Consider the following 72,089-nt stretch of genomic DNA (forward strand, 5'->3'; position numbering starts at 1 on the left):
CAGGCTGGGATACACGTTCGGATAAAGGGCTCCTAACTGAGACAATTTACACATGATTTGCACGTAGTTTCACTTCATTCTGCCTATCTGAGCACTAATAGTGCCGGGAAAGAAAAGAAAGATGAGATCATTAGACCCATCCTCACGCCGGTGACCCTCCCAGAAGCAGGCACATACAGTACAGGCTGGATTTAGCCCTCCTTCCCCGAAGAATCTCCTTTCCTCCCCTCTCCCGCGCCCTGCCCCTCTCCGCGGAAGGAGGAATCCGCTTCCCGCGGAGTTCCGCGGAGGCTCCACCGAGAGCCGCGCAAGGAGCTCAGCCCGGACCCGCTCCGGCCGCCCCGGCTCCGGTAGCGCCCCGCTCCGCTGACGGCTCCGGTGGCGCCCGGCTCGCTGCCTCCCCCGTCCCACGCCTTGTTTCCCCCACCCTCCCGCTCCTTCTCGCCTTCCCTTTCCCTCTCCTTTCTCTTTCCTCTCTGCACTTTGTTTTTCTTTCATTCTGGCTTTCCTCCTCCCACTCGCCTCACCTCCTCTCGCCCCTTCCTTTCTCCGGAGCTCGAGGACCTTGCGAGGCAGGTCCTTACCCCGAACCCGCCCGGGCTTTATACCACATCTCTCATTTTCCCCACAATTTTTGCCATCAACTTGCAGGGCTTCTGTGCGGAGAGGAGGAAAGGGAGGCTGGCAAAAGCGGGTTTGAACTCAGGTTTATTATATATATATATTATTTTATTTTTGTTTTAATTGGGAGCAAGAAAAGTCCCTGCTCTGGTTTGAGTTCATCCCTCAGTAAGACGTAGCTGGGTCGCCAGACGTTGCTACCATGCAACTATATTTATCATTAAGTATGTTGCTTTTAAGAAGATTTAATCAGCATCTTGAGCTGGTAACTCTTTTGTTTAGTTTCTGTAGCTATGGAAGTGTGATTTACAGAGATTTGTACGGGTCATGGACATCTTTCCAGACTTACTGTGTATATTTAGACAGGACTTTGCTTGGTGTTAAAAAGTGTATATTTTGAATAGGTTCACACACAGTAGCAAACAATACCGACATTGTAAAGGCATGTACAACGAGTATTGAAACGCAGCATCCAGACTTCAACTAATCTGCCCTCAATAAAGCTGAAATAATTATCCTAAGCCGCCTTTCTAGAAGAAAAATCATTGAGGAATTCAAAACTTTTTTAAAGATCTTTTCTGCATTCCGATGGAGATCGAGGGGTGAGGCTTGGAGCCCAAACTACTTTCAGACATCAATGGAGGGAAGGAGGGGGGGCAAGAGAGATATTACAATTAAAATGTGAAAACATAGCGTGACTTGCCCTATCCGGAGGATAATAATAATACTGCTATGGGTGGTAGAAGTTCTTTAGCTGGGCTCCAAACTGGTTGTGATCCTTTCACAGCGCACTCCTCATGAAATAATTCCAAGTGGCAGATGAATAGGTCCAGTTGGAAGAGCTGCTGGACTGGAAGAAGCTCGCTGTATTATACATTCATCTGATTTCCACTAAACTGTCATCGGTGTGCTACATGGCTTCATAGTCCTAATAGAAATAACTCACCCTCTTAATTTTTAGTGATCTGCTTAAACACTTCTGTTAACAGACTTGGGGTAAACTTCCCACACACACACCCCCCCCCCCCCCCCCCCCCCGGCTCATATTTCCATCTGTACAGCTAAGGAGGGAAAGAGATTTCTCAGTCCCTCTACAAATCGACTTGGAGGTATTAATTGGACAACAATATGTTTAGCCAAAGATTTTAATACACACACACACAAAATCTTTTTTCTTTGTAATCCTTTCCTTTTATGTAAAGGATTACAGAGGGGAGGGTGGGGGGAATTCCTGCAGGAGTTTCTTAATATTTGATTCCATTTTTCTCCAAGCTGCAAATTAAACTACCTTAAAATGTATTTCCAGAACAAAATCCAAAGCGGTTTTTTTAAATTATTTTTTTTTCTCTCCAGACGATCATACACTGGTCGTTTACCTATAGATTACATCACTGATGAACCTTGCAAAGCTTCAATGTATATCCCTTTTCTAACTCTCTTTCTCTCTCTTTTTATTTTTTCTTTCTTTCTGTCTTTTTTTTTTTCTTTTATTTTCCCAGACATACGAAACATGCAGTAACCGCATTTGTGGTGCAAATCTTTCTTCCAATCTTTCCTTCTGTAGGGCATTTCCATGCACGTCTACTCTGCGTGCGTGTGTCTGTGTGTTTAAAACCAGACAAACCCACAATCCTAATGTGCCTATCAGCTAATATCAAGGTCTTATTGAAGCCTGCTCTCCTCCCTTACTCCTCTAGCCCTTCCTAGCAGGATTCCTTAGCCTACTTAACAGAGCTTCTGCAAGACCTACGCGAGGTCCAGCACAGAGAGCTCGGCCAGCCAGAACTCCTGCAAGGACGACCACATCTTAGTGCCCCTGTTTCCGCGGCTCGCCAGCGCGGGTCATCCGGGCGCGGTGGTTGCTGGCCAGACCTGGGCTAGCGGATCTGGTGTTTGTCCAGCCCGGCCGGGGATTCAGCGCTCCCCTAAGCCTGTTAGGGACACACTCTCCTGTCCTGAAATGTGCAAGCAGATAATTGTTGGCGCTCCAGCTTTGTGTGAGGAGGCCAGGGTGTAAATGGCTTTTAATGACTGCAGCTGCTGGCTGCAAACTGTCAATGGGATCGGCTAATGCCGAGCCCGGACCCGCCGGGCGCCGAGCCGCAGCCTGGCGGGCGCAGCCGCCGGCCCCCGCCGCCGCCGGCAGTGCGCAGTGGAGCGGGGCGGTGCGCAAGGCAGCGCGGAGCCGAGCGCGGAGCCGGGAGCGGATCGGCGCGGAGCCGGGCGCGGCCGGCGGCAGAGGAAGCGGGAGCACAGCGGCGGACCGGGGCTGGGCAGAGGCTGCCCTCTCGGCTGGGAAAAATCCTTTCCGGATCCTGTAAGTTTGTTACGGGCAGGCGGAGGTCCCGCGGGGGAGACCCCGGGAGTGCACTGCCTCGCCCCCCACCGCCCCCCCCGCCTCCAGCCCTTCCCCATCCCCGCGCTGGAGATCGGGGGTCCGGGGCAGTGGCAGACGGGGTGCCCTCCTCGCTGCCGATAGCCGTCTTCTCCGGGCTGTAGAACCTGCCGTCCGTTTCGAGTCAATCTTACTTGATCCCACATGATTCATTGTTTTAGCTGCTAGAATGACATGTGGCTCTGCAGGGCAGAGGAGCAATTTCCCTCCCACCCCCCCAAAAAAAACCCTACCTCCCTCTAAGTCAGCCAGGACAAGCCTGTGTCCTGTTCTGGAGGGAGCCCTGCAAAGTTGTGTGCGTGTGTTTATGTGCGTGTGTGTGTGTCGGGCTGCCAACCTGGAGGACTTTTCCGGGGAGAGGAAGGCAAGCAAAGAGGGAAGCTCTTTTATTTCACTGCTTGTTTTGATGGTCGCTCTCAGGAGGCTGCGATTTTCTGCTGCCTAGTTAGTGCCCCTTGATCCTGAGTCGGGAGTGACTCAGTCGACGTTTGCAAAGACTGATTATTTTTTTATCGGGGGAGGTAGGGGTTCAGACGGGGCTGGGGCGTAGCGGTCGAGGTACCGGCGAGCGGAAAACGCAGCACCTCGGCAGCGGCGAGGGGGAAGGAGAGGGGGGAGAGAGGGAGAGCCCGGGGCAGGTAAAGGAGAGCATATCGCGTTGGTCTTACTAAGCTTTGTATTTCTATTATTACGATTTAATTGAGTTTTTGTCAGTCTTCAGTGGCAAGCACAGACAATTATGCACTGATGCTGTCTTTACAAAAGTATCTATCCTCCTCTTTCATTCCCTCTTTCTCTCTCTTTCTTCCTCCGCCTTTATTTTTAGCTACGATTTCCCGAGGTAAATGAATGCGCATTTGATGGGTGTATGAGATGTGGCCCATTCGGCTCCCGTAACGCAGTCCTGTTGATGCGATGTGTGCTGTACTGGTCGTGCTAAGAAACTAGTGGACAAGGGATTTTTTTTTTTTTAACGGTTTGGATTGGTCTGAGAAGCCGAGGAGGGCATTTTATTACTGATCCGAAACAGTGCTCCAGCTTCCAAGTTAAACTTTTGGAGATACCCCCGCCACACATACTTTGTTTCGAGTAAACACAGAGACTGGGAGAGAAAAACGTGAGGTTTTTTTGGTGTGGTTTTTGTTTTGTGGTTGTTTTTTTGTTTGTTTGTTTTTTAATTGGGAGGAGGGAGAAAGGGAGCGTAGCTCGCCTCCGCGGCGAGGTGCGGGGCTTGGGAAGCAGCAAACTTTCCCGAGGAGGCGGCAGAGCCGCAACCGCCGCCGGGCTGGGCGGCTTCCCCGCATCCCTCTGCATCTGCTGGCAGCTCCCGCCAGCCGAGTGTTACCTGCTCTGCAGCAGCAGCCGTGCAGTCGCTTGCTCCTGAATTAAACACAACTCTTAATGATGTAACATTATCAACAAGGGACACTTGATTGACTGATCTAGGTATGATATATGTGCTGGGCGTCTAAATTAAATATTAAGTGAAATACTTAGCTCTAATTAGAAATCGTAACCTAGCAATGAAAACTTGAAGAAACAAATTGCGGGGGGAGGAGGGGGCAGCCTTTAAACGCGGCAGCGAGGAAAGTAGCAGTGATGTGTACAGAGGCTGACATACTAGCAACAAGCAGCAACTTTGAAATGATTGACGTATCATTAGAACCATCAAGCTGATTTTAATAATTCTTCCTCAAGGGAAAAAAAAAAAAAAAGGTAAAGAAAGAAAGAAAAGAAAAAAAAGAAAAATGGAGCCTCGCAGACAAGTTATTTATTTATCAGCGCATTAAAGCCAGGAGAAACATAATTAGATCTGGGGAAAACGAGAGAAGGAGGGGGAAATCTGTGGACGAATTTAACAAATAAATGTCCAAAAAGCAGCGACTATCCAACCCGGGGCTTCTCTGGGAGATGGAGATGTCAGAGCTGGATGCCTTCTCCCCAGAGTGTGCCTTCCCAAGGTAAACAAGCACACAGTTGCCTCAACTTTCTCCTTTAGTACAAAGTTCCTGGTGCGACGGAAAATTTGAATATTTTATCAGTCTCTTGTAGTGACCCTCATTAGGTGGGCATCCTGCTAAGGCCCTGGCGTTACAAGAAAGCTACCCAATCAGAGCATTTGCACGCCTTGTTAGCGATGGTTAATGAAGCTTCCCCATGCACTCAAAGAAAGGCCCCCTCGATGTAGATTTACCTTATGTCAACTCGTTACTTCTAATGAATCGCATCAAAATTCTTCTCTGAATGGGGCCGAGGCGCCCGGACCGGGATCCCCTCCCCACCCGGCGGAGCCCACCCCTGCCACCGCCGGCCCTGCAGCCGTGCCCGCTGGCGGAGCGTCCGGCACCGAGGTGACTAGGCACAGTTTGGCGGCGGGGAGGGGGAGAAGAGGCCGAAGGAGGGGACGGAGCTTGCGGCCGGCAGCAGCGAGGGCACCGCAGTCCGCCGGGGGGGGCGCAGCCCAGCCCCGGTCCTGGCTCCCGACGAGGGCAGCTACTGCGGAGGCTTCGCCGCTGGCAGGTAGACGTTTGCTCTTCGCCTCTAATTTCCAGGCTCCCCCTACCCCCAATCCCCCACCTCCCTGTCCCTCCGGGCTAGCATTTTAAAATCAATTAGTATTTTCAATTCTTGAGGTGAATTATTCAAACAAATGTTTGGGAGACCCTGAGGGAGAATTTGGCCGTGACAAAAGGTTTGATTAGCTTTATTTCCCCCCAAAAGCAACAAAGGCGCAGGGCTGCGAGAACAATCCGCTACATCAGGGCATGTTCAATTAAATGAAAGTCATTAGCTTCGCCGTGAAAGCACTACCTTTAAAATCAGATGGGGCGGGCGGGAACGCGGGGGTAGTCTGATAATTGTGGCAGGAGGATTTAACACCCCCCATCCATCCCCCTATACACACAAAGCCCTCCAAAAAGAAGGGAGAGGAAAAATAAATAATAAAAAACCCCAGCACTTCACCCTTTTGAAATTTGTGCTCAGTCTAAACAATACGAAGCCCATAATGCAGATTGTAACACTCACTGCCTCGAATCCATTATCTGCCCTCCACACTGTCTATATATTGATTTCTATATACTTTCTATCGCTCTCAATGACTGAGCAAAGCTCCAGTTGAGAGCCTAAGACACACAGGAGCGTTGCTCGAACCACACCATTACAAGACGGAGCCGGTTGTAAACACGAAATGCTCCCACTGTCCCGCTGTAGCTGTGAACAAGCACACTACACCCACCCAACCCCCGCTAAAGAAGCGGGCGGGCGGCCGGGCCTCTGCCCCGGGGCCCCCTCCCGACGCGGGGAGCCCGCGGATCCCCCCGCGGAGGCACGTCCAGGTGCGCACGCCTTTGTCCGCGGGAGAAATCCTGGATCCGGTGCCCGGTACGTCCCCGTCCCGAAAGCGCCGGAGCCACCTGCGGGGAAGAAGGTCTCGGTCCCCTGCGCCCCTGGGGGTGCAGAGTCAGCAAAGCCGGGTGGGGAGAGCCGGGGAGCTGCGCTCCCCGTCCGTGGCCCTCTGCCTGCAGCCCCTCTCCCCAGCCCTGAGCTCTTAATGAGGTATGACGGTCGTTTCTCTAACTCTGAGACCTAGCAGAGCAGAACTTTTTCAAGGCACGATCCTCCGGACGGTAAGTTTGATATTTGGATTAAGCTCACTTCCTCACGGGCGCTTGTAGTGCGTGTGTGTGTGTGTGTGTGTGTCTGTCTGTCTGTCTGTCTGAAACAGAGTGGAGGGGAGGGAGAGAACTCAGCCGAAAATGGCCATAAAAAGAGAGAGAAGAAACAAAAAAGAGCACAATCTGATTTTTTGGGAAGTTCTCTTGAAGCGGTGTGAGGCGCCGGGAGTGGGAGGCCGCCGGAGCTGAGCCCCGGGAACGCAGCTGAAGTGCCCCTGTCTCTTCGCAGCCTTCTACCGCAGGGCACCGCTCCGGGCAGAGGGGAAGAAGGTATCGAGAGGGTTAAAGTGCCCGGAGAGAAGCAGAAATTTGGAAACAAGTGTGTGTGTTGGGGGGAGGGGGAGTAAAGCGTTAATTCTGCTGCTAGAAGGACCCCAAATAATCCACTCGGAACCTGCATTGATCGGGGAGATCCGGAACAGCGTCCTAAATGGTCGTATCTCCTCCTGCCCCCTCCCCCCCCCCCTCCCCCCCGCCTTCCTTTACTTTAATGAAGATTGTTAATTTGTTTCGAGGCAGTGCGCTGGGCTGATAAGTCCTTCCCAGCTAGTATGTTAAAGTTTAAATACCAGCAGGTGCAAATTCGCTCTACTTAAGGCTATAAAAATAATGCCGAAATTCGAGAGCACAAGAAGTTGGCCTTTGTATTGTGATTTATAAAAGGGAAATTGCGCTATACATAGCCAACTATTTACCAAAAAAACCCAACCCCCAAAGCCCTGAAAGTGCTAAATTCTTCTTAATGATGCCGAAGGTGAAGTTGTTTCATATTGGACAAAATGGGCATTATTCTTTGTCATGTAAATCACCCTTCACTTGACCTCAGGTTAGAGGATAACGTTCATTCTCGGTTCACACTAAAACTTATTTAAATCAGAGTGCTGAAGAATCATTTCACAAAATCCGCGTAATAAAGTGAAGAGGACTTAGGGATCTTCATGCAGGAAACATGGTTTAGGAACGTGTACTTTTAAAAAATGGTATTTGCTGCAAAACTCCGGGATTAGGAGGTTTTTATTTAACAAAGTTACGCTTCTTGGATTTCCTGAGAAATGTGTATGTAATTTCGCATAGCAAGATTAAAAGAAAGGAAAAGATATGAATCAAAGGAGCTATAGATACACAAAAGGCTTCCAAGTAACAATTACTCTAATACATATTTTAAAATAGGGAAAGAAATGAAAAGGTATTTAACGATTGGGTAAAACAGAAATGAAGGTTTGATAAAGAAGATGCAGTTTGCGGTGCTATTTCATTCGATAAATATACTTTTGGCGTGGAGTGACAGGATATGTTATTTTGACACAAAATGAAAGCGCTACTGCAGATATAGAGACATAGATATACCCGAAGACAGCCGTATACACTCATTTATAAATTAGTGGGTGCACGTGGAAAGAAATCTGAGCGCCTCTACTTTCCAAAGCGAAGCTGAAAAATACTCCATAGGTGAGGCGCTTGGCTTGAGGTAGGTTTAATATTGAAGTGCTAGAGATTATTGGAAATCAAATAAAAATTCGACACGCACTGACCCATTAGAGGATTTAACGGTGAGGACGGAGAGATTTTCCAGGGCTTTTGTCGCTAATGTTTCAATGCTAGGCGCTAACTTTAAGAAAAGTGTTAGTAGAATAACAAATTGAGGGCATGAAAGGCCACGGAGAGAAAGCAAGCAAGGATGCTCTTGACTTCTTAGCAGTTGCTTAGAAAGGATCTCGAGCTTAATGTGGGGACTCAATCAGCGGAGAGCACAAAGCTGGGGAGAGGGGGAGAGGAAAGTTGGGCTCAGCACGTGCACTTTTGGTCAAGTCGCTTGAATGAGCGCTGGGGGAGGTGGGGGGGGAACTGGGCGGTGCGGAACCTCCCCGGGGCTGCAGCCCCTTGGCCCCCCGTTCCCGGCACCGGCCGCGGACACCGCCCGCCTGGCCAGGGGTTGCGCCAGGGGGGGTGGAAGGAGGGTGGGCACGGGGACCCCTCTTGAGCCTCTGCGGGGCTGCAGGGGCAACCCGCCCAGGTGCGGACTGGCGCGGGGTATCTGCCCGCTGCCCCGGCACACCAGCGTCCAGGCGGCCTCCGAGATGGGTAACTACATAGAGCACAATTTGCCCCTTTACCGCAGCGCCAGCAGCAGATTTTGTTAAAAGACTCCGTTATCAAACTCGGTCTTTTCAGTGAGAAACAGCCGATTTTAAAGCCCGGCTGTAAAGATTTTTAACAGCTTAGCGAATATCACAGATAAGGAAAATCTGGAAGATGCTCCCAGGACATCAGACCTTAATGGGCTTCTGCAGCGGCGGAGGGAGCTCCATTCTGTTCCCTGTGCGTATTATACTGCAGACAGGATTCGATATATACTCTATTTAATCTTGCTCTGTGACAGAGCTGTTTAAGTGTATACCATGCCTACATTCTTTGTATCAAGACCAAAAGGATGCATTGTTGAAAGAAAACTATTCAAAATCTTTCATCTGATAGAAACGATCCAGCAACTGTGAGGCAGCTACGGCACAATGGTTCTGTCTACATAATAGGTATCTCATAAAAATACAGCGTGTCATTGCAACAAAAAGTTAAAAGTCTTAAATGTATCCATCTTATATATTGCATGAAGTCAATAATATTCTAACCTTGCCTGCACCCCGCCATTAAATGGTACACGGCACTTTAATATCGAGAGCATTGTGATTGAAATCCCAGTCTCTAGCAAAGAAAGAGGGGAGCAAGGTAAGTTAAGCGAGGACCATTACGGATGTAATGACCTCAGGGTAAATATTCATTAGGAAGAGGAGATTCCTCTTCTAATACCCAGTCTATTTTCTTTGGAATGCAATATCACGGAGTCTAATGTAGTAGCAAGTCCCAAGATTTAAAAGGAGATTATTGCCAAGTGTGTTGGATCGAGTTTAGGGGCTTTTTTTCCAGACACTTTTCTCAAGTGGGACGCTAATGCAAAGAATAGGTTAGAAAAATCACCTTTCTCGTTTTATTCGGGTGGCTAGAGAAGCTTGTTCCTTGCTTGGCCCCAGGTAGGAGAAAGCAGAGAACATTTAAGCAGGGCTGTTAGCAGCCCTGCATCTCTCTCTTCCATTGGTAGGTGCATTTAGCCGGTGGAAAGGGAGACAGCAGACAACCCCGGGGACAGAGCTTGCCTCCTGAACCACACTTCTCTTTCTGAAGAACAGTAGCTCCGACCTCCAAACCAACAGAGACTGGAATTTTAAAGTAGCTGTGAACAGCGCCCATGTGTCTTAACAGGGTCACATAGGAGATTTGAGCCTTTTAATTTCCAGACATAAGGAATTACTCGCTCGATGGCCAGGTTTGTGTTTTGTTTTGTTTTGTTTTGTTTTTTTAAATAAGAGAAAAAGGGAAGCTGAGTACGATTCCCTTATACACACAGCAAAAGAATAGGAGGGAGAAAAAGCAGAGCCGGGGCACATCTGGCTGTGGGAGACTGCCCCGTGCTTCTAGCCGCTCTGTTGTCCCCGGCGGGATGGCGGCCAGGGCGGGCGCGGCGCTGCCGGGGGCTCCGGGGGCTGCTTCTGGCCCGGCCCGCGCCCTCGCCCTGTGCGGCAGCCAACGGGCACGTCGCCTGGTGTGACCTTCAGGGAGCACATTTCAACTGCTAAACATCGAGAAAAGTGCTTCCCCAGCTCGCAGGCGCCATATTAATGCCGGGAGCCGGGGCTGGGGCGGGGGGAGGGAGGTTTCGCAGTTGGTCTAGATTTACGCAGTTGTTAATTCAGACTGGAGGAGCTCTCGACGGCTCCGTAAAAACAAAAAGTACTTTGAGATTCTTCTCCCGCTTCCACTCCCCGCGAGGCGATGAGCTTTGTAATATTGATACCTGCTCTGGGACCCTGCAGAGCGTCCTTCCCCTCCCCGCCCGGTAGGGAAAGGGGTGGGCGGGGGTCGATCCCAGGGGGGCGCTGGACTCCACGGGGTCCCGGCCAGGGCCTCGACACTTGCCTCGCCGGACACCCCATACATCCCCTGGCATCGTCTGAAGCCGTTCAGCTCTCCCCGACCTTGCTGCTTGCACGGGAGGCTGGAAGCAGCAAAACTGAAAATATCCCCGTATCTCCCCCTCCATGCAAGATGGTTTCCCAAGCTGTGGGTCTGCACCTGGCTGAGCTCTCTGCTCCCCCAGCTAGTACTAAGACCTGCTGCTTAGTCAATAGCTCTGTTTTGCCTTTTTGCTCTCCCCCCCCCCTTTTTTTTTTCTTGTAATGTGAAAACAAACAAACACCCCCCCCTAAAAAAATACAAAAAAAAAAAAAACCAAACCAAAAACCAAACTTTTGCAAATGGGCAGAAGTGGACGAAGCACTACCGCAATCTCGGCGGGGACACAGGGAAGTCGGACAGAACCGCTCCTTCCCGGGGCCGTGGGGCCGGTGCTGTCCTAAAGGTTCAAGTCCCCCTCAGGATTCCGAAACAAAGGCAGCCCAGCTCAGCTCCGCCACGCACAAACCTCCATTGTAACTCTGGGCTTTCCCCCCCCCGCCTTTTTTTTTTTTTCCCTTTGCCCTGTTTTCCAGCCTGCGATTCCTGAAGGTCAGACGGGGAGGTCATGGCTCTGCATCCCCTATAAATAGATTTTGATATTTAGACAGCTATTGCTACTCAATATTAACTTACAGGATAATGGCGAGAGATACCGTATGCGCTGAACCTGTTATTCACGAGTGAGCAGCATCTGTCGAATACAATTCTCGTCTTTTCGCCCTGTTTGGCTATAGCGCAAATCAATAGGGCGAAGGACGTCTTGAGGCTGGGGTGGGGACGGTGAGCAGGACGGCTCTGCGGGGACACAGTTGTAAGGACAGTGTTGAAACTATACAAGGACTCCAGACAGCTGGAGTCAAGAGCCAGGTAGGCAAAGACCAGCTCCGAGTGAGCGGAGGAAAAATTCAAGAGCGGCTGATGGAAAGCTTCCAGCGCCGGGTTTTTTTCTAGGCTTCTGACACTTCACTTTAAACCACAATGAATGCTGCTGAGGTGGAAGGGTCTCCACTCCGCACTTTCACAGTCCGATTTCCTCTGTTTCTGACTTTAGAAATAGTGAGTTCCAGATAGATCCGAAGCAGAGACTCGGAGTTCACCACTACCCCTCTCGCTGTTTATGTCGCATTCAAGGGAAGGCAAGGTATTCGGCTGAGAGTAGTATTTTGAAGGAGCACTAAGAATTCTTGTTTCCATGTCACAGAGCATCACCTTTTGTCTGACTCTCCTTTGCCTTTCGCCACCCGTAAGGCAGTAAGGCTTTTACCCTTCCCAGCCGTCCTGGGTACCGGCACTTTTCTTGACAGCATCGCTAAAATGAAATTCACGGCCGGGACTCCTGTTGAGGCTTCAGAGCAAATTCACTCGCACCCGGTTACTCGCCGGGATGCGCCGAGAGGAGCCGGCCAGCGCTTTGGTAGCTGGTGGACCCCTCCGTCGTGTGCGACCTCCGCGGGCAGCGGCGGTCCTTGCGCTGGTGGGGGGGCGTAGGGGAGACCAAGCCCCTGCGGGACGAGGATGGAGAGGGGGGCAGGCTGAATATACCACTTCTCCCCCGTGCTCCGCTTTTCGGGCTCACGTGTGGGTCCTGCGCCTTCTGCAAAGCAAAAGCCCCGTGTCACTGGCGAGAGCGCAGCTCGAGAAACTAGTTTTAATCTTCTGTAGCAGGATAAGAAAACACAAGCGCTTCCACCTACTTAACTGGGCATGAGGGAAGGGGGTCGTGAAGGGGGCCGATTGTTGCTCTCGCGTGAATTTTGTGGTTAAAAGACGTAGCCTGAGGAAGGAAAGGGAGCAGAGAGACACTGAATGGTTTAATTTAATCAATAAAGTGTCTGAAAGTGTTGTCGAGATTTGCTTCTCTCCCTTTACTCGTTTAACACGGTCTTCGGGGTTCGCGCTTAAATTTTGGTAGTTGTGCGTGTGCATGTATGTTTCGGGGGTAGTGTGCTTCTTATTTTAAGAAAATGGATTATTGCCAAGGAAGAGGCAAAAAAGGGGCAGTTTTAAGATGCTACGGCTCCCTAAATCCTTGCGGTTTTACAACCAGCCCAAGCAGCAGTGAAACAAACTTTGTGTCAGAAGTTTCCTGACGCTCAGAAGGGACCAGCGTGTCTCGCTGCCCGATCGGCAACCCGCGGGCTTTGCTCCGGCGGGGAGGGACGCCACGGGAGCCGCCACCGCCGCCCCGCTGGCACTAGCCGGACCGGTCCCACCAACCCAGGCGGCCAGCTGGGACACTGAGTGGAGGGCTGGAGGACACGGGTGGGAGCGGGGACCCAGCAGCCCCGGCCAGGGCTCAGGCAGCCAGGCAGCTGTCCTCCTCCGGGGCGCGCCGAGGCAACGGTGAACGCCTTTTGCCCGTGGAAGGGAGCGGGAGTGCTTGTGCCATGAGCCCGACCGAAGGGACGAACGTGATTTTTCTGGGTGGTACCTTGGCTCGCCAGGGAGGGAAGATGCCACCTCCCCCACTTAGGCCTACTGCGCCCGGTGCTTCACCCCGGGAGCTCCGGGGGGTGCCGGGAGGTGGCCGGCCCAGCCCCCCAGAGGCTGCAGGGCGGAAATCATGTGCTCCCCCCATCTCGGGGATCTCTTTGACCTGATGTGCTGCTTAGGGCGAGCTCTTACGGAAGTTGTCCTCGTAAGTGAAATCGGAGTTTTTGTGAGCTGCAGTCCCCATACATTTTTAACCACAGTGATTACTAAATTAATAGCAGGCCCTAAGACAGATGTCAAAACGTCTTTAAAATGTTTATCTGTGAATAATTGAGAAGGTGGTAAGACGCATTATCTGATTGTATAATGAAATATGTATGAGGAACAGCTGTTTGCAATAGTCACCTCCCGTTGTTTCATTAGCCTAGAGCCTCCTTTTTAAAGAAGCGCTTCCCTGAAGTTGCCCATTCAGCACCGACCGCTTCCACCAGCGCACGGCGGCCGAGCCGTGCTCGCAGGAGCCGCGTCGGGGAAGGAGGAACCCGGTAATGTACCCGGGCCGGGCCTTGGGCTCTCCCCGTGGCATTTCTCATTGGTGGTTTGCTCCGAAGGCGGGAGGGAGGAGGCACCGATGGGATCCTTAGTTATCTTGCCAGGCAACCTCAAGCTGAAGAGGATGCCCCGGCAGGAAGGATCCTAGATGCTCACCTCGGAAGCGCAGCAAAGAGCCATTTATTAAGATTTCATGCCGAGCAGTGGCAGCCTCGTCGACTGCTTAGTGTTGACATAAACTTTCAGACGCCGAGCATATGCTGTTGCACAGCATTGTTTATGTGTGGTACCAGATGTTGCTTTGCATCCTATTGTCTGGAGACAATGTTTAGTTCAGGTTAAAATATCTTTACTTAAACTGCTCAGTTGGCCATTGTGTGAGAATTAGTGAAGTGTCATGGAGAGGTAATGGGAAGTCCGGGGAGGTTAGGTCTCTGAGTGTGGCCAGGAGGTCCCTGGTTCATCGTGGGGTTACAGCCACCACTGTCATCTTTTGTTTTCCCTCCTCAGAGAACCCTTGTCCTTCCTCTAAAAGGATGTGCCCCGCTCTCTTTCCCTTCGGAGCTTTCTCCACCGGTTTAATGAAACGGCTCGATGTTTGTTTTTCTAGTTCCCCTAAATCGCCCGAAAGAGGAAAGGAAAGCACGTTTCTGCGTCACGACCACCCCGAGCCGGGCCAGTCCAGGCGGATCGGGACGGCCCCATGATCATGCCCGGGGGATGCTGGCGCCGAAGGGAAATCGGCCCCCACCGCAGAGTTCAGTCTCCAGCCAGGGTAACGTCTCCCTCCTTCCAAAATGCCGGCTGCCCCCGCTGGCGGCCCTGCCGAGCCTCCCAAGCCGGGCGGGCGGAAGGGACTGCGGGCAGCATTCCAGTAGGGCGAATCGTTCGGTGGCGGGTCCCACCGGCCGCCCAGGGGAAGCGGCCCTCCTGGAGCCTTTTTTTTCCCTTTAACCCCGCAGCCTGGGCCAGCCGCGGCAGCTGACCTGTGGCAAGACTTTTGCTCAGGGAGAGAGAGGAGGAAAAAAAGCTATAGACTTTAATCGGATTTCTCCCCAAACACTTCTGGTATGTTGTTGTTATGCATCTATATGGAGATCATTATTTATAAATGAGCGAGTACGATCAGTCGCAAAGACTTTAAGAGCCCGGATTTGTGTCATTAAGTTGAGGGCGGGGTAGAATGACTTAGCGGGGGACGGAGGTGCTGGCCGGCGGTGGCCAAACGTCTTGGCGAGCGGAAGATCACCTGCGGCTCCGCGCTCCCTTTTGCCACTCTGTTACCCCAGGCGAGACCCCCCCTTTAGGGGCAGGGGTGGCCTTGGCCTCAGCCCCTGTGTCCGGGTCTGCGCCGCTGCGGGCCCCGCGCCCTCCGACTCTGTTTTCTTTCACTGCAGTCCTGCTTCACACAATGCGGGCGTGTTTTCCTGTAAACCGGGTGCTCCGCTAAGAGTGGAGACGGTGTGAGAACATTTCCAGCAGCAGAAGTTTTATAGGTCGAGACAAACCCTACCCCCTCTGCTCACTGACATCCGTAAAGCCACTTCAGGATACAGTTAACATCTCTCTAAGTGCCCGAATTAAACAAAAAGCCACATTGTGTATTTCAGCGTTGAAAGCAGAGGTTTCGCAACGCGATGCACTGTATAATGTAGCTGTACTTGTGTTATTTCTAGCATTTTTGCTTGTGCATAATCCCTTATGCCTTTTATTATAATCCTACACATTACAGTTAATCTGTAATGATACCGCTTCAGAAGGACCTGTTGCACACAGTGATGGTAATTTGTAACCTTGGTAACAGTTTTAAATAAAGATTATAGCAATGATGTCAACTGTTTTTATTCACCATACTGTAAATGGGGTCTCAACATCATTATGCCTGTAGAGGACCGAGTTTAAGAAACGGTTATGAGGTTCCACTTTACTTATAATGTGAGCTATCACTTTTTAGCTTGTCCTTAGTAAACATGATCATGGTTCTAAATAATATAAAGATTTTCAAAGTGCTGAGGACTCTGTAAACTTTAATTTTCTGAATGAGGGGGATATTATAATGAATTAGGGTTATCAGGATCGAAGTACCCTTACCAAGAACATTTTCGTCTTCCAGAGAAATATCTTGGAATAAGTATTACTTAGAAACCCTAATTAATAATGCTAACACTGACTCTACCATTAGCCTTCTGCACAAGCTCTCCCATCTATTAAATCTTACAGAAAAAGCTTGCAAGCTGAAAGCAAAATTAAATGTAATTGCTTTTATTTATCTATTGCTTTTATATCATTAAAATATTTTAGTTACATTTATTAAACAGCATCCACTTCAATTATTACCTGCCATATCTATTAATCCATTTTTGTGTATTAACTACACCACCATTAGCTATTCAATTATGTATATACACAGACATATATAAATATTACATATATTGTCTCTGCCAAGATATGTTTCAGTTCTCATTAACAAAAAATTCTTGTGGAAGATTCTATGAAGCATGTTTTTCATGCACACATTAATAATCACAGTTGTCAAGAATTAGATATGCACAGATTGCAAATGGAAAGGAAATATTAGATGTAAAATGAAATATACAGTAGAATTGAAGCATAACTATTTTTCCTCCTTAAAATAAAAAACTTACAGAGTGAAAAACGGAGCTACTAAGCTTACTTAAATGATGGCTTTGTTGGTTTAATTATACTGTAGTTATTTTATAAATATGTTTCAAAGGAAGCTTGCCATATTGAATGTCAATGAAGCCTGTAAAGAAAAGACTTACAATAGCTAATGCATACCAAATACCAAATTTTAGTCATTAGCATTCCTATTTATTACAAACTAAAGGAACCTATTAACAGACAAGAATTTCTATTTAGCTAGCATTACAATGTTTAGCCATTAAAATAAAAAAGGACAAAAAAACGATCCCCCCCCACTTAGAACTACATGTTCTTTTTACTGTGAAAGACACGTGTATCAAAATCCCCTGATAACAGAAACTACGGTTCTTCGTTATTACTGGCTGCACCAAACTAAACCCTGTATTGCTTCATTCAGGCAAAATTTCTACTCTCTCCAAAGAACCGCCTGACGAAGAGCTCCGGATATTTTGCACATACCTTATCAGCTGCCTTAGAGGGACTTTTGGTTAAGGGGAAGAGCAGGTTTGCTTTGGGCTGATGTAGGCCCACAGGGTCAAGCCTGGAGGCTGCCGGGCCTGATCCAACCTCAGTAGGCACTTTCCCATCGCATTTAGTAGTTTAGATGAAGCCTGGGGTGTGGATAGCACCTTTCAAGCTTAGGCTGGAGGAAGGAAGGGCTAAACCATTCATTAGTTTAGGCAGGCTGCTAACTGGGAGTTTCTTTTCAATGCTTCTCGCAAAGTTAATTAATGCACTGCCTATTTATTCGATAATTCCTTTATAACATCTTGGCCAAGCATTTCTAAATTTCAAATGTCCTCTAAGAAACTATTTTTTTTTCTCATTTGAAGATGAATGTGTACGTATGTAATAAATGAGAGTTTCTTAACAAAGTTAAGGATAGTATTATGTAACATACATTATATTTCACATATAAAAGTTAAATAAGCTTTCTTGTGTTTTTCACTTAACTGCATACTTTTACGTAAAAGGAGAAGCTTTTGGGTATGCTCATATTTGTGATGATGTAACAAACTGATAGATCTTTTTGTTGCATCTGACACGGTCCTTGCCTTCTCATCTTGTGAGCATCATGCCTGGAGACTCTGTTGTGTCTATTCAAATTGACAGAGAAATTCAAAACAAGACCAAATAAGCAGCACAACTACTACAGAGCTTCTGGATGGTGGCTGCTGTCAAATGCTTGTTTTGCCTCAAAGATTACTTCAGTTTTCAAAGAATCGGGGGGAGGGGGCAGGGAGTGGTTTGGGAAAGTTGATGCAGTGCTGAGCATAACCTATCAGTTTAATCCTTGTTTTCTGATTCTCATTGTTCATTTCTAAATCAGGTTTTACATTTAATTTAATAAAGACTTTGGTTTGACTAGTAATTATCACTTTTGATTTTGCAAGAATAGAGTGAAGACTTGTACAAAGAAAAATCACTGTATAAACATCCCGCCCAAGAAAGGAAAGTTTGCCCTCACTCCATCTACAGCATCTGTAAGTACAAGAAATTTGTTCTTTTCAAAAATTTATTTTTTTTTCTCTTTTTTTTTTGTAGCTTTTTCATGAACATGTGGTGAGAAGTTTGGCTGAAATGGTTCTACAATCAGTGTATGTTAGCATGTATGAAATATTTTGAATAAAAGAATTCCTGTATGACCCCATTTATGCGATCCATGTTGCTGCTTTTCACTAATGAAAACAAAACTGATCTGAAATTTGCATGAGTGTGGTGTCTGGGGATAAGAGTCTCATGAAATCAAAATGATGCAGGCTGTCTCTGATTTTGCTAACATAAATTAGAATTTGGGAGGAAGGAACTCATGGAAAATTAAATATAAAAGCAGTTGGAGTTTCTGAAATTTTAAGAACTCCTACTTTTCCTTGGAGATATTTTCTTAGTCAAAGATCTTCACTCTGTTTATTATCAATGAAGAGTTGTGTTTCAAGAGGCTGCAAAGAGACAGCCCAGATTAAAATAAGCTGAAGAAATCTTGATGTTTTCTCTCAATTATTGTAACTTTCACAAGGAGAACTTTTTCCAGGTCACTGTGTCTATAAACCAAAATGGAGCTGATCCATAGATCTACAAATCAGATGTTCCTGGAGGGATAGGAGACATCTTGCAGGTCTTTCACTGACACTTAGATGGCATGCTAGTTAGCTACCTTTAGAAGTTTTTCAGCAGAAAAGCTTTCATTTGCAACATTTCTGCCTACCAAACACAACTCAATTTAACTCTAACCCTTGTTGCTAGAGTGGCAAATATATTTAAAGGAGAAATGGTAATAAGACAATAGTTCCGACAACCAAGTTCAGACAACAAAAAAGAGCAACGCTATGGAAGAACAAGCAGTTTTATGAATCACTCCTTTGTATGAACTGTCCTTTCAATACAAAGCAGAATACAAGTGTTTGAATAAAAATGATTAAATTGCTGCATTCTCAGCAATGCTTTCTCTTTCTTTTCACTTGAAACCGTCCATAGTCCTTTGTAGCCATATACAGTATGCGGCAGAGCAATTTGGAAAAGATTCATCTATCAAGTTTAACAACTTTCTGGTGTGACTTCAGAGAGCTTTATTGCTTATTCATGTGGAAGTGAGTACACCCAACTTGTTTTGCCGGGTTTTGCTACTTTTGCTGGTTTGTGAGGCTGTTCTGGTAGCTGCAAATGGCTTCTCGAGTGACATTTGCTGACATTCAGTGGTGTATATTTATCAGGATTCTTCACTTCTGTACGTGTAACCTATTTTATTTTGTTCTTCATAGCAACCTCCTTTTCACTGTCTATGCCCTGAAAATGATAAATGGCAAAGTGGGATATTTCCCTAGCTGCACTAAAATGTCACTGTGAAAAATCTTTAATGGACTAAGTGTAGCTTTTCAGGTTATAACTTGTCAAGTTACGGAGAAATTCTAGAGTTTCTCCTTAATCCACCATTCTTTGGAACCACACCACTGCAGGCAGAGACTAATTACAAGTTACACCAGTCAGAGCAGGACAAAAAGAAATGAAGTAGAAACCATTTGATCCAGACTCATTTCATACTCGCTTTCTGTCTTTTCATTGTGTTACGTGATTTCCTCTATTTAGGCTAACACTGACTATGCCTTACTGTTTACGTATGAATATGTGTGTACGCTGAGATCTATGTTATTTTAAACACTTTACTTATCACTGTAGCACTGAATATATTTATACCACTCCTGCATTTGGGGATGCCCAGAGGAACCCTTTGTGCTAGCCAAAATAATGATATATGTTAAGAAAGAACCTCCGATGGCACCTGTGATTAAAATGAACACTAACTAAAAATGGATGGGTGAGTAGAAATACTGTTATTACCTTCTTTTAGGTCAGAGGAAGGATGACCAATTTAGACTTTAAGGCAACCTCAGAAATAAAACACACCTGCCCAGGACTCAGGGGTCGAGGAGACAATCCTGCTTTCAGGTTTCTGTTCCTTTTTTAGTAGTCCACTATCTTTTTTTTTGGGACATAATACTTGAGCTCACAAAATGTATGTGCAAGAAAAAACAGTTTTTGACAACATCCACTCCAAATCTGACTGCAGATTGTACTTTGGAGTCACTTTTCCTTAGTTTTCTCTGCCTTTTCAATGAATACTTAGAAGAAGTGTCTCAGTTCCTGGGAAACTGAGATTTTTAAAAGAAGCTTATTTCCCTTTTCTATGATACTAAAGCAGCATCTTCAGATTTTCCTTCATTTAAGACCTAGAGAGTGCAAAAGGAATGAAATGCTAGAACCAAAAAAGAACACGTGTTTTGCAGTGAATGCTGAAGGATCCATTTTATCCGACAAAGTCTAATTTTTTTGATGTTGAGGGACAGCAACACCACTTTAGTTCTTCCTGTGAACTAGGAAGTAGCTGAGTTTATTTTTATGTGATTTTTCTGCTACTTGTGTCCAGGTGGTATTTTCTTTATCAGTGAGGACAAGAGGTTGTAAATATTGAAGTGTCACACAGCATAAAATTCTTACTTGACTTCTTATTAAGAGCCAGGGTGCAAGTACTTTAAGGTAGAATATGCTTTCCTCTTCTCCTGTTCTCTATAACAACTTCCACCTTTTTATAAAAACACCACTGCAAGGCCTGTGCATCCTTATAACCATTCCAATTCCACAGTGTTTCACCCTTAGGATTTAAGTGTTCAGACACTCTGTGATGACTTTCTGTGAGGATGCAGCTTTAAATCACTATGCCTACAAAACATAACCACTGGGAAAAAAGGTCTTTTCTGACTTACCTTAAAGTCCTGTCAGTCTTAAGGAAAAGTGTGCAGTGATTTCATCAGCTTTCCCAACAAACATTTTCAACACTTATTGGGAAATGTGATTATGTAGGTGTCGAGGGTTTAGATTGTGGGGTGACAATAAAACCCTGGCAGATGTATTGTTAACCTCCTCTCCCCCCCACTTCCCCCTTTTGCCCCTCCCTCTCCCCCCTTCCCACTAAGGACAGGCGATCAGGAGGAAAAGAAGGACAGAGACAAGAGAGTTGGAAAAATTAAAAATGTTTTACTAATGCTACTAGTAAGAATAGAGAAAATAATACAAAATATACAAAACCAATCTTGAAAGTCTCAGCAACTGCAGAGCCGGCAACCAAAGTCCTGGATTAGACTCTGCAGCCAACCGGAGCTGGATTCAGTCTGTCACGAGGCCTCAGTTTGCAGGGACAACTAGCAAGGTCCTCTCCTAATGTCGGCCATAAGTAGAAGGGATGAAAAAGAAGGAAAAAGGGATGAGATCCTTGTGATCTCCCACTTTTAAATGAAGTATTCACATGGATGGAATGTTATACACAATTGGTCAGTTTCTTGGCCACCTGTTTCTTGTTGCCTCTCTTGTGAGATGTGAATCTGTCCTTATCAATAACTTTGCATTCCATTGCTATGTTTAGCAAAACATGCATCTGGTTCTCCAGGAAAATGCAGTTAATATGAAGCTTTAGCTGACATGCAAATTCACTAGAAGATAAACTTGTTTTTAACAAAACCAGGACAGTAGGCATAGATCACCCAGTATTTTGTATTGGGCAGAGTTCAGAACTTATTTTCTTTCCAAGGCAAAGTTACAGGGAAAAGAAACCTCTTCTACTAGAATAGCTGATACTAATAGCAGGAGGAAGTTTTTTGTATATGAAAGAAGACTGGTGCCTATGAACTTATCCCTCCAAGTTAAACAGTTGGTCTAAAATAAAATACTGCCTCTTCCTGCAGTTCTTATTTTCTTAGACCGTTTTAACTGCAACATCAATAATATTGCCATACTTTGCTGTAGGTGTGAACAAAATAAACTTATAATGCTTTTGAGATGAATTCTTGTCATGCCTCTAGGCCTTTGTACTGCTGTTTGTCTGCAGTTGGCGCTCCCCTGGAAGTCAGTGGAGGCTCTATGCTTGGACCTAAAGCTTTACAGGCTTTCCCTTAATGCTGTCCCAGGAGGACAAATAGACTTTTCTCCAGTTCACTCTGCAGCCCACAGAATTTTACCCTCATATAAGTTTATTGGGTTTACTACCTATCATAGTGAAAGCTACTGTGTTCTGCTACTTGAGCTTTCAAGGAGCTCTAAAGAACCTTTGGGACCTCTACTGCTTTCAAGATCCTTTCTTCACACTAAGAGTAGTGTAAATTTAGCTGTTGAGCAGGGTGAGAACATGGATCTGAGAGTTTAGCTTGCAACGTCCTGGTGCTGCACCAACCTTCAGGAAGGTAGCTGTGTGTTCCGCAGGCACGAGCCCAGAGCAACCTGCACTTTTCTTCAGAGACACACGCTGAAAGCTCTCTGGGTGTGAAGAAAGCAAATCCACATTGAGCCTTCATGCAGAATTTGCCAGTCTTGCACCTATTTTGTAGCATGGCACTGCAAGGACTTCAGCTTTTCACATCTATTTATTTGGTTGGACTGCTTAAAGCCTTTAGAATACAACAGTATTCTGAGTGCCCAAATGCCACATGGGACAGTTTGTCTTTGTGAAAACACAGGGAAAAATGGAAATAAAACAGCTTCCCTAAAGGCCTGTTTATAAGATACACTGTTGCTTGTGGCTTGTTTTGCATGAAGGGCATAATTTATCCTAGTGTTTGACATATATGAAGATACAAACCTATTCTTCACCAGTATCAAAAGGGATGATGTGTGCAAAGATCTACAGCCCAAGTTGCTTGCAAAGGTTATCAACTGCTTCAGATTAAGCACATCTAACATCACTGGGACCATACTGGATATTGTATTATCATCCTTTTAAAAACAGTTTTTCTTGTATGTATATATTTAATATGCTTATTCTTGTATATATATAGAATATTTCACTTGAAAAACAAAACACTGAAACAAAACCAGCAAAATTTTTCCTGTGGAAGTGGTCTACCTGATAATAAAATTCAAGTGTTTCTTTCTAAAAGATATTTTAGAAAGGTTCTAAGTTACAGTAGGAAAAGAAAGATTCAATCTGTCCTTTTCAAGAGCAGTTGGTTGGTGCCTGATTTTAGTCCATTTTGGTGGGAAAAGAGCTAAGGCATCATCACAGTCCAGAGCAATTTTACACATAAGCATAGGTGGATTTCCTGGTGAACACTTAAGGCTGTTGCAGCCCCTCTCTTGTGTCCTCACTCGATCACAGGCTAAATTGTGTCCAGGTCTCTGCTCACTACACACATTGTAGGTGCAATCATCCCTATGTAAATCTCTTTGTGGATCTGGGCCCAAGTGTTTTTGAAAATCCCACCCACATGGGACACCCGTAGGTCAAATGAAAAATTGCATAAGCTATTAACTAAATCTATAGCTTATAAAAAGTTACCCACAAGAAAGGTACACAGGTTAGTGCTGCTCCAGGGCATCCTTAAATCACACTTCAGCAAGTTATAAAGTTATCTTTGGAGAGAAATCATACCAAGTTGTCAGCCCTATAAGCATAGATTTATGTGTTTCTGACATGTCAGTTGTCGTCTTTGCCACTTCATTGCAGCTATGATATTTCAGCAGGAGGCAACCACTGCTATTCCCCTGCCTGGAAATCCACAGAACTTTCCTCTGTAAACATTTCTTACCCTGGGTATTTCCCCATCACAGAGCTGCATCTCTGAATTCATCTGCGTGTTTGCTTAACTCTCACTCACAGGTCAGTGCTTGTTTGTCTCAATTTTTTATCTTTTTAATCTCAATTTGTGTAACAGAAAGTGCATGGACAAACCTTTTGCCCACAAAAGACTGCGTAGTTCCTAGGTTTTTTTTGCTATCCGTATGATTGAAAACGAGGTGCCTTTTTTTTTTTTTTTCCTGTGGAAATTATACGGATCATCATCCTGCACTGGAAAAGTTACAGTCTTCATTGAGAAGGAGCCTAATCTAGTGATTTTGTTGGTGATCTGTACTGTTGTTGCAATATTTTTGTTGAGATTTCTTCCAGGATTTGACTAATTTCTCCATATATTCTCCTGGAAAACAATTTTACAGGTTGGAAAAATATTTTCTTCTGGCTGAGTCTAAAGTGAAAAATTAAAGAATGGAAACTCCTGGGGTGATCTTAAACAAAATTAGTTCCCAGAGAAAGAGGTCTTAATTTTCCTGAAAGGAGAGGACGGTGGCAATGATGATGCCAGGCAGCAGACTGCATTCTGATTTTGGTTATGCCAGAGCCTGAACCCGCACCCCAGGTTCACAGCCATGCACACAGAATTTGCTCTGGTAGACATAGGCTAGAGAGAATAGTGTGTGATCCAGTACAAATCCTTAGCCTAAGCGATATGACATTCCTCATAGTCTTAACTTTTGTACAAAATGCCCCCTGGAGAGATGTTTAGAGAGTTTCCATTTCAGCAAATGATATTTTGCATATTCTTTGGAGATCCCACATAGGTAGTGCAATCGTACTCAGCTGTGAACTGACCACGTGGATTGAATATGACTCAGCTGCTCTCTGGGTTAGAAATGCAGGCTATTTTAAATCAGCAGTCAGTAAGAGAAGCTGAGGTAGGGCTAGGAAGGGGAGAAAATACATCTTCCCTTCAGAACTGTCATTTTGGTATTGCTGTACAGTTGTACAATATTAGCATCTTACACCGGTGTATAGTGGAGATCTGCTTCATAACAACAGATTCTTTCTATAAAAACAAACTCTCTCTAAACACCCTTGAGAGTGTTCCACCAGAATTAATACTCAAAAGCTAGTAAGAAGATGTTCTAAAAGTGCTAATGGTATCACTTCTGGAAGCTCTGGGTTATTTCCTTTCTCTCATTATGGCACACCAAAACTTAGGGAAGCCTCATACCACTTTCCCCCTAATTATATGTTTTAATTTCCTGTTGTCTCCACTGAACTTTGTTACTATTCCCTTTATTTTACTGATCTGATTATTTCCTTTAGCCATACTTGCCTATTGCTATCTTCCTCATGCTGGGAACAACTTGTTTTTACTAACCACCAGAAGGCCTTTTTATTTCTCTTTGGAATGCTTTTTGAAAATAACTTATCTTTTGTCATTAACTCCCCTCAGATATTTGGTCATGATTTATTCTGAAGTTGTCTGTCTCCTTTAGACTGTGAGTATTTTACAAGGTAAAATATGTCTGATCTCACTGTGAATTGTTTATAGGATTCAGAGCAGAAATAAGTGAGACGAAGTAAACCCACCCATGAAACTTCCCAGGATTTCATTGATGCTCCAGTTCTCTCCTGTAGCAAACCCAAGTGCTTTTTGAAGGTTTGTTTTTATACAAACAAACAAACAAACACAACAACAAAAGAAATGTGCAGCATGTGATCTCTGCTAACATACTCAGGTTCAAATTCCTGACCTGCTGTCTCTCTAACTAGAGATGACTGTGCCAATTCACTCACAGCCTCATAGTTATCCTAGGGCAAGGTGCATTCCACAGTTCCTGCTAGAGATTATCTACTTCCTATAACAACAGATTCTTCAGAGAATTATTTAAATTTGCATCTTCACATATTAGGTGAACATCCCGACAACTGCGTACCGAACTGCACTGAGACTGAGCTGCACTTTTTAATGAAAATTCATTTCCTTGAAAAATTCCCAATCAGCTTTAATTTGGAAGCTGCAGCTGAGCTCCCACTGTGAGACACATATCATAAGAGACAGATCTTGCTGTGAAGGGCTGGCAGGTTGGCGAGACGAAGGCTGGGAAGAAAAGCACAATAGAAAAGTGAAATAGCTTCCTCTGAATCACGCAATGGGTCAGTGGCAGTTTTAGGTCTTCCTAGTGCCAGCCACAGCCCATACTACCTCTCGCATCCCGAGCTTACAGACAGTCTACGCTTTCCCCCGGCCATCTTTTCATTAACTAGATTATCCTTGCATGTATATTAACGCATGGATGCACAAGTTCAGCAGTTTTGAACCTTACTGCTTGTGAGGCATCATGGACATAGATGGCACCATCAAAAACTTTGAGGTAACAGATAACAAGGATGTCAAGGCAACATGCTAAAAAGGTAGACCCTGGTGCACCAGAGCAGGCAAGGGGACAAGAAAAATCAAGTATTGTTCAAACAGAAGTGTGTCAGTTGCTCTGAGCAAGGTAAGAAATATTACTCATGTTTCACAGTTCAGAAAATCTGGCATAAATTGCTGCATCTGAGCCTGTACAGGTTGTTAAGCCAATATCAGGGTTAGAATGTGATGCCTTACTCAAAATCAAACTTTTCCTTTCAGAAGCTCCCCTATGTCCCTAAGACTCAGAGAATTTTTATTCAAGAGCATTATTTTTCCTTCTGGTCCTATACTGACTAGCAGAAACAGATTAGAGACAACTTGTTGTATTTTATAAATAGTGTAACAATGTATTTTGTATGTTCTTCCCAAGAGCTTCCTGAAACTAAAATTTCTCTTGGACGACAGCTGGTCTGTGCCCCTGAGGAAAAAGATGCTTATGGCAAGGCTGAGGTTAATGATTTTAATTTACAGTTTTTGTGGGATTATCATTTTGCTTCTGCAGAAATCTCTGTCTCTCCATTGTTTTAAAAAAGCAAATATACTTAAACAAAGCTTTACATTTTATTACCCCAAAACACATGTAATTTTGTTTGACTAGATCATGTCGGTACGTTAATAAAATAATTGTTATTCCAAACATGCTTGGTGAACTTGAATAGCAAAGTGAAGTTTATATATTTAATCAAATCTATTCAGTAATTCTAGTGGAAAATGCGGAAGTGTTTTCCATCAATATTTCCTTGACTTTTGAAATGAATGTACATTGCCTGAGTTCTCATTCTCGTAGATCCTTTTTCTATCCATATCCAAACAATTGAATTTCTTTGTTTGAATTTTTGCAGAGGTTGAAAAGGAAAAAAAATTCCAAAAGGTCACATGGGCAACTCTTCTTGTTGGAAGCTCTTTTACAGATATCTGCTCAAGAGGAGGAAACATCATGCAGCTTTTCAAGCCATGAGTTGTAAGGTGGGTCATAAAACTAGTTGTAATTTCCAGAAGTATATGGTATTTTTTCAGGAATATTTGGATGGGTGAAAAGAAGGCTGCCATTTCTCATTTTTTGCCCCTCATGCAACATTTCATCCTCCTTTCCGCATGGGATTGTGGCTCAAAGCTTGTCTAATTCCTTCAGAGAGTTTCAAAAGGAAAAAATTGAAAAGCTAAAAAGACAATTTGTAAAAAGCCCCTCCATAATGCTATGTGGCTTTGAAAACCAGACAGGGAACTGTGAGGTGAGAACTGTCTGTGGACTGGCATTGAGCAGACGTGGGGAGGCAATGAGACAGCATCGTATGAACAGGAGCAGTGGAGATACTGAGGGGACACTTGTAAAGACAACACAGAGGTGGGATATGAAATAAAAGGAGCTGAGGAAGATCCACCAGAAGGACATAGGAGCAGAACAGGCAAATGTGAAGACCCTGTAAGACCAAGGGAGAGGTGGGAGATCCTGCAAGGCTCCCTGTTGCTGTTAACCCAGCTGCCTTTCTGCATAATGTTGGCTGGGAAGATGCCCAAAGGGAATTTGCAGAATGTGGTTTGTAATCTTTCTATATACTTATCACTAAACTCTAGGCATTTTCTTTAAGAAACTTTCTCCAGTAGTTACTGCACAGGGACCTGGCCAGAACAGAACAATTGTGGATGAGCTTTTGGTGGGGAGCATGGCTGGCAAAGATGAGGTGAAGGCAAATGATGACCTGGAACCCTCCCACCCCTTGGAAGATTTTCTGTCCTCAGGGAACATGAATAAGAGTGGAGACCAAGAGGGAAACTTGAAGGATTTCTCCAGGAAGAAAAGATGCTAATCACAGGATCACAGAATGTTAGGGATCGGAAGGGACCTCAAAAGATCATCTAGTCCATCCCCCTGCCAAAGCAGGAACACTTAGATGAGGCTACACAAGAGTGTGTCCAGCTGGGTTTTTTTAAAGCTTTTGCTAAATAGTATGGTTTTATTGCTGCTAATAGTAGAAAAATGTAGAAAAGAAAACATAGAGTCACAGTGTTATTATGTATTTCCTCAGATTATCTTAGTTGGAAATCTCATTTGAGAAAAGACATCCTTCTTTTCAGTGGTATGTCTTCTGTTAGGTTATTATAGAAACAGGGATATGATGATTTTACTGTTAGCAAGCCTTCCTTGTAAAATATAGTCCAACATTTGTACCATCTTTTAAGATGCTGTAAACTGCTGAGGGAAGAATGCTACTTTTGCTACGAGATGATGAGCATCAAATAAGCTTATTTAATATGGAAATTCACCTTTCCCAATATATTTATTTTCAAACTCTACAGTATATTCAGAGTATTTAGTGTAGCTTCTCTGCTCTGAAAAATCCATGGGCAAATTTACATAATTTACATGGATTTTTTTTTTGTTTGTTTTCCAGGAGAAAGTAGCAGCTGAACAAAACCTGTTCTTTCAACCAAGGAGCAAAGCAACAGGCCAGAGCCAGAGCTGGTAGCCCTTGTGCTGTAAATCCACATAAATTCAACTAAGACCAAGTACTTGTGAATGCTAAATTCACACTAGTGTAACTGGGAGAAGAAACGGGCGTTTCTTTTTGAACTCGCTCAAGTCCAAACTGAAAAAAAAATAGCAGGGTTTAACCTTTAAACTTTTCACTGACCTTTAAAAAGTACTTTGGATTATATCTACCCCCATTAATCTGAAGCCACTTGCAAACATAATTGGCATTCCTGTTTTTTTTAAGTATACCTTACACATATTATAGAACAGGTTAACAACTTGAAACTTTAGCTCCTGTTCGTTATGTCTTTATAACCTTTTAAAGTGATGTTCATATTTGCAAACACATTTTTATCATTTGCAGCAACACAAACAATGCTTTGTGTCAAAGTGCATTACTGAGGTGGTGGTCTGATGTAGGTAGATCTAAACTCTTGGATGTGCCATGCCAGGTGTTGATCAAGACACTAAATTTTGCAGAAGTCTTGTATTAATGCAGAGCTGTATAAGGACCAGATATTTTGATACCACTTTCCAGCAGAGGTGAGTAGAAAATCTTTTCCCAACAGATTCCACCTAATCAGACCATTTTTTTTTCTTCTTCAGCTTCACTTTCTTTCACACCAATTGTTTTGCAGGTACTTTTCCCTCATGTACCCTCCCCATACATATCTTTACTTTCATTTGTTAAGTCCAAACTATAGTTGCAAATGACATAAAATGAACCAACAGTTTCTCTTGGACAACATTCCCTGGCTCTCATACTCTGAAGAGTTTTGTTAATGTTAGAAACATCTGCTACTTGGTTTAAATAAAAGAGTCTAAAATTGGTGATTACCATTTCCCCTTTGAGTTCACACAATGATTGCAAAATATCTAGCCATTCACATGGAAGTTTGTCTTCTAAGTATGCCAGTCCTTAGTGGAAAAATCTCATGGGCAGAGCTCAAATTTATGAGAGGATATATATGTTTAAGAACTAGCTGCTATACCATCATCTATAATCATCATTCAGACCAAGAATTTTCCTCTGTTTCATGCAAGAAAGATGCTCACGCAGCATCCGTTACATTCAGGCTACTCCTCAGGCACAGAAGTACTGGGCTTAGAAATACTTCAAATTTCTAAAAAATAATTTTGCATTGAAATATGAAATTCTGAAAATTACTGACCCACCCTAGCACAGCAGAAGCAGTCATTGAGAAGTGCCATTGTAGCTTCAGAAAACTAAATGTCTGGGATTTGTTTCCCTGCATAGTTTTGTCAGGACCTGACATTTTAAATACACTGATTCTCATAGACTTTTAAAGAAACAGAGAGTTCATAAGCAGAGAACAGACACTGAAAGGTCTCGTGATGTAGCTGGTGAAAAGCATCTCTATCTTATTTTGGATACTTATTTATTTAACAGTTTGGAAAGTGCTGTACTTTTTTTTTTTTTTTTTTAACGTCTCATCCCCTGCTGTTACATTTTGGAGAACGACTAAATCTCTGGAGAGGGGTCAGATCTGTAAAAATTGTCAGTTGGTTAGACAGGGTATTCCGTGAATAAATGAGCTATTGTGCTGAAGTCCTTTATTGGATGTTCCTGTGGCACTGCTTTAGTTAAGTATCTTGAAGATAAGCATTTAACAATATTACTTTAAATTCAAAATGCCTTGAAAGGGCTGAGATTGAATTTGCAAATGTAATCAAGGATAAAATATGTGCCTTGGATTACATGTAACTTTTGGGGATGTGTTGATGTAACACATTTAGAAAATACTTTCCTGTGACTGAAATGATTTAAATAGATTTCAGTTATCTATGACTTGAAACAGAGTCAGTCCAGTTCTTGGTTAATTTGCTCTCTGCATCAGAGAAGGCACCAGCTGACATGCTCACTTGTCTATCAGCGTGGAGGCCAACTGCTTAAGGCTAAAGTGCTATTGTGTTACTTGTGTGAGTAATCCTATTAGCAGCAAGAGAATATAGGCATGGATAAACTGTAGAAGTGTCAGAAGTGAGAAAATAATGTAACTCCCTTTTCATTTCTAAAGACGATTTGTGGAGTTATTTTAAACAGACCTCTTGTGTGATGGTACCGACATCTGCAAAGCCTCCACCTTTTTACCTCCTCTCAGGGGCAGCAAAATCAAACTAGCTTTTCCATACGTATTCTGATAGTCACACTCAGAAAAGTACCGGGTACATACTCAAATCTATCTGACAATCTGTCCTCTTTGTTTCCAAAATACCAAATATAAGGATACACAGGAAAGTACTTTTCTCTGTATCTAGGATGAAAAAGTATTTATTCAAGAAATTCAGTGTATTATAAATTAGGACCATGGAGCACTGTACCCAAAGAGCAACCAGGTACATAATGGAAAATATGCACCAGAACTTTAGTGTTAAATCAAATTTTATTAAATTCATTCTTAAGTTAATTACAGCTTTTCAGCATAAAATTTTAGCATTCAATGGAGAGTTAATTTTTTTTTTTTGTTTAAGATTTTAATCCAAGTAGACAAATCCTACCACCAAGTTATGCTGAAATTTGCCACTAATGTTTGTGAGACTTGCAGATATCCAACAATGGCTGTGTTGAGTTTACTAATGAAATGCCACACTGAAGCTTATTCAGGAGGGCACATAAGACTGCCTGTTACTAATAACTTTCTCAGAGCATTATGGTTAGTTCACTGATCAAATCACCTGCCCATTCATCTAGGCCAGGCCAATACCAGAAAAAGAAAAGATTTTTACTTTTTGCAATACACCTGTTCTCACTGCATGATAGGAGGATTGTGAAAATAGCGAGGGACAGAGGTAGAGCATCCATCAAAATCATATTGTTTCATACTCCAGGACACATTTTATGTAGCAGGAATGGGACAAAGAGAAAAAATTTGGTTGTTGTGATTGTGAAATTCAGAGCCTGATTACATAGCCTGATGATGACATGGACCTCTGTTGTCACTTGGCAGTGATTATGTATTCACCCTCTTAATTAATAATTATGGACAGGTTATTATTAGATGAAGTTGTAGCGTATCTGAAAAGAAAATGAGTACTGACATGTCAAGGACTCAGCTAAAAGGTGTTTTGTTTTCTCTTGCTTTAGTACTGGATCTCACTGTTGATCTGTTATCATTTTAGCTTCATCACGTAAAACAATAAGATGAGCAAAGGCAGGTTCTCCTTCCCACAGCATCCTGGGACTGGTACCAGCTACACAAGATGACCGACAAGAGATAGAGTACAGTTAAAGTGAGGTTAGAAGGCAATCCCAGTACCAGCTAACCATTGCACACCACTCCTGCTCAAACCCTTCTGCTTTTCATGGATTGTTGTCACATTCACTGGGGGACAGAAAGCAACACCAGCCTCACTCCTTAGGCCATTGGTTAGGGTGCTTATGGGACCCATACATTTTAAAGTTTCATGTGAGAAAATAAATTAGAGCCTAATTGCTCACACCCCAGGGAAAAGGCACCGTCAGGTGTATGTGTACATTGTGGCGAACAGCACCATCACCAAATTTTGTCAGAAAGCAATATCTTTCAGCACTTTTCTGCTGGCACTGATCTCAGAAGTGGAGCCTGTGTATAATGTTTTGCTGGCAACTCATTGGGTGAGGCAGATAATGTAAGATTTGTGCTATGTAAGACAGATACCAATAATGAGGAGGTATGGTAACCAGTTCCTCTTCTTCTCCTATGCTCCTCTGAGAAAGAATAAAAAAAATAGGAAGTGAACGCAAGTCCCACAATTTAAGATTGCTATAAAACTTGACTTCATCCACTTAGAAACATTAAAACTCAAGTACTTTCCAGGAAAATGGCTTCAGGAGACAGCATTCAATGCATAAAAAGCTACACAAGTAAACTTCAAACATGAAAGCACCAGATCTTAAAGCTTGGAATTTAAAACTGCAAAGTGCACAGAAATAAAACCCTTATGGAGACGCTAAAATGTCTAATTCATTATTATTTCAAAAAAGATTAAAAAATAATTTCTTAACATTAAAGTGCAATCAAGCACTGAAGAAATTATTTAAACTTTCCATAGGAAAAAAACACACTCTAAAATGCTGCAAGGGTATTGATGGCTATTAAATATTTACTTTTCTCTCTAGCTCACACTAGAAAGAGTAATTTGTATTTGGCAGAAACTGGCTGCAATTACATTAGTCAATCCAAAAGCCCAACTTGCTCATGCAAAATGCAAACAAATTAGTTAAAATGGTCTAATTAGCAGACTGTAAAAATGCAAAGCAAGGCTGGCATAAAAATGTGTGCTAGACAAGTATACTTTCACAAAATAAACAGAAAGGCAAATATGAAATAGCCTAATAAATCCTAACTAAAGGACCATAATGCAAAACCGAATATTCGAATATTTAGGGTTTGCATGCTTTAAAGAAAAGTTTCTGTGGACTGTTAAACATTTTCTTGCAGCCCATATTTGGTCATGAAAACATGATTGATAGCATAGATGAAGTTCTACTGCGATTTGAGTTTACTGCTGTGGAGTCTTGTGAGGGCAGGTTATATATACATACGTTTTGTGTGGGTATACACACAAACACAACTCCTAGTGAAGTTAATTGGAGTGCAAAGTAGCTTTGGAGAATGCAAAGAATATAGGAAGTGATCTATGGAAGGAAGGCCAAGACATTTATTTACATGTTCTGTATTTGTTTTTGTTTCCACAATTAAAATAAATAACTGGAAGCATATGGAAATATGGAAAGAGTTAACATAAAAGATTTGTTCTTACAGGAAGTATAAACCATGGACGTTATCCATGAGGACTCAGATTATTGTTTAAAAATGATCACTACAATAACTGTTTTATTGTTGTCATTGATATATTAGACAAAAAAAGTCTAACATCTCTCGTTTCATAACATTGTTACAGTTTCTTAATCTGTGGATTTTTACATACTAAGGATATGATAGTCCATTATGATTTGTAAACTATCATATAAAAGAAGCTATTGTGAAGTCATGATCTGAATTTGAGTCCATAACTTTCTCACCTCACCACATGTTCTTCTGTCCTTCAAAATGCCTAGCTGTCTGGAGCCACATTCTTTCTTCTTGCCACTTGACAGATGGCAGAAGGTGGGTGGCTTTGGCAAAATTAATTAGAGACGCATTTAAGTAACAATAACCATGAACACCCTTGGACAAAAATATGATGTTGTTTGGCACAAAGAACCTTTGTGTGAAAGTCTTGCAACAGCAGAAATCTCCTGACTACCCTGAAGAAGAGGTCACCCAATAGCAAGCAATCCTTGGCAAAAGGAGAGCAGCATGGCCACGAGGTGTGGTCATTACCACCATTACTACTTCTAACACATCACAGCTGACTCATTCAGTTATTTTCACTGAAATAGTTGATTGCGTCACATTCACTCCCCCACACTATCCCCAGTTCTGCAGATTGCCTCACTGTGCCACATATGTTCAGTCCATCATTCTTTCTCCTGTATAGTATTTAGTGGAAGGATCTCTCACCCTACAAACTATCTCTGCTGATTTCACTGCCATTGAAGTAGTAAGATATCTGTGAATGTAAGAACTAAGTCAAGTGGAGATATCTGAAAAATAAGGATACTTTATGGTGAAGATTAAGTAACAGTGTCCTGTAATCTTTTATTTGACTTAGTGCTTGACAAACAGCTTTGAGAATGGTAAAAATAGCAAGCCATATCACAGAAATTATCTCACCCGTCACCACATATTCCTATCTCACAAAATTTTCCCTATACTAGGAAATTTGAATCCCACTAAGCTCCCCCATGACGACTGGATAAACCAAGGATGCCTGATATATGAGGAAGAAAAGTTATTGCTGGCATCCAAAAGGCTAGTTAAGGGAATCAAGCTGTGAGGAAAGAAGTCTCACCATATTGGAGAGTTCCATCATGTGGGAAAAAAGTTCCATCATGTTGTCCCATCATGTGTTGCTCCACAGGTGTCATCGATGACAGAGGGGAGAGAGGATGGCTGCTCCATCTCTGCTATGATCATGCTAGCACATCCAAGTACAGTGGTTGCTCCCTCCTTGCAGAAGTCACAGGACTGAAGTGCAAAATTCAACACAACTCTCCAAGCTGGTCATTACAACGTTGGCATCCTGTGTTTTGCTGTTGTTGCCACTAAAGGCACGTGCAGCAAACTGAGGTGAGTTAATCAACTTCCTGCCTGGCACACTGGTTTGTTCATTCTTCTCTATATGTGCTGGCAGCTCTGTTATCCCCTAGTTGCCAAATACTAGGAAAGGTGTAGATAGCTGAACTTCTACAGTTCGCTAGAGAGGCAGATGGGCTGGGAGGAGTATGTTTCAGCCTGGTGTACCTCAGCCTACTTCTGAAAATCTTGCCATCTTATCACGAAGACCAAATCACCTGGTTGAACAGCCCAAGAGGAGACCTGACACATTCCTTACCACCTAACTCTGCTGGGAATAACAGTGCAGTGTCTATCCGTAAACCAGCCTCATACATAAGTCATCCTGCTTTCATGGAAATCTTGACTCCAAATCTACTTCAGTGGAGAGACTTCCCCTAGGTTCAGAGACTTTGGCTTGTGCACAGATTGCATCTGGTTGCCTCTGTTTTTAGTGAAAGAGGGATGGATAGGGTAACGAGAGGAATGATACACATACGCAGTTACTCTAGCCCTAGTAAGCCTGTGTAAAGAGGTGTGAGTAGTGAGGAAAGGGTTGAGACCCTGCAGGAAACCTGAGCAGGAGAAGGTATTGGATGGGAAAGTGGATGAATGAGAAAGTAAACACAACAACAAAGGTAGGGAAGGTGACAGAGAAACAGAAAATGAAAGCAAAAAGAACATAAGAACTGTGTCAATAAATAATGTGGAAAGAAGAAAATAAAAATGCCAAGGAATACTAATTGTGTATTTCATTGCCTAAAACAACATTTGTAGCTGCAGTATGACAGTACAAATCTGATTTGATTTCATAGATAAACATGGCATGTTCACCGTTGGGAAAAGCAGGAGGGGAACAAATAAGGAAGAAACAATAAATGGTCGGCTTTCTCAAGGAAAAGAGGTTACTGCTGGAAACCCACAGGAACCTGGGCTGAGATCTATATTAACACAGAATTACTCAAGATAGAGAAACTAAAACTTATGTGGATAATTAAAAAAACTGAGTGTCTGGTTAATAAAACAGAAGTCAATAAATTCTAGTTTAGTAATGACAATGGATACAGGGAAAACAAATACATCTACATGATGATGAGCACTAAATTAGCTATTTCATCTCAGGAAACACATCTTGGAGAGCCTGATAAGGATATCAGGCTGGTGCTCAGCATCAGCAAAAGCAGTTAAGGATTATTATGAAAATACAAGAAAACAATTCAGAAACTATTCTGCTGACATATAGCCTGTGGTGTACAGTCACCTCATCTCGAAAACAATATAAGTAAATCTAGACAAATACACTGAAAGGCAGAAAAAATGATCAGCTCCATTGAATTGCTTCTAAAGGAGGACTGTTTAAATAGAATAAGATTTCTGTGTGGACAAGAAATGACCCAATGCTAACATAGGATGTTATTTCTTCAAGAGACACAGAGAAGATAAACATGAAAGATTATTAGCTATTTATCACAAGGCAGTGGTACACCAGAAATTATCAGGGATGAAACTGAATTAGAGAGAGTATTTTTTCCCAGACCGAGTTGCTGAAGTGTGAGACTCAGTGCCACAAGATGCTGCAAAGGCTTAAGTAAACTTGGAAAAGACTCAGTACATTCATGTCAGGCAAGCCCTGTCACAGCTATTGAATGCGGCGTTCAGATGCAATATATGGGTGTATAATAGCAGTAAGTGATGAACCACTGTATAGTTGCTTCGGTTTTCTGGAAGCAGAATATTGGGATTTTTTTTCTTTTTAATCCGATCTGAATAATCTTTTTGATAGTCTGTGAAATACAAACTAGAAGAGAAAATACAGTGCTTTTATCTTTGCAGGGGATACAGAGTAGCTTTAAGGGATCTGAGCTAAGTAGAGTGCTGTGGGAGAAAAAAGCTTGATTCATTTTTTTCCCGAAGAGAAAGCAGCTGCTTTACCTTCGGCTCTGTTGTAGTTCGGGGAACCTGCTGTACCAGACCAGTCTCACATCATTTCGTGTCCTAATTTCACAAGTCCTCTTTTCTTTGTTGGTCTCATTAATGTTATGCTACTTAGTAAAAAAATCAGTGTTAAACTGCACACACGTATACAGGATTGTTAAACTAACTCTTGTTCCCTAACTCTAAAACACAACAATTTTTCCTTCGCTACTGTGCGGATCAAGCAGATTTAGAGTTTGTGAAGTGAGCATAACTTACACCAGATTTACGCTGGAATAATTTTTGTTCTTGAGCTTTTGTAGACATATAGTCACTACAGAACTGTCTGCCTACAGGAGTTTTTATGCATATTTCATCTAAATCAATGCTCCAAATGCAACACTGAAGATGCAGAGAGTTTGTGTGGATTTGTAGCACTCCCTGGAGGACTTTATGTCTAAAAACCAATAAATATTTCACAGTCCTCAGTAAGTGAAGATTTTAATAATTTTTGATGCATGCAATATTGACTGGGTTTCTCATTTTAATTTCAGTATTTTTCCACGGGAAATAAGTAATTGGAGAAAAACTTATTGCAAGTGAATGACAAAAGTGAAAATTAATCTTTCTATACTTAGCTGCTGCTGTTTATTCATTACAAACCACCGCAGCAAAACAAAATATCCACTTATAAACAAAATGCATTTCATATTGATTGAAAACTACAGCGGGATCTTGACATTTTATGATCAAAACATGCAAAAAGAAAACATAAAGAAACAGTTATTTCATTTTTGTATATATGTTTCTTTGTGTTTGTACACCCAGTGTAAGTGTCACAGCTTCAGCTGAAAATAGTTAATTCTTCATAAAAATTATTTTTACAATTTGTAAGTCTCTGTGGAGATAAAAATTCCTAATTATTACCCTGGAGTCAGTTGATAGAAAGGACTGACTGAATAAGGGGTCAAGATCCCAAATTTATTCCTTAATCAGCAAGATGCTGTTTCTAGAAAGAAGTGACTATGGTGGCCACGAAATGTTTCTGAAAGGTTGGTCAGAATCCATCACTGCAGGTGCAGAACTGCAAACATACTGATGGTGTGTGTGGCCAGTGTTTACAGAGGTCTATGAATAATAAATAATCTAGATAAATAACCATAGTTAGAGCTATGCAAACAAGAGAGCAAATAAATCAAGGCCTCCTGCTCGTGCATAGATACAAAACACAGCACTTCTGCAGGTTTTTTCTTTGTTTTGTTTGTTTAAATAAGAGACAGTGGACACAAATTTAATCGACTAAAAATTAAGTTAGTAAGCAGTATTTTGGAGATCACAAAGTGGATCAAGCCCTCTATCAGAGACTTGGTACTCACAGTAACCAGGGGCAAGTGGGTTGCACCTTGCATATGTGAACTGCCTTGCAGACTGCATCATTTCACTTCTGCAGCTGGTATAAAGCAGTAGCATGGTCCAGACAGAAGATCATCTATGACTACTAACACACAGTGTTGGAAGTAAAGGAGATTCAAGAGCAAAAGTGAAAAGGTCTATGTTATTTATTTTTTTTTCTCAAGAGAATTTAATTTTTAATTTCATATTAAATTAAATATGTGGGTAAAAGCCACTCTTTTAAATTGATATTGTTATTTTTGATGCATTAAGAAGGAGAAAAGACAAGTATTGTGTTCATTGTTTGTCCGTGTAATTGTCTATGTAAGCAATATTTAATATGAAAAGAGGAAATACAGGGACTACATGTCAAGTGCCTGCTTCATTGTGTTATCTTGTTCAGCATTACTACTGGTTCTGTGCTAGTAGACTAGTTGTGAAATGGGTATTTCAGTATCCAGATAAGTGAAATACACTTATTTCATAATTCTTTATATTATTTCCAGGAATTTCTGCAGTATAAATCACTGCCACTTTATATCTAAATTTGATACTATCCTTTTGCATCTTGAGGCTCCTTACATCCCCACAAATACCAATATGTGTGCAGTATGAATCACACAGAAAGAGTCTAGCCTAAAGCAGTACCACTGTGTTGCCTACTCTGCAAGGGGGACTCTCCACACAGTGTCTTACACCTTGGTGCAGCAAAGAAGCTTTAGGGAATTCTTGCACATATTCCGGGCAAAGGAATGGAAAAGTTTAATGTGAGACATAGTTTTCCATTTTTGTGCTGTAATTTTAAACATTAGGCAACATCCAATTGCGCAATGTGTAGGATTCATTAATGTATTTTTCACACCAGCTAACTGAGCGCTTCAGGAGTACCAATGCATTTGCTGATAAATGTACTGTCATTTTTAAAGAGAACATACAGCTGTGCAAAAGGTCACAAGCAATGGTTTCCACCTACTTCCAAATGCCACCTCCTTTTTGGTGAAACAAACTCCCTGCAGCAGGCTCTCCCCTCCATGGCCAGTGACAGCTGTGTCCCACTCCAGGTATGGTTGGAAGGTTGGATGGTTTTTATCATGAAGGGACACAGAGAGGATTCCTGATCTTCCACTGCATGGCACTGAAAGGGATGAATTATGATCTCAACACCATGGAGGCTGTGCACTGGCAGCGGGCACTGGGCTCTTTGAGATCATAGGAACCCCAATAGCGTTGGTGTGGCAGGTTCTAGGGGAAGAAACTGCCACCAGAGCAAGAATAACTCCCTCCTCTTCCATCCACTTCCTACCCTTTGGTTGTAGCTTTTGGTTTACATCAAGGAACTCAACACTATGCATATAAAGAGCTCACCAGCCAACCAACCATGCAGCACCTGCCCCTGCTCAAAGCTTGCACTGTAAATAGGAGGAATCAGTGGGGTGTTTGCGTGAGTCCTGATCAAAAATATGTAGTTGCTGTAGGGAAAATATGGTTTTGGAACAACCTGGTGCCCCAGCTAGGATGCCTGAGGATGATGCTCACCTCAGGATGCCTGCAACAGTTTCTCCTCCCAGTTTGCCACTGGGGAGAGTTTTCCCTTTCCTCCTCTTTTTTTTTTTTTTTAATAATATAATTTTTTCCTCTGTCATTGTTGATATTGCCATCAGCTATGGATCCTGCTAATAAATTTTCATTTGTGTGAATATGTCTCAACATCCTTTGTGCAACATGCCAGTTCTAACATGTCTACTCTCTCAGCAAGTTAGAAAAGTTAAACACCACTTTTTGGCTAGGAACTGAAAGGAAATCGTTAAGATTTTGGGACAGTAGGTGACATCCATCTGTGTACAGAAAAACTTGGATGAAACACAGTAGGCAGCAAGATGTCACCTGGCTAAGAGAGTGGGTCTGAACTGGGTCCTATAGAGGTTTTAAAATACAAAGTTAATAGTGTATTTCTCCTTAGATATAGGAATAACATTCACACAAAAATGGCACAGCGTAAATGTTTTAAGGTATTTGAAAATGTATTTTATAGCTCTGGGTTTTTCAGTCTTTTCCTCCAGAAGTGAGCATCAATGTTCAGTGGCTGAGGATCGAAAGTGAAAGCAGATACTCTGAGACCTAACAAACATTGGTCCCCAAAACTACTGAGGACACTAGATGCTTGGATAGATCACATTTCCTTTGAAGTCAAAGATGATTTTGTAAGCACTTGTCACTGGAGACCGAGAGACTCTATCCCCTGGCTCTCCCCTTCTCTCCTTGTGAAGGCTGAGGGGAGGAAGTAGGCTGTTCCAAATTACTGTCAATGTATAAAAAGCCAAGTATTAATATCACTCAACAAGTATCTGTGTGGTATTTGAGTTAACTCCCCAGTTTGGGAGGCAATGACGCAACCTAGAATGTATAATAAAAGTGTGACACACAAAAAAAATTCATTGGGATCTATTTATTAGCTTGCCCTACTCACCTGACTGGATTTAGAGTTACAGAAGGTTAAATCCCATGGCACAGGGCTTTTGCAGACAACTTCCTTTATTTGTAGCCCATGTCACACTTGGTTGCCCTGTCCATTGGCAGAGTTCCTGTTTGTCCCTTAACAGTGAAAGAGCATTTCTGCAACTTTGTTCTGATGTAGGAAGTCTAGATGGTATTTTGCACAGTGATTTCTCTATTATAGTTTCCAGCTGACTTCCACTTCCACTCCTTGACATATTTCAGGAGCCACTTGCAAACAAAATCATCCAACATAATTTCTTGTGCAATCTAAATTTTCCTTTGTATTTTAGAAACAAAATCTAGGGAGTGTTCCTTCTGCATAAAGCCCCCATTTTAGGTTCTCTACTAATCTCAACTCTTTCTAGTATTAATGTATCTGTACGACAAAAAGGCTTTTTAATTCTTCAGATCTCTTGGTAATCATTCCAGTACCTCTTGGTGCTGTCTTTAAATTGAGATAGCTAAGACAGATTTGGTGTAACTCCACACAGGGGACTTATTGACACAAGATTCTGTCTGAGCTCCAACCCCAAATTAAGAATATGTGTTTATAATGTACGTGCATGAACTCAGAATCAAAGCTATGTATTTGAGCCGCAAATAGGGGGCAAAGTTGTGATGGGATTATGCAACCCAAAGCATTTCTGTGGTGACTGTCAGGGACCTGCAACTGATCATTACTGTTGTGCATTTAAAGTGAAAATTTAAATTTGCATTCTGGAGTTGGAGTTGGAAGACAATACTAGGAACTTTAGGATCTGGTGCATTACAAATAATGTTTAACTTAGTGTTTTCCCTAAACTAAACTTGCAAAGAGCATGATTGTGACCTGTTATGGCTAAAATAGTTCTTAGGAATTTAAGATTTTTTTTTTTTTTTTTAATGGTCTTGTTACTGGCACCATCAGCTCCAAACAGCTCTAGCCACTGCTAAGATCAAGCCTGTATCCTGTCCTTTCTCTGCCTCTCTCTTGTGAAAAGTTGGCCATTGTGGAGTCTACAGAATATTTTTTACCAGGTGTTTCTACCCCAAGTTGGCAGATCATCAACAGTTACTCCCTAAGAAATCTTGGAAGTCACAATGCTGGAGAACCTTCTGCTCTTGAGCAATGTCAAAAGAAAACTTTGTATATATCTATAAAAAAAAGGAGTTAATAACATGGAACGTTGTGCCATCTATGTCAAGCTAGACCAGTGAAGCCATTATTTCATCATTACAGTTATTAATTTATTTCAGAAAAGAGTCCATTCTCATTTATCCCAGTTTATTCAGATGCTGTAAGGATATTTGACATATACTCAATATACTCAGAAATTATCTTTCAACCTGAAACAAAACTGGTGTTAGCTGCAATGCTAATTTTTATTACACTGTTTGTTTCACTAGGGCCTTGCTTTGTGCAGACAGTGGTCAATTAAAAGAAAATAATCCCAAAGCAAACAACCTCCCAGTTTTCCCAGTGTCTCTGTGGTAAATGTAACTAAATTTTAAGTAAAAGCTTCTTTTATCACCTCAGTTAGCTTGTTTACATATAATAGGCACTGCCAAGTAATACATCAGGTTAATGATTATCTTTTACATATTGATATTAGTACCTGAAGTAGGAACATCTCATTTCCTGAATATGATTACCATATTGAAATCTTATGCACAGGGGAAAAAAACCAATTCTATAAATTAAACAAGAAGTTCTGAGAACTTACATCCCCCAGTTCACATCCAGATACTAATGCATCTCATTTACTTTGTTGCTATTCCCTTGAGTTATCTGTGTCATGCAGACCAGTCTTGCATGTCATGTTAACTATCCACTGAAAAAAGCTAGAAGTGTACTTGTAACAGCGCCCTAAGCTAGCATACAAGGTAGGTAGAAGAACATAAAAAATTCATCACTGTTACATTTCAAGTTGCTGGGATATTTTAATTCCAATAGGACAGAACCCATGTCAGCTAAAGATGGAGCTATAATTAAACTGATATGGCATTCACAATTGCCTCAAAACCTGCTGTAGTTGTCATATGTTTCTTTTCCCCATCTTTAAACTATATGGAAATCAATTATCTCAACAAACCAGCTGTAAGGACTGTATGCCAACCACTTACACTTGAAGTGAATAAATTATTTGAAATTCATTATTGATGTGAACAACTCTCCAAGATTTAAAGCACCAGTCCATTTTCTGGGCTGAGATTCACATGGAATTTTAACAAGTTCAGCACTATCCTCCGTCATAAATTCGTATAGCAAACTGTTATGCAAATAGCCAGAGTTCAGGGATTGGCGAGCTGTGCACAGAAAATTATGCTTCAGATGACAAAGTGCCCGTGAGTTAATGGTTCTTTACATTTAGTGACAAATTTCTTCCTGATTTACCCCAAAGTGACAGACACAGGGTAAAAGGGGGACATCGGAGACTGAAAATACCATTTGTGTGTCAAGGATGTTAGCAACCTGGAGTGGTGATAGGCACTGGTGTCTACAGGATATGAAATTGAGTTGATGTGATGTCATTTTGGCTCTACTGTAACCTGGTTATCTCTTGCCAAGACTTCATGTATGATTAGTCAGCTCGGAGAGGACAGCAAGCCTTATCAGGCACACTTCCTGACATTCCTGTCAACTTAAGAAATGTGGTTAAGGAATTTAAGATGAGGTGTCACATCTTCATATCAAATCCCATTGACTCACCACCTACAAGTTTGAAGACTCCTTCTAAAAATATTAATGAAAAAGAAAAATGAAGTTTGGGCTGGATTTGACCTTGTAATACATTTTGCATGCTAAATCCTACTAAGTTAGTGTCTTTAAAATGCATACATTTTCTTTGTACACATGGAAAATAATAATCATGCAGTCTGGGGAAAAATAGTATGCATTAATACTAATGCAAAGGCATGTTCTGAGTTAACTGACTTCTAGTCTGTAGTATAAGGCAACCTTTTATGTGCCAGAGCAATTTTAAAAGCAACTCCTTGTGTAAAAAGCTTGCAATCCCATATATTTAACAAGGACTATATTTGGAATGGTTAATAGACAGATGAAAATACTAAGCATAACTGTATTTTTTCATCTCTTCAAAGGAAAAGCTTGTACGATGTAATATCCACAACATATACAGACTCTTTCAAGTTTCTTTTCAAAAGCAAGTTAGCAGCATGCTATTTTTATGCCATTACATTTGTCCAACTGCACAATTTGTGTTAATAAAAGCAGTTGCATTCTCTTCCTTGCAGTGGGGCTCAAAGTGGAAATTTCATTGCTAAGCCAAAAAGATTCCTTATATGCTGCAGACTAAAATACTGCATAAACAAGGCACGCTAAAAGGTCTGTCTATAGACTACCATCTGGAATACTGAAAATGCAAAAGCATCCAGTTTTTCAGCTATTGCCAAGTTATTCTTCCAAATATTTCAGGACCTGGTAAGCTCCAAAGAGTCTTCTCAGGCAGTGTACAACTACTTCTCAACCCTTTAATTGAAGCTTACGTAGTTCCAAGTCCTGACACACAAGGTACATGTTCCTTCAATAAAAGTTTTTACAGTTAATAATTAAAAATATATCTATACTGAATAAGCAGCCCTGGGAAAAATAATTCTGCATGGCACAAACATTCAAGACTCCTTCTGGTGCTTGCGCTGCAAGTCCAGGAAAGACATGGATTTTGCAAGCACATGCAAGAGCAGATACAGAAAACTGTAACCAGCTGCAAGAGCCCTGTTAAAAGGAACATAAAGCTATAATTACATGATAACCTTTCTTCCTTCTGTTACGGAGTAGAGCAGCAATAAACTTATTTTTACACCCTCTCTTACTTATTTTGTTGATTTCTCCTTTCACAAACAATCACTATTTGGTTGAATAGTCCTACAAAGGCTTTTTGCTCTTCCAGAACTAGTTTGTGATGTCTGGGGATGTACTCCCTGAATTCTTGCTTCTAAATTTAAAGGCATTGCCTGTCTAATCTTAATAAGACACAGACAGGAAGAATCAGTGGGAGGATTTGAACCGAGCAGATGACTTAGACCTTTAACTCCGCTACTTTTCTCATGACAATTAAATGCTAAAGCAAGTGCATCTGTGACCTGTATGTTCAGCAAGCTAAACCCATGAAGCTCAGGACTCATGTTCTGTGCTCGCCTTGAAGAACTGTCCAGCAGCCACAAGAATTTCCCTCTAAAAATAAACGTTAAGTTGTAGATTTTTTTGTGCACAACAGCCACAAAGCTAGACAGCCTCTTCTTTATCAAACTCTCATGAAAGAGTACTCATTTCAGAATAGATAGAGACAAATATAAAAGAAGAAATGTTTTAACACCTTGGTTATCTCAAGCTGAGTTATAGAAATATTCAGTGATTCAGAGAGAAGACATTTACTGCTCCTGTATAACCTTGAATCTGAAACTACATAAAACTTTATCTAATAGACTATAAATATTGTAAATTGCCTTCTAAAAGTCTTCTCCTGTGGAATGATAATTTATTAGTTGGATCTCTCTGTCTATAAGCAAACATGATGAGAGAGCAACCAATTCATGCTTCAGACTAGAGCATTGTTTCCAAATTTTTCAAGCTAAATGAGTCCAAGAATACCGCCAGATCTCTCATGCTTGGATCTGACAGCTGGGTTGGTTTTAGCTGAAACACCCTGCTTTTTCTGAGGATAAACATCTACCTTTTTAGATGTTGAATATTTATGTGCTTGAAAGTGCTACTCAACTGCAACCTACCTCTACAGGTCCTTGTCACCTACAGCACCAACATTTCTATCAAAGAAATGGATGTGCACAAGCCTGCTAACCGCCAATGCCTTGGACTCCCACAGGCCCTGGAGCAGGTTTGGGAAATAAGAGTTTCCTGACTTGACTTACCAGTAGGACTCTAGGCTTGCTTATGCCATCTACGGTTGTCAAGGGACACTATCCCACACACGTCTCAAAGACAATTGCCACCACTCTAAAAATAACCCTCTGATAAGAATAAACAATCACCCAGCTATAGGTATGTGCTGGGTAGACATAACTTCCAGGTTTTCATGTCTAATGAAGTTATTAAGCCAACAGATGATTGGCTGGTAAGTGGTGGAGATCATGCTTGTTGAAATTGTCCCACAGAAGGAGAGGGCAAGAGTGTGGGAAGAGAGAGAGCTTGTTTATGAGAAAGCAAAAATTATAGGACAGCAATTAAGATGTAGAAGGTGGTGAATATGGGAGAAGAAAGTCCATAGGAGATGAACTTCAGTTCAGGATAAGACTCAGTTCACCTAAATGTTAGTGCCTAAACATTTGATGTTGAGCCTGTGCATTGCCCAGGGTGTCTCCATAGCCAAGCAAGCAAAACAGGCACCCTCACAGGCCAAAGCACCTCCCAGAACTAGAATTATTTAAGACCAGAGGAAGGGATTCTGTTCCAGGGATGACTATTTATCTGCTTTGACAATGGAGAGCGTTGAAAGGTGTCAGACAACTCATTACCTTCTGATTTCTTGTGCTAAGCTTTTTCAGGGCAGTTTTTACATCTGAACATCTGGCTTGGGCTTATCTCTAGTTCTTAAAGCAAAACCATTCATTAGAACAGAAATTATAATTCTTCATATTTTCATTTTTCAAAGTACATTTTTAGGATAAAGAAGTAGCTGATGATCAGTGTGTAATGCAAGGCCAGTCTGTGGCACTTAGCTTTGCAAGAGACAACATTAAGAGCTTATATAGACACTAGTCTTACTCTTATTGAGGTCAATGAAATTTTTACTACTGACGTCAATGAAATTAAGATCAGGCCTAGATACAGTAGCTGTTGAGTCCTTGTCATTGTCTCCAGGAAAGAGACAATCGCCTTGAAGCACTTCTGACCTTGCTCTCTTTTTTGACTTTATTTGCTGTTATAACTGAACATTTTTTTTCTAATTCACCACCCATTATTCTGAAATAGCCTCATCCTCTACCATTAGGCCCAGTGACTGTTTATACACTTTACTATGTCTTCTAACAGCATTCAAGTTCCAACAAATAAACAAACAAGCATATAAACATATACGTAAGGAATAAATGAATAGGACATACCAAACTTGATCTGTAACTAAAGTAAGTCAGCAGAGCTTAACTGTGGACAGTGGGAAGTATAATGACAAAGGAGGATCCCTGCTCCAACTGGTCTTCGTTGACAGTCAAGGGCAAAGAAAATAATTCGACATCATTGCTATCACACTTGCTCTTCACAGTAATGAGTTAAATATGAATGTTCACAGTATATTTCACCGAGGTGAGGTTAGAAGAAGGTGCCAGGAGAGGGGGCCTTCTTCATAAGACAGGTGAAAAACAAGCAAGCTGGAGGAAAAGCAGAAACAAATGGACAGATTATGGAGATAGAGGGGGAGCAATTGAAATGGAATTCTAAAATACATGCATAGCATCTATTTGTGCCAGGAACACATTCTGGAATATCAGTTTCTAAATATGCAGCTTTCTCCTTACCTGAATTATTTTAATTGTCACTTATCTCTTTTGAAAGTGGTGGAGGTACCACACATCTTTACCTAAGAAGAAAAATAAGTTATTATATATTTTATAGTCATAAGCTGCCCTGCAAATCCCTGTAATTAAATAGAGGGCTTTTCAGACTCCAAAGGCTTTGTCATTCCAGCCCCTGCTCTTTTTCTGGCAAAGGTTAGCCAGACCTCTGGCAAAAGGATGTTTGTTTCTTTACAGTTGGGAAAAGAAAGAACCTCAGGGTACTGTCCACATCTTACTATGCTGTTATCCATTCCTGACTCTTGATTTTCTTGAACAAGGTCTTTCAAGGGTGTTTCCACCAAATCCATCCCCTCTGGGAATGTCGTCATCATGCGTGTGTCCTGTAAAACACACTAGTTTTTCCTAAACACAGTCTAGTTCTGCTATTTTTGCTGGGCCCTTGACAACGTGTCATCTTGGAAATGTCATTGCATTAACCTTTTGCTATGTTTGGGGTGCCAGTGTCAACTGCAGGCGCTTCCAGAAGGATGTGCATTTGATTGGCAAAGACAGGATGATTGACACCGGGCTCGTATTCTGTCAAAGCTCAAGTATATCATTGCGTGGCAAAGCTATTCTGCTCAATGCCATCCATCCCCAGTTTGTATGCCATGTTGGTGCATTTCAACCCACTGTCAAAGACAGCTAACAACTGGTATCGGTGATGTACAATAAAAAGCAAACCTGCCAGTAATCAATGATGGAAATTACTACCGTTAGAACAGTTAAAAAAAAAAAAAAAAAATTCTTAATTCAATCTGTTTGTCTATCTGTAAATTTATACATACATGCACACTCTCACCCAGCTGATTCTTCAGTATAAAACTCAAAGATTTGAATAATTAATATGTAAGGCCTGATTCTTCAGTCTTTTTTCTTCTATCTAGGAAATTAATGTGAGTTCTCCTAGATACCAGTCCTGTAGATTAAGTCCAGTTATCAGCAACTCTGATTTGGATACCTGCAAAGTTTTAAAATGTTCTAGCTTGTCAGTCTTACACTGCACTTTCTGCTTTAAAACTGAAGATATGCCTGAGAATAATTAAGAAAATGTTTAAAGAGGAGAATAATTATTCAAGTAATTTGTCTTTTAAAATTAACAATGTGCTCTTATCTATTGGCCTAAAAACCTATGTGAGATTTTTGTACTGTTCCAGGAAGTCATTCTATCACCTTCTCAAGGGAGAGGGTTCATTTGCATTCACTGATCATCTCATTACATTTTGCCTGTAGTCCTTCCTTCAATTTCAGTTGGATATGCTATTCTTCCCCACTTACTCTCATAATACCTTGGGGGGCAGGCAGTAGCATTAAAAATGTGGTGCTTCTCAGTTGCATCTGACAGCCAGTGAAATAGTGTTCCTTTTCTGAATATGTGAACCGAGGATGAAATATCTGTGGATCCCAGATTTTGTGCCTTGTAGCTCAATGTGTTTTTAGAAGATGTGAGGTTTTAGAAGTATCCCAGTTTTTGCACTTGGCACGTATCCATTTCTGATTAGAAGGTTTCTTCTATTTGTAACACTGGCTGTTTTTCCTTTCTTTCCTTTAGAAAAAACAGTTTGATGAAACTTTTTTATGGGAATACACTGATTTCTGGAAAAAATGCTGTCAGGAAGCCTTACCTGAGGTAACAGTGAAAGGAACAGTGCAATACATCCACTTATGTAAAACACTGTTGTTATCTTATGAATCAGGAAAGTTCTGTTCATTCAGAAAGGCTACTAGGTCTTCCCCATCCCAGGGATTTCCACAGATTGAGTTTTTCACTCTGCTACAGAGTGAAACCCATAGCTAAAATCTTGGCTAATTCCTCACAATGTGACTCTGGTTTTGTACTTTTTTTCTTTCTTCTTTTCCACCTCTGAATGTCTTCTGCTCATGTTGTCTCCTGCCACTTCTCAGCCATGCTTGCTGCCTCCTTCCTTCCCCCAGCTTTCTGTTGACTTTACATTGCATGTTTCCTGTCCGTAGACCCATCTCTTAAAAATAGTCTCCAACTACACACACATTTTCCCACCGCTTGACAAAACTTTCTCAAACAGCATTACATGTCTGCATCAACTTCTGCTTTAAGTCATTTCCTGTGATCCAATATTCAGCTGTTTATGATCTGCTTAGTCTCAACAAACTCTCTGCTGAGCTTTTCTCATCACTGCTCTCCATGTATTCTTGTAGAGCTTCAGACATTCTCCCCACCACAAAATCACATCTCCCTTTGCTTTTATAGCATTCTTTCCTCATGTCTGTCTTCAGCATGATCTTTTCCCCTCAGCCATCTGTGTACTAAAGCCCACTTCAGTGGAAATGGCTCAGAAATTTATCTCTGCTAGGTGCCATCCTGCCTTATCTCTGTTTACACAATCCTGTATCTTAGCCCATCTCCAACAAAGACCAAGCCCCTCATCTTTGCTTATAGATTTTTGACCTATTCCACATTATCGGTGCCACCATTTTCACTGACATTGAGACTTATAATTTGAGGATCATCTTTTATATCCTCTCCAATCACATATCCAAGCTGCACTACAATTCTGCCATGTGTCTTCAGACCATATCTAAGATTTCTCTGTTTCTGACCAAACTTCACATCAAAAGCTCTGAACCTGCTTTGCCACCCACCACCACCTACTCCTCTTTGGTCCCCCTGATGTTCAAATCACTACTTCTCCATCACACAAGACAATTCTCACAAGGCACATCCCTCTCGCAGGTCAGAGTCACTGTTTTAAGTCTCTTCAGCACATGCTCTCTCCCATATCAAATTCCAGTCATTCCAGTTCTCGTTGTCAGACCGCAATCAATCCCTTCTCAGTTCTCCATCCTAAATTCTTCGTGTTGCTCATGCAGTACCTTATTGACTGCCCATTGCCATTGCCTCTCCTCTTTTTTGTATTACCTTTGCATGTGCAGTGGGTGCCTGAAATGCTGTTCAATCATTGACCACTTCTGCTTTGAGCACAAAAGCAAATAATGATTTGTGGCACGGTTATTTGATACATAGAGATGGTGTATTTACATACTGATAGATGGCTAATTGCTTTCACACTCAGTAGTAATAGTTCTGTTTTGCCTTATCGTATCTCTCTCTCAATTTTGCCTGCTCAAAATATTTCTTCCTTGTGACATGTCCTCTGTAGACCTGTACCTTCTGAGAGCATTTTGTAAATTTGAAGGAACTTCATTATACCATTTTATTAGGTAATAAAAACATAAGTGTGACTCATAATTGGTCATCCTCTTAATATGTTCCTACATTTGTCATCTCTACCAAAAGTTCTCTCAAAGTACTTTGCCTTAAATAACTACTTCCTTGTTTAAAATATCTAGTTTACACAAACTACAACAATAGACTAAAAATGTTTGTTTATGCTTATTAAAGATGTATAGCCTCATTATTATGGGAATTACAGTTATTACTCTCATTTGTATCTAATACTTAATTTCATTATTAATAACATAAATACATAATTTTTCAAAATTTTTCTTTGCCGAGAGCACAGTTCATTAAAAAACCTATAGAAAAGCTTTTGAACTGAAATTAAACTTAACAAACAGTGGAGAGAAACTCTAGTTCACTTTACTGTTCAAAGCGATTGCATGCTGTTTAATTCTCATTTAATGGTGTTTAGAGGTCTCCATTGAGTACGGCCATACTACATGGACATCTCTGATGGCAACTGTTGTTCAACGTTTTGAGCCTGCAGTTTTGACACAGGGCATATTCTGTGGTCGTCCCACTGATTCAAATAGTTTGTAAGTAGTTAGTATGCACAATGAAGCGGGTGGTGGGAAGGACAGTATCTAGATCTAACAGTTTACCACTTTCAGATAATTTTTCAGGATTCAAATGGTCTGTCACATGCCAACTAAGAAATGACTTGTTTTTACAATGCCATTCATAGAGTGTACTGCTGTGCTGATGGCAAAATACACACACAAACGATTAAGGACTGATACCTATGTGTAGGGGAAGATATCATCTGATGAGGAGCTAATAATCATGAGCTCTGTGATAATCTGACAGACTCGAGATATCTGCAAAGACTTCCTGGAAATGAAAGGCAGTTCGGATGCAGCAGAAAATAAAGTAAGTGGCTCTAAAGAGAAAAGATCTCAGATAGGGTGTGATTCAAGAAGGGATGGTCTCTGTCTCTTAGGCAGGGCTGTGGAGGTAGTGCTTCCCAGAGCAATGGCTGGGGAAGGAGACTTTTTGTAAGTGGTTTGATGAGTTCCTGCTGCTAGCTGTATTACTACTCATGTTTTAGGGAAATTTCAAGTTCTCTTATTGTTGTTTAAACACAACTAACAAAGAAATAATACCTCTGTTTTCCCCTTCCTATTCGTTATGTATCTGACTGAGGGTTGGTATAGTGTGCTTATACACGTTCATCTCAAAATAGATTTTTTGCAAAAACCATGATAATTACAGCTGACAGAGGGATTTTTTTTTTTTTTTTTTTTTTTCCTAGAACATGCTAAAAAGCCTTAAAAATTTCATCTGGTTTTAGAGTGTTTTCAGTTTCTTAAGTTTTACTAGTGTCATAGCAAAAAAGCAGCCTTCACTCTATTTCAGAAAAGATTTCCATATACATCCCATTAAAAGTTGTCTAAAACATATGAAGATGTTTCACAACATGGAAAACACTTGCTCTAACAATCTCATGAACCAAATCTCCCTTTAAAATGTTAAACATATGTCAACCATTCCATACCTTGCTTTAGACTAACATTCATACTACCAGGAATCAAGATATGATGAAGTTTAAATTAAAGTGTAAATCACAAAATAACCAGGCAGTTAAGTGTCATTAATATAAGCCTTCACATACCAGTTAGCTCTCACCAAGTGAGGCACTAGCTTTTCTGTAATAGGCATCTCATCTTTAGCTGTTTGACTCTCCTTGGATAACTCTTAAACAGCCAGTTCCAGGAATGAGAGGAGCAGAACATGCTTGAGAAGCAAGAAGTGAAAGTGGAATATCGCAATGTAAACTTGGGTTTTGCTTTTTTTGACTGTTGCTTTCTTTCCATAGGTTAGGTATCTCCATTTTGAATAGTTTATCACACTTCAAAGTAAATCACATTGACTTTTGACAATCCGTTCACTGTAGGCTAATTAACTATCGCCCACCCCATGGCACACCTTTCTACAGTGACGCTCCTTGAAAATGATGCAACATGTCACTGGTGTTAAAACTCCTGGTCTAATCCTCTTTTCTCCATACCTCACCTTCCTAAGCCCCTTGTGTCTTCCTCTTTCTTCTAAACAACATGTATGGATTTGGTGTCCCACACATATACTGTGTTGCATTCTGCTCACCACACCATCTGAACCTCTGGACTGCTGCTGTTGGTTCCTCTTGTTCCTACCTGCTTGTTTGTCAGCACTCTTACTGAGGTTCCACATCCCATCCATGCATCCATGCATCCATGCATCCATGCATCCATCCATCCATCCATCCATCCATCCATCCATCCTGTGCCAATATCTAACTCTCCCTGCCACCCTGCAGAAAGCAGTGGGTGCCCTTAGCTGCAGTTATAACTCCCTTCACCTCCTTTCCCGTTCTGTGTGGCAACTCAGTCCCCACCTCCTCCTGTGGTTCCTTGGTCTCTGGCACTCAGCTGCAGCTCTGATTACTGCACATTTCCCATCAGGGATTTAAGCTCTCCAGAGGCAACTGTGATTGCACATGCAAAATATTTTTCACGCTAATAGAGTGTTCTCTCTATATTTTTGATCCTTATCAGATAAGACTATAAATACCTGAATGACTGGACACACTTGCGCAAACATATTTGGATTACATAGTCTACAGGATTAGACTTCTTGCAAGATTTCCAGAACTTCCTTATTTTAAAAATAACATCTTACAGTATTTCAGTGTTTCTGTTTCCTCTATTGGTCAAAAACAGGAAATGCAGAAGCATGTGAATCTCAGGTTTTACTAAACTTCAGAAAAAAAGGTTCAGAGAGAGAGCACTTAAAAAGAAAAGGACGAGATTAGAAGCCAGTTTCTATTTTCACCTAATCCAGTTCATCCATCTGCTTTAACCATCCTTCAAAAACAACGCCAACTGGAGTATTTTGCATATTTCTAATGTCTGATGGAGATAATAGGCAAAGAGCAGGCTGCTTCCAAAATAGGCTCATGCTCCTTGTGTAACCTGGTGAGTGAACATCCTGACTGTAATTATTTGGGTTTTTTTATTTATTTATTTTTTTTTTTCTCTCTTTACTAGCATGAAACATTTGGATAGTAAGGTTTTAATTTATTTCCATTTACAATGTTACCTAAGGACATTTCTTATCTGAGAAATGCATTACCATTCGAAAGAGCATTTTCCCTCTTTTAATAGCTGCCTGTTCAGTGCTAGTTACCTTACTGCATATATAAAGTTAGGACTGTTTCTTCTCATGTATATCACTGTACACTGATCAACACTGAGTTTCATCTGCCACTTTACTGCCACTTCCACAGCTCTAAAAAAGGAGCATGTAACCTTTACCTTATCATTTATTCCTCTGAAAATTTATTCTGCAAGTCTATCAGTTAACTCTTTCCTCTCACACTGTCATCATACTACAAGCTCAAGCACAGCACTACTATGGAAGAAATTTGCTCATAATATTGTATCCTGTTTTTCCAATTAGCCTATTTATTTATTTATTTTAAGCTTTAGGACTAGGTTTTCCTCTCTTTACTCTCAGTTTGAAATTTTACGGCTTCTTACATTTCAGAGAACTTGACTTAACCCTCCTGTCTGGTGCTCTTACTGCCATAGACACCAGTCTTGGTACATTGTGCAATGGGAACAGTGCAGAACAAAGACAACAGAGAAGCTCTGCAGCTGCACCCATTAGTTTTTTTGTTGTTATTACAATTTCACTTTCTTCAAATCAAGAAATATTTAAGAGCAGACACTGTTTGTGCTAATTTTCTGAGGTCTGGTTCAGAAACAACCTATTTTCTCTTACCTGCTTCCACAAGAGGATGCTAACAAGAATGTATACAAAGCTCATGAACAGGTTTAATGGAGGTCTCTGCGAGACTTCACTAGAAATATTATTCTATTTAGAAAATTCACCAGTCATTCCTACACTTTGTTTCCTAGCCTTTAATCATAAGAGGACAAAACTCTTTTCTTAGCTCTTATTTCATGTCAGCTTAATTCCTTTAGGGCTTCTGTTGAGGCACCCTGTTGAAAATGAGAATCCAAAACTTATCAGCTGATTTCCTCTGTGCTCATACTCAATGGCTCCTCCAGAGGACTTGAACAGATTTGCAAAGGATGGATTCTTGGGCACATGTGCAGTGCACACATGGGTCCAGTTCTGACCCATTGCCCAGGGGTGCTGCTCTGATGCAGCTGAAAGCAGATTCAGATGGTCTGTTGAAAATGCAACAGAAGACACTTGCTGTAGTGCTAATATGCAAGTGTTAGCAATAGTGTTACTGTTTGAAAACTGCATTAAATAGATCATGTTGAAAAGATGTGCCCTCACCAAGAGACAATATCATTGAACAATGTTTACATGCAAGTGAATGCAATTTTATCAGTTGATCAGACCTGATTTTTTTAAACAACTTGTTAATCAACTAGATGTAAAACAAACAAAAAGAGTGATCAAAAATGCACAATATTTAAATGATTCATAAAATATCTTTAAAAGAACCTCACAGAGCTTTAGCAAACTTCTTGCACATAGAAGGTCTCCTCTGGCCATGGCATAAACATACGAATTTGAATTCAGAAGTTAACTTCTTTTAAATGTTAAAAGCACCAGCAGGTTTTGAATGAAATACCTTTTCGACCATAGGCAAGGCTTTTTGGAAAAATATATAATAAATGCTCAGTCTTACATAATTGATGGCAGCAGCTAATATTGGTCTCATTATTATTGTCATTTAATTATAGTGAAATTAATTCCAATATTTTTTCAATGTAATTTAACAAGTTATATGTCATCTGATAGTATTGCAAAATGTCCCATTACACAAGCAATTGACAGCTATGCTGTTTTAAAAAACATTGGCTACCCAACAGCATAATTTATACAGGAGTACAATAAAGTACTAATGCAAAATACATCTTTGCTAAGTCACTGAAAAAAAGTTAAGGAAAAGGAGTTCTTCAGTCACAACTGCACACTGCTTTAATAGCAGAAGAAGACTGGGAAGTCTGGATTTTATTTGTACTTAATGTTAAGATCAGAAGAGGCCTCAAGTCACCTTTCCTTCCAGTAATGCCTGCCTACAAATATCTTCCAGAGTCCCTCCCGGGCCACCTATCACCCTACTAACAAAAGGGAAAATACTGATAGTAACACTAGTAAAGTGTACAAAAAAGTTTTGTTTCTATAACCCAAACTCCAACGGAGTAAAGGTTTCTGGTGATTTCAGAGGACTATAGATCAAGTCTTAGAAATCACGGAATATCTAAGAAACCATTTTCGGAAATGTGTTTCTGAGCTAGCCAGAGAAACAAGTAGGCAAATTCAGTCTTCCCAAATCAGCTGCAAACATACTCTGAGGCTATGCAGAAGGAGCTTTGGTGACAATAATTTCATTCCATGCCAGGAATAAAACACGGCTATTTCAAAATTTCTTACAAAGAACTATTTAAAAACACTCACAGTCATTCATAATATCCCATTTTGATGTTAATGTTTTATTTCACGCTGTAATACATAATCTATTGTATTAGAGAAAAAATAATACAAAAGTGAAAAATCATTTCAAGTGAAAAATGAAACCCCAACAATGTTGAAATTGACTATTTTGACATTTTCTCCTTGATTTTCTTTCAAAAGAAAATTCAAGTGAAATCAAGTTGAATATTTGTTGTGCACTTTGATTTCAGCGAAATGATGACTTCTCAAAGAGGTAGCTCCTTAAAAATCCTTCTGGCCACTTGTGATACAAAGTCCTGTCCCTCTTGGCTTCCAAATGTCCCTCTGTCCATCCCCCTCTGGACAGAGAGCAGTAGCCCCCCCAGCATGGGTCTGGTGCTCCCTGCCCACCGAATTCACAGCGATGCAGCTCTGGTGTCTCATCAATGTGTGTCTTCAGGCCACCACTGAAACTTGCATTCAGAAAGCCTACTTTTCCTGAGACCAGCACTTCAGGACAAAAATATTGTTCTTCAAAAGCAAGGCGCAGCAAAAAATTCAATCCTAACCTTTAAGAAAAGCCTGGAGGCTCTTTTATCATTAACATGACTGAGAACTTTAGGTAGCAGCTTCATGTTCCTGTGACTTGCAGAAAAAGGCAGTAGTGTCATGCTAGCATTACCACTAAAAATAACTGACATGTGTAAAAATAAATAAACTGCCACTTTGCCTGATATCTTTTAACAACAAGATGAATACTTGTGCAGTAGGTGGTAAGCTGAAATACATCATATTTGATATGAGAACACTTAACTTCATGGGGACTGAGACAATAACGCTATACAATCATGTCTCTAGGGTCTAATTTGACTGTAAGATTTAAATAACAATTCTATATCCCACTTGAACTTGAATGTGTTCTGCTCAGCAGGAAAGCAGCAGAAACTTCAAAGTTCGGAAAGTGTATGCAAAAGCCGTGTGCTCACTTGTAAACGTCTCCTTTGACATCTGGCAAAGTCCCTGTATAAATACGGGACCAGTGTGATCTGGAACAGCATTTGATCCTTAAATATTGGTCAGGAAATGAACTTTTCAACACGCATATTTCTGTCAGTGCTGTGAATGGGCTTTATTTTTTTTTTTTCTAAGAATTAAATACTAAATTGCTAAAACTATTCCATAAATCAGCTCACTAGCTATACAAGGGGGAATACTTCCACACACACACAATTGAAAAAAGCATATATCAGATATGAGCCAGTCAATTTTGGCAATAAAGAGAAATTTAAAAAAGCACAAAGTGGACTGTGTTGCAATCATTTTTCTTTTCCAGTGTATCTCCATGACTCGATACCAGTTAAACCTCATTCACCATTTGATGGGAAGCAGAATCATAGTTTTTCATTAACAGCTTACTGGGGGGGTGTAGGAGATCAATAAAACTGAGTAAACAGAGTACCTGGAAGAAAAAAAAAGGTAAAAAAAAGAAGAAATATTTGTAAGCGTATGTTTATACAAGGAGAGATGTCTATTTTCCCCTTTTGCTAACCTTCCACAAACATTGAATGGAAAGAAACTGTGTGGATGCTGAGTGAGATAAGAGCACATAGTTGCACATATATTTAAGTCAGGATAGTTTATGTGAAATTTCCAAATCAGAAAAAGAAGCAGAGTGATTTGAGACCTCAGAATTAGCTCTGATTTTCTGTCACCTATTTCATAGTACCTTCCTTTTTGCCTGTTGTAAAGATGAACCTCCACCATGGTGGATGTTCAGCAAATTACGTTCCTGCCTTGCTTTGGATAAAATCTTAATCAATTGCATAAAGTATCAACTTGAAAACGTTCACTCCGACTTCATTGTTCTTTCATTTTCTTAGCAAAACATCCCATCTCAAATCTAGGCTCCCTTTCCTTCATAATCAGGCCTGCACTGTTCTGGTGTTTCTCAGTTGAAATTACCTGATCCACTTGATACTACTTGTGAAGGTTGAAGCAAAAAAATACCTGTCCATCTCAATGCAAGAGTCCAGCGTCCATCATCAAAACCATTACAGACCAATGGAAAATCTGGTTATGGAAGATAAAAAGGGTAATGAGTTAAGCAGTTTCAATTAAATGACAGATATTTAAAGAAGGTTGCAACTAATATTTTGTTTACTACTAGAGAACAAATATTAATGAACTAGCATAATTGGTTACTAAGATCATGTGGAATGGTGAACTCAGAGACTTGAATCAGAATTATGCCTAGGATTTCTTGAAGCCAAAGGGGATAAAAACTTGAGAAATTTTGTCTTTCAAGCCAAAGCGGGGAACAAAACCTAGATGAATAAAGGCATAATGCCATATGATTGGAGAACAGAAAGTATAATAAATGAGAGCAAAAAGAGAAAAATTGGGTAAATAATGGTTCATTAATCAAATCTCTAGTACCAAGGGTTTTAGAACAGACTTAGAAGGAACAGATAAATAAAGACATGGAGGTGAAGGAAATGTTTGATACACTGCAGTAGGAAATATAATATAAGAAGGGAGATCTAGGCAGACTAACTTAATAGCTGCTTTGATAAGATAGCTGATTTTCGAGACAAAGGAAATGGGGTTGATCTCATCTATCTAGACTTCGGTAAAGCCTATGGCATGGTGCCACATAGGAAATTATTTGTTAAGCTGGAGAAGATAGGGATTAGTAGAGGAACTGAGAGACAGGTAAAAGACTGTCTTAAGGAATGACAGCAAAAGATAGTGTTGAAAGAAAAAGTATCAGGAGGGTTACCAGTTAGCAGTGAAATTCTTTATGGATCAGTCTTGGGACTGATCTTCTTATTTCATTTAAGACCATGACACGAATACTAGGAATGTGGTGATACTACATACGGTGGTACTATCAATACACAGGAGAGAAGGACACCATTCAGAAAAAGGATGGATGATTGTAAGGACAGGTGTAATAGGAATGTAAAGCAGTATTTTGAAGATAATGAAGCTAGTCACTTATCCTCAGATGAAGATAATGCATTTGGAAACGAATAACAAAAATTAGGAATCAGTAAAGGTTGAGCTAGAGGGGGATCCTAGGTTAGCTGTTGGTTACAACACAGCTGAAAGTGACCAGTGAGATACTGCAGTATGAAACGGCACATGAGGGATGCATCAGGAGGTATATTTTAGGTGAATAGAAGAGGACTAGCTCCATTGCAGAGGTCTCTGGTGAGACCCCACCATAAGCACTGATACAGTCCCATTGCACAGTCTCAGGCAGGATTAATTAAAACTGGACCAAGTGCAAAGGAAGGCTAAACAAAATCATATGGAAAATAGAGAGTAAACCAACAAGTGTGCTGTCAGGGATACATATAAATACCAGGGATGTCACTAGGAAAAAACAAAACCAAACCAACCAAACACACAAAATCAAACAAAAAATGCAAAACAGAACAAAAACCCAAACCAACACAAACCAAATATTTACCTTAACTCATATTAAGGACACACATGTTCTTCAAGTCTTTAGGAAGACTCTGGTCTGTTGTGTTTCCTGTGTGACAGATATTAACAGTAGTCTGTACTGACAGTTGGTCAGACCACAGGGACCTGTGTACATTTTCCAGGGAACTTGTCCCATTAGCGTGTATAACATTTTGACTTAAATGTTAGCCCATCAGGCAGGGATCTTCTGTTTGTCCCAGTTTCATATGGTGCCTCCTAACCGGGAATCCTGGCACTCTAGCACACCTTTGCGATTGAATGTGTAGCAAAAACAGTAATGGTAGTAATACTCATAGTTGCAGTAGCAATAATAGCAGCAGAAATCACATCCTGCCTGTGATTCCCAATGTATTTGCCCTGCTTCTCAGCTGTGCTCTCTATTCCTTGTGTAGAGCAAGTAAAAAAGGCCAACATAGCGCTAGATCCGGGAAAAGTCCTAATGTGTGGGCTAAATACAGTGCCGGTATACAACAATCATGGATCTGTTTTGGAGCCCTGTCAGTGGTTGTGTATTGGCCAAGACCAATGCTCCACTTCTCGTGCTGACCACACGTCTCACTCCCCACCAGCCTCGAAAGATGCCAGTTTTGTACTCACTGATACCACAAGCTCTTACCTTTGTCAGTTTGGTATAAAGACGACAGATTATCTAAACAACACAGTTAATCTTTTCCCTATTCCTGACATGGATAGTGATGCAGTCAGGTGATTTGCTATTAAAAGAGCCAAATTAGCACTTTGGGAGCATGTCAGTAAGGTTTCAAGACTCAAAATACGATCTTATTACTTTGTAATGAACGTCTTTAGCCTTGCTTCTGAAAAAAAGTTCTGCAAACTTTAATAAGAAAGAATGGTGTAAAAATGACCCTGAAACACCCACAAAAAGTTAATGGAACAATCTCCCTTTTGCCATGTTCTAAAATGTAACCTGCAGAATTCTACCTAGGGACAGAATCAGCATTTCAGGTCCACAGGCTCTACAGAAGACAAATACCTATTACTTCCAGCTGTAACACTTGGCAATTCTGGGCTGTATTCTGCTATAGATTTTCAGATAGTTTTCTCTGATATGGGAAGTTTGACATAAAAATTACTGGCGTGATACCTTGCTCATGGCAGTGGATGAAAGCAGTTTTGGTGTAAAATGACTGAATCTAGTGTCTGCTTGCCTGGATGGTTTGCCATTGCAGGACAGGTACCCCAAATGTCTCTGTCACTTGTGTGGCAGGTAAAAATAGTAAAATAGTCACATTTAAGTATTTATTTCCATTCAATGACTGTAAGCAGAAATCCTGCTATCCAGTTTTTTTCCTGCCATTCTCTGATTTTTTTTTTTTTTTTGCAATTTAAGAAATCATACAGAGATAATTAATGGGCTATAAAAATCCAAGGACTTAGGTTATCATTTCCTTTGTTTTAAAGATAAGCCATTGCAAAGGAAAGGATGGGAGTGTAAAGACAGCATTCTCAAGAGAAGTGAACTGAGATGACATCCCGCAGGAAAAAAAAGAAAAAGCCTTTTGGGCATGCTCTCAGCTAAACACTACTTTCAAGTAATTTTGTTAGAATACCAAACTTTACAGCAAAATTAAATTGGACAACAATAATTTGTCATCATTCAAGGGAACGAGCCAGGAAACAGAGGAGTTCCAATATCTGTCCAAAGAGACAGCTGTAGTCAACGGATTTATTTATAATAATATTATTTGGTAGCAAGGAACTTACCATGGCTGAATGTAAAAAAGTATTTTTTGATGAGTTAAAGAGATTAAGAAAAATCAGGCAGATTTTGACAGAGAATGGTGTGTAAATGAGAGGTGTTATCAGTCTGAATCTGGCAGCTCCATTTTTGTTATGGTGAAAAATATCAGTATTATTTACTAAGAAGATTAGGGCTGAATTGGGAGAGAGGCTGGTTGTTGTGTGGAGATTGAGATAAGATAAAGGATTTTACCTTCTATGCACAAGCCAAATGCAATACACACAGGACTGTTATCTCCAGCTCAGGCCTAGCAGAGGTATATTAAGATGTACATTGTAATTACCAGTGGCAGGAGTAGATTTCATAAAGACTATTTTAAACCCTAATAAAATGCTGGCCTTTAATTATACAGCTTTGAAATATTTTTCTTAGTTAATTGCAACAGAAAAAAAAATCCAGCTAATATTTGAAACTGATTCTTGCAGAGAAAGCACAAGCAGAGCAGGCAGTCTTTGCCTGATCTGCACTTGTTTTGCTGTCTGGTTTCATTCTGTGATTTGAATCACAGAGACAACTGAGGCTGCTAAACACCTTCCTCATTTTCCCCCTGTTATCCAGAAAGCAAGATTAGCAAGGATTGGGGAAGGTGGGGGCTGGAAGGGGGGGAAAAATAAATCTGCTTTCCATGACATAATTAATTAGTTCCAAAAACGAGCTGCACACTCATGAATCACTCCTGGTCAGTGGTGACAGTTCCAGCTCCCCAGTACACAGCGGTGTCTGTGGGGCCGTGAGGGGCAATATTATTTTTATCACTGAGAGGTATCCAAAGGAGAAGAGCAAACCATGCAAGTTATATGTTTAGCACAAGGCCAGTTTGGGCCTGTGTTGGAGCTCACATGAGACTGCGATTGTCAATAAGTGGACACTAACCTGCTAGTTTTTGGGGAAAAAAACCTAAACCCCTTCTCTTCTTGAAGATGTTTGTTATTGTTATATATCCCACAACAGCAGCATACCTCACTACAGTCCTCTTTGGCTCTTAAAGTCATACTATTAAGAAACAAGGACAGGAAGGAATATTGCTACCCTCCTTCAGTTCTTACAATGATGATCACCTGCTTCCCCACTGCCTCACTATAGGGAACATGTGTATGTTTGAAACCTCACAAAAACACTTCCATGGGGTGATGGTCCATAGTTATTTTGTGATTACCATTTCCATAACAGCAAAAAGCCTACATTATGGCCACACCTCTGTTTCTTTTTGTCAATCCAATATCACAAGTGTATGCAATATCACAAAGGTACATGGTCATTAGCCTGTCCTCTGTGCAGTTTATAATTCATGTTACTGGAGGCAAAAAAATGCCCTTAGACTTCACAGTCCTGAAAAATACATTTGGGCGTGTTTTGGTGCTACATATCTACTGTAAATTGTGAAGAGTGCAGTTACACAGCTGGCTTTTCATGCTATGACTGCTATAAACAGCTAATTAAATTACTACTGACTCTCTACTGCTCAGTGAATTGCTTTTGGTAGCAACACTTCATATGACCTTCAGTTTTGCTATTTGTATAAGGCTGCACAATCTTGCCCAACCAGCTTGGCCCAATTCCTTGTAACTGTGGTGAAAAATATCATAAGATATTAAGAACTAATAGTTGTATCACAAAATTAAAAACCTTGTTCAAAACTCAAGTATTTTTCATGAAGCCACAATAGAGGTATAGTCCTTCTAAAAACTATGCATAATTCATTAGTATTCTGATGTGTGTTTCTTTCTACATGGCCATGGGTGTGGAGATGGTGGGAGCCCCTTCCAGTGCCTGTGTCAAAGTATTATATCTGCATCTAGCATCCAAGAAAAAAGTTGCTAGGAAAGCTGAGGATGGGCACCGCTAGGGATCTTGAAAACTCCTATGGCTTCCTTTCTTTGATCTACAATGTTCTGTTTCACGATATTTGCAGCAAAAAATCCCCCAAAATATGAAACTACACAACTGAGTTTTCCCTTGTTTGGTATTAAAAACACTTATAGGCATTAAAATCAAGACAACAGTTACTAGTGACTCGGATACACTTATCAAATCCAAGCAATTTACCAGTATAAATGGAGTAAGAAAGTTTTGTGCAGCTGTTCCCTGCAGAAAGCTGGACTTTAGAGTTCAGTAACATTTAGATACATCTTGTCTCCACTGCTGTGGTCTACCACTCTCAGAAGCAGTTGAGGTGTTAATTGTAGGCAGAGGCTACAAATTACAGTCAGCTGTCTGTGTCAGAAATTGCACCAAAGGCTAATTTTGGTCTATATGATGCTACATATTAAGGGTGATGTGGATCTAGTCTGTGTCTTGGTGTAAGTGTTAAGTCCCGCTTGTTTCTGGCTACATTAATGGCAAAATAATTCCAACGCTTGTGGTAGGCTATAGCGGACCACTGCAGGCCACTGCTTTTGTTAGTGGGTAATTTCCTTTCTAGAAGTAAATCCCATGCATCAAACCAGTCACACCACTCTCTGATTCCTGTCTTGTCCCAGAGCCACTACAGCTACTTTCCCCTCTCCCTTTGGCTATTCAGCAATGTTCCTAGCAACAGGGTTTTGAAAATCTGGTCCTAAATCAGTCCAGCAAGAATAATATTTAAACAGAAGTGGCAAATAATTCATTCAGCTTCATAAATGCCCAGAATAGATAAGACACAGATTCTGGGCAGCAAGAGGTCACTCAAATCAACAAAGTAATGCTCTTTCCCTGCGCTTCCAGTCAGTTTATTCTGAAATAAAACTGCAGTGTACTAATAGACTAGGATCCATTAGAATCGTGCACAGTTCATCTTCTTTCTTAGTTACTGGTAGCCAGGCAGTGTAGAAAATCCATTGCCTGTACAGTAAATACTATATTCAGTTGTAGAAGAGTCATCCATCCATGAACATAATGCTAAACACAGAAATGATATAGTGTTTCTGTAAACTGGATAAGTTGCACTTTGATGTGCTTTCTGGAAAATGACCATTTAGTAAAAAAAAATATGTTTGTTTGTTCCATGGTCAGAAGTAAGTACTCACAGACTTCTTGCAATGCAGAATACGTTCAGCTCACCTTTAAAAGTAGAAGAACTAAACCACAGCACTTTATATTGTAGTTTGATCCATAAACAAGAAAATATGTTGAAACCAAAGGCACAGTTATCTCTCCTAGCTGTGTTGGCTTTTTTTTCTTTTTTTTTTTTTAACAAAACCAATATTGACTGAAATGACAAATTTATTGCATTAAAAAATTATTCTAAAATCAAAATGTATAGTAGCTTTGGTGCTTCAGGGTAACAGAAGGCTGCTGATGGAAGGTTAAATAAATAAATAAATACTCCTTGGGTAAAGCCTTCTTGTTATTTCACGTTATGGTATTTTTTTACAGAGCTTTCTACAATTATTGTTAAAAAGCTTCATATGAACAAATAACTTGCCATGACAGGAACTCGTCTTCAGGACAATGGCAAACAGAATCCATCTGACCTAGAAAATTTCAGGGGAAAAACTTCTTTCTCAACCCACAACACCCAACCCCCCAAATCAGTTTGGAGAACACAGTTTCTTGTTGTGTCTCAGGATCAGGATTCAGTGCAGGTAGGAAGGCAGTATTGGGGATTTCTGAGCAGTCCAGAGTAATTTTAAAGATACTAATTTTCCAGAGATCACTAAAGCGTGTATTTAACTCTGGGCATTAAAAGTATTGGAAAATGAATATTTTGCACAGTTCCACCATTTTCCTAGAATAACTCTGATGTGTATTAGACATTGAAATTAAAAGCTTTGCAAGTCACTGAAAATTCCCAAACTGATCCAAAGTGATATTCCTTAGGACCGAGGATTACTTGTTGGTTACTTTCTCCACCTGAGAAACTGCAGCTACAGTAAGGACTTACACTTTTGGTGGTTTGCAAATAGCACATTACCTTGTTGGATCACCTGCCAAGAGCCCAGGTTTAGATTTGAAGCTTAGTGAAGTCTTTGGGAGCTCTTGCTTTTTGATTTTACTTCACCTTGAACCAAGGATGCTGTCGGCAACTGTGCACTTCTGTGTGGAGCTGAGCACCCATTGCAGATTTTTTGGTGCTTTAAAAGAAAGCTCTTGGATTTCCTTGAAACAGAGCTTTACAGTTAGAAACACAAGGTAGTATTTATATATGACAATTATACAATACAGGGAATTCCGAACAAAATATATATGGTCAGATAATTTGGTTGAAGTAATTATATTTTTTTAGCATGATAAATATATTAAGCATGATTAAATTCATAATCCTCAGCACAGGAAGAATATTTGGGAAAAAAATAAAAAGCAAAAAACAGAGGATGAACAGTTGTATAAATCTAGAAATACTTAAACATAATTTAAGCTTACTTTGATTCTGTCTTGGAATTTCAAGTGACTTGCAAAGCTGGCGGTTTTAACTTTAGCCACACAAGTTATTTAGAATGTTAAGGTTCTCTGCAAAATTTCCTGCTTGTACATTAAAAAAAAAAAAAAAAAAGAAAGAAAAGATATCTCAAAGGCCATAAGGCACAAATCTTCTTTCTAACTTTGGCTGAGAGTGACAATGTTAGTCGTGTCTTTGTGGGCTCAAGGTGCTGTTTGGTTGTTGCAGAAAAAGAGGATTCCTTACTGTTCCAGCTATGATTACATGCTCAGATACTATCTTGATGGCTTCAGGAGACATCCATGTGTGCAGTGGGGTGCGACTGGTTGACACAAAATAATTTTTTTTCCAATTTGTTCCATGGTGACAATAATTCAGACAAGAAGATGATTTTGTGTTCTACTGTAACCTTCTACCTGGCCAATAATTCCAAGATAACACAAAGGATATCTACAAGGACTTTTCTTCGTGTATATATATGTATTTATAAACCCAGTAAGTGTGATATAATTGCTCATATTAACAAATTTTGCTATGCATAGAATTAGTTACTTAAAAAACATTATAAATCTCCATCAGGTTTTTTGTTGTTTTATTTATTTATGTGCAAATGAACTACACTGCAAATAGGTGACTTGTTACTTTTCATGTACATGCATGTCATTTCTTAAGTACCATCTTTTTACTATAAATGTGAGACGTGATCTTGGCATGTGCTGAGCACCTCTGACAGTCAGGTCTTTGCAGAGCATGCTCAGAAGAACCTTAAAGACTCAACATTTATCTAGGTTGGCTATACAGCTTTTTTTTTTACACATGAGAGAAATGTGTGTCTTGAAAGGACAGAATAGACCAAATAATTAATTTAAGTTATTGAATTACCTTCCTCCATCCCCATATTTGGTCAACTACAATGAGATTGCTGGGAAAAATGACATTCCCAAAGAACCATGAAATAAAGAATACATGTCTTTTCCTACTTCAGTAATCTGATTCAGCTAAAGGCTGAACACACTCTAAGAGGTATTGAGTGCTTTCAAATCCTTATGGGTTTTAAACATTCAATCATTTATGGGCTAATGGCTATTAGGCATGGTTCGGAGAGCACTTACTTAACGGTCATAAGTGAAATAGAACAAAAATTCCCAAATTCTTATTTAAATTCTAGGATTTCTGTGCATACTTTGTGTTCAAGGACTCCTGGTTATTAAATACAACCAGAGTATACCTAGAGCATGCTGCTTTCCTGGAGCATGTCATAGATACTAGTGTTTCACTAATGTAGGCCAAGACAATAAGTACAGATTTAGCAAGTGTTTATGATAGTTAAGACAATAAATAGGCTTGAGTCCATCAGACTGTCAGTCTCAACTCCATATTTTGCACAGAGATGTCTAGTATTGTTCAGGAAATAGTTGCACCAGTAAATTTCTAAACTCTGAACTCAGCTATCAGTAACATTTAAAAGTAAGTGTTGCTAGGGAATTTTTTACTGAATGACAGAAAAATATTTCACATTTTCAACACTGTGGGCACCTTGCATCCTGCAAATGTGAATGATAAACAAACAAATGCACTCAGTCAAGTGGAATGACATAACAGCAGTCAGCCCTTCCAATTGCTTCCCCCAATTTGTGGTTGTTACTTCAGATTTATCAGAATGACTCACCTCTAATCCGGACTTTTTAGGCTGTGAAGAGATCCTCAGCCACATTCTTTGGATACTTGAAGTAAACTCATATGATAAAGATTGATTAGCACATTGAAAGCTATTAACTTAATTTTTCTTTTTCTTATGAGCTCACATAGATTTTGAACAAACACAGAACATTTGCTATCCCACATATATAAAATATCTCCAGAAAAGGAAGTTATTTATCCAAGATTACCTTTTTTTAGATGTTGAAGAGACAAAGATACAATTCCATACACCTCTGCTCAACAACACCTCGTGACCCTCAGTAATGAAAACAGCTATGAGATCTAGTCTTATTCCAGTGGATCTTCATCAGTAGAGCAGCAATGGACATACAGGGAAACAATGTCCCATTTAGGCTACATCCAGGTCACCATCCTGAAAGATAAAGTTCAGGAATACTGAGGAATCAAAGTGTCCAAGATATTCTGCTCACTTTCAACATTTCTTCTTTCACATTCCAGCCCCAAAGTAGACATATATTTCTTGTACTAGAGACTTACTACTAGAATAGGCACCAAATACCTCTCTTATAAAGCAAGTATCAGACAGCTATTTGAAGTGTTTGTATCAAAGTGAAGAGACTTGGCAGTCTCCACCCAGAAAGTCATGAACCCCCCTATCAGCTATGGCACAGAGCTTTTGCCTGTACCCAGAGCACCAGGAGCAGACAACAGCTGAGAAGTGCTCAGGAAGCCCCTTGCATGTGTTCTCCAAACAACACCCTGGCTGCCTTCCATGTGCACGGAGAGCTCAGTCAGATCTCATTGGTTTTAGCTAACAGCTAACAAGAAATTTCCTCACAATGTGAGGAATTCACACCAGCAGCCAAGTGAAGACAGCTAGGATTAACCAGATGTCCACCAACCCAAATAAATCCACTCATCAGGATTTTGCAGAGGGCATAGACACTGTAATTTGCCTATTCAACAAATTGTGCCTTTATGATATAACTAGTTAGTTTTCACACGGTAATTCTATTGCCAGTGCTCTCTATTGTTGTAAATAATGTAAACACTTACTGTATAAATTACTGATTGCCATTTTGTGAACAAAACCTTGGAAGACATGTTTAGGAATCACCTTGCAGCCGAGGACAAAAGATCGCTATTAAGATGTACTAAACCAGCGAGAGAGCAGCTGCTGGCAACAATTTATTTTACCTCAAGGCGTTTTGGACGACTCAGTATTCTATTAAATACTGAGTGTGAACCGTCAAAACAGATGCTGTCTGGCAGATCTGTCTCACCCTAGTACTCTTCCAGGACTTACCTACTTAATCAGCATCTTCTAGCAGACTGTTTTTTTGAGCTGGTAACCAACTCCATTTAAAATGAGATGAAAGGCAAAAAACTTAAACCACTCATCCATGCCAGCAGAACCCTCTCATGCACATTGTCCTCTTACGTTGTGTTAATTAAACCAAAACAAATTCTTCCATCTCACCTAAACACATCTCGGTTATACCTTGTTCCATAACAAAAGCTAGGTCATTTTCAATCAGTAACAAAAGATCTTAAACTCAACATCCTGAATCAAGAACTTTCGTTCTTTCATGATACTCTAACTTACATGGCAGAATATAAAAAGCTCTGAAGCTGTGTGCATTTTTCTATACAATCTTTTCAGTTGCCTCATCTTACCCATCTTGCTAATGAATGAATTCTTACTTTCTTCTGTTATCACTTCCACTGCTACTATAATTTCCATGAATGTGAAGTAGATCGTGCCAGGACTAGGGCTCATTTCACAAACTCTATCTGTACTTAATGAATCTGTCATCCCAGACAACTTACAAACTAGCTAAATTGCACTTCAGAAGGCATTTATAGAAGGGACAATGTCTAGATGTAGGCTTTTTGTTCTTTGGGAATAGAGAAAGGGACGTTAAGATCTGTTGCTGCTGTGCTAAGGCATCAGGCTTAAGCAGAGTGTTATTTCAGCAGGCACTGAGGGGCAAGGCCACCACTGTCTTGCTGACCTGGTGCCTACTGGGCTATGAAAGAGAAGTGAGGTTTGTGTTCACTTGCTTTCATTTGCAAAGGTGCCCTCCTGAAGGCAGGTAGAGGCTACAGATTACCTTTTTCCTTTGTTTTCCTTGTGTGGCTGCCATGCTCCTACAACTGATGCCGTGACAGCCCCGAAGTCAGCACAGTGTCATCTTGATGAGGATGAGATGAATCCCTGCAGAGTCCAGGAAGCTTTGGCTGTGTGCAATTAGATTTGATGGCACTCCCGGGGTGAGTTTCTGGCTTTGGATGCTCTGCCATGGTGCTGACACAACACCTTCAGCACATGGAGGGCACACAACTTTCAGGCCAGCAGAAGCAGGCTGCAGCAGTCTGAAACACACCTGCTGAAAACTTGGTGAAACAGGACACAATAGAAATGATTCAGACTGTCATCGATGAGCAGGCAAGGGTGCCTATGTCATCTTAAATGCAGTCCAAATCAAACACTGCCGTGGAGTCCTTTCTCCCCCCAAAACATGTCCAAGCAACCATGCCGTTCTTGTTACAGTTTCTTGCGGTCGGCAATTTAACATTCAGAATAGTGATATACAAAAATAGATTCTATAGGACAATCTGAGGAAAAAAATTCCTCGGTTCAGGCATTGTCTTTCATATGGAAAAAAAACACCCTGTGATGATTCTGATTGAGTGGTTGATTGAATGATTACTTTATAATGATTCTTTATATGCTGTGCTTGTTAATCTAACAACTTGTTTACAATAGGCACTTATAGGTAACATTATAAATACATAATGCATCGAGAGTGATTGTGGTTTGTTGCCTAATGCAGAGAGGAATAGTGTACTGCCAAAATGGGTAGTTACGTATATTTTATCAGGCTGCCATTTCATTAGCCAGATGAGACTTGGCCACTGGACGTAAGAGCTCGCACTTATTACTCTAACTGTGGTACTCAAAAGTAAAAAGTTCATTGTAAGATAAAAAAAACCACCTCCTTAAATCTTGGCTGTCTTGCATATATTAATTTATACACCATCACATTTTTGTTGCCAGAGGTATATCTTCTCTGATAATGGTGATAACAAGAGCCCGTTAGGACTAGCAAAGCTATTTTGCTTGAGGTATTACCACTTCCATTTTAGAATAATCCTACTAGCATGATTCTGTAGTATTTACAATTTTATAAGTACCGATTATATTTTCAAAGTCAAAGTGGGATAAAATTAAGTGCATTGTAACCCGTTGTTGTTGCTTTCTATAGTAGTCAGCCATACATATTGAACAATGCCATATGAATGTAATTTTGAGAGGTAAGAGCTTGAGTCTTTAAAAAAACCACTTACATGGGCAGTATGAGCTCTTGCTGAGGATCTTCACCACGTGAATATTGTGCATACAGTCTAGTTAATAAAGAAAAACTGAGTTCTATGGATACACAGGGGCATGTAGGTGGAATTGTGGCAAATGAGTGTTTTTTTCACCACTGAAGTCCATTCAGCAGGCAAGAAAACCATACTTTATCATACCATTTGCACACTCTACTTCTTCTCAAGGAATAATATCTGTATATTTAATTTGTAAATGTGAATAGGCGAGTACTTTTGGCCACTGGCAATGAGTGGGATTTGGGAAAAGAGGTTTCTGCAAGGCTTGCAGGTTCATCTGGGAATGATGGATGACTTTCAGCAGTAAAGATTTTCGAACAAATGACATTCCAAAACAGGGTCTCATAAAGTACTCCTAGCTAATGTCAATAATTCCCTCTTTGCCAGTTTAAATATTCTTCTGAGTCTCTCATGCTCTCGCTGGTACAGTACACTGGCAAAATTAGCAAGCTAATGTCACCACACTTTGTAGATAAACACATGTGTAAAGTGTCAAGCATAAGGAGGAGATTACAGAACACATATTTCTAAGTACCACTTATGAATACAACACATGTAGCTCACGGAAATGTTGACATCATCTAAAGAGGAAAGCAAGACTTGCAACCACAGTGGATTATATCATTAGCCAAACTGGAAAGTAATAATTTCTTACAGCTGCCAGAGTCTGTCTCTGTCCTGGAGCTCCTGTTTCCTTGAGGAAAAATTTATCACTAAATCAAGATAAACATAATGACTGCGAAAGTTCCACAGAACACATGTGTCATACACATTTTATACATAAGATTTTTGCAGGTTCATGCATTTAAAGGAGCCTTGTCCTTGCCTGAGAAAGATATGTCATTAAGTATGGTAAAGAGGATGAGTAGTATAGATGCAAACACAGGGGATTTCCAGAATGCACAGCACTGAGAATGAGGGTATGAGCCAGCAGGTTTTCTGCAGTGCCACACAGAGGCTTTGGCTGGGATTCAGAGCCCACAGAGGCGGTGCTACACACAGCTCAAGGCAGCGCATCCCTGACCCAGAGGACTTATAGTCAAATTATTCAGGCAACACACAGAAGTTGAAAAACAAAAATTATAAAAACAAAAAGATGTGTGTCTGCTCTCATTCTAGGCATCTGCATCTCTTGCTGCCCTTGTCCCGAGAGTATGAAAACCTTATGTGCCAACTACAACCCCAAGGTGTTTCCAGAGGTCATTGCTGCAGTACATATGGCTTTTGAAGAAAGGGCTGAAGAATTAGAGAGCCTTATAAATAGGCCCACCAGGTGTTATTTGTGTTAAAAACAAATAGTGATGCCCATACAGGCTAATAACCAGGAACGGGGTGCAGGCTGGTGACAGCTAGGAGGCAAGGCAGCTGCTTGGTAGACCTGAAGCTGAGAGCAATGGAAAGGCATAAGAGAGGAGGAACGAGCAGGACTGACTGCTTAGACTAATGGGCATGATTAGGGCTGTTTTTCTGTCTGTATCAAGGAGAGATGATGTAAGTTTAAGGGCAAGAAAGACCATATTTCCTTGTTTTAGTACAAAAAGAAAGATGAGTTTGGCCCCTGTCTTGGAGGGAAAAAATGACAGGTTAATTTGTCTAAGATCACAGGGATGATGACAATGTTGGTCGTTGTAACCAAAACCAGGAGTCAGAGTCAGAGAACAGAAAAGAAGAGCCCAGTTCTGGCCATGCTAAGTCAAAGCTGAAGATAAAACGTCTTCAAAAGGGATGATAGGCAGATAAACTGAAATGTGGCAATGATTGAAGAAAATATATCTGGAATCTGGAATATAAACATAAATTTGTGATTTGCTAGCATAAAAATATTTCAAACAAAAATGTCTGCAGTTTTTTCTCCAGGTTCAGTTTGATTATTTTTTTCCTCAAGGTAAAAGGACTATTTTTTGCCTAAAGCTGTTAACAAGAAGAGGTGCTTGTCACAGAGGGGAATGTAGAAAATAAGAGGTCAGAAAGGAGTAGTGCTTTGTGGGAAAAGGGTAAAGGATGTAACCTTTGCAGGGATTAGGAGAG

The 72,089-nt window shown here is 41.0% G+C and overlaps 2 protein-coding genes across 51 annotated transcripts in view; one reads left to right on the forward strand and one right to left on the reverse strand.

Annotated features, from left to right (window-relative positions):
- Positions 1–2,437: 2,437 nt before the first annotated feature.
- LOC110362196 (uncharacterized) lies at positions 2,438–44,077 on the forward strand. Of its 50 annotated transcripts, XM_065058268.1 has the most exons (10): positions 2,438–2,938; positions 17,750–17,834; positions 18,826–18,938; positions 19,525–19,663; positions 23,339–23,491; positions 24,867–24,912; positions 26,200–26,279; positions 26,672–26,795; positions 28,223–28,845; positions 34,270–40,102. In XM_065058268.1, exons 1-4 carry the CDS (start codon positions 2,649–2,651, stop codon positions 19,583–19,585), a joined length of 549 nt encoding a protein of 182 aa, XP_064914340.1. In that variant the 5' UTR covers positions 2,438–2,648; the 3' UTR covers positions 19,586–19,663; positions 23,339–23,491; positions 24,867–24,912; positions 26,200–26,279; positions 26,672–26,795; positions 28,223–28,845; positions 34,270–40,102. The 50 variants fall into 50 exon arrangements, 44 of the variants coding, with proteins under 44 accessions (XP_064914340.1, XP_064914319.1, XP_064914337.1 ...); XM_065058247.1 differs by lacking the exon at positions 19,525–19,663 and having other exon boundaries at positions 28,223–40,102; XM_065058265.1 differs by having other exon boundaries at positions 24,867–26,795; positions 28,223–40,102.
- A 12,419-nt stretch (positions 44,078–56,496) lies between these two features.
- The window catches only part of LOC102091083 (PRELI domain containing protein 3B-like), a 23,620-nt gene continuing 8,027 nt past the window's right edge, over positions 56,497–72,089 (reverse strand). Inside the window, exons 1-2 of the mRNA XM_065058274.1 lie at positions 57,400–72,089; positions 56,497–56,851 (exon numbers count right to left, since the gene is read on the reverse strand). The exon at positions 57,400–72,089 is cut by the window's right edge and continues 8,027 nt beyond it. The gene's annotated coding sequence lies outside the window, so the exon portion shown is untranslated. The remainder of the gene's footprint in view (positions 56,852–57,399) is intronic.

Source organism: Columba livia, chromosome 3, assembly GCF_036013475.1.
Source record: "Columba livia isolate bColLiv1 breed racing homer chromosome 3, bColLiv1.pat.W.v2, whole genome shotgun sequence".
NCBI classification, from domain to species: Eukaryota; Metazoa; Chordata; class Aves; order Columbiformes; family Columbidae; genus Columba; species Columba livia.

What these genes read in the sequence shown, in the direction of transcription:
- LOC110362196 (XM_065058240.1), top strand. Translation starts at nt 2,649, where the DNA reads ATGACTGCAGCTGCTGGCTGCAAACTGTCAATGGGATCGGCTAATGCC. An exon ending in AAAAATCCTTTCCGGATCCT is followed by an intron (nt 2,939 to 17,749) that starts GTAAGTTTGTTA and finishes TTGCAAGAATAG; the next exon opens with AGTGAAGACTTGTACAAAGA. An exon ending in TATTGCTTATTCATGTGGAA is followed by an intron (nt 18,939 to 23,338) that starts GTGAGTACACCC and finishes ACTTCATTGCAG; the next exon opens with CTATGATATTTCAGCAGGAG.